Genomic DNA, 67,056 nt, shown 5'->3' on the forward strand with positions numbered 1-67,056 from the left:
GGTAGTTTTTGGGGGCCGCTTGGAGAGCCGAGTCCAGCATCCTGCCATCGAAACGTGGTGCTAACTGTTATGCAAGTATAAGGAAATAAAGTTGTACATTCGCTACTAGCTATAGCTTTTGGCGTAGTAGTAAGCACTTTATCCTGACAATTGATATCAGATTTAGTCACGGCCCACGGGAGCCGAGTCCAGCATTCTGCCATCGAAACGTGGCGCTCAACTACAAACTTTTTTGTTTAGTACCATAATACTTTTTTGTCTGTCTTCGCTATGTCTGTCTAGAAACCGGCAGTTGCAGTTCCACAGAAGAATATTTTCCGAGGCAGATGTCATTGTCACACCAACCACAGGGTATTTTCTTTCATTTCCATTCTAATTTTTCGAAAAGTTTTACGCTTACATCATTACCATATGCATATATCTGTCACTTGTTGCAGTGTAACTGCGTATGAAATAAAGAATGATGCTCTCAAAACCGGGGAGCTAGACTACATAAATGGAGGTAAGAAATCAGATCCAATCCCCAACTCTGATACCAAATTGAAGGATGTGTTATGTCTTAACGAGGCTTACCAATGTGCTGTATTCCAGCTGCACTAGTTCGGTACCAGATTGCGGGGAACTTCTTAGGACTCCCAGCAGTGACTGTCCCCGTAATGCTCTCTCTACCTGTCAATAGTTCATCTCTTCTGTTTAGCTCGTTTCAGGTATATGTTTATGGACTGAGAAATTTTTCGGTATAGGTTGGATATGATCAATCCGGGTTGCCTATAGGCCTTCAGTTCATCGGGAAGCCATGGACCGAGTCCTTGTTAATCCACATTGCGTTTTCAATGCAAGTATGTACTGTCACTGCTCTAAACTCCTTTTCAGAATGAGTTCTACTACATGGACTCCCAAATCTTACTCCCTAAATTTTACTCCCTGATGTGGCGGACACTGATAAGCTGCTTTTTTCATGTGGGCCCCGGATTTCAGGTACTGTGCAGCTCAGAGTACAAGAAGCCAGAGGTTTTCTTTGACATGTTGGCTAAGGATTGAATGTTTTTGTGTTTTTCCAAGTGGAAAAAAAAAGATTATGAAACTGGGATTTGGTGTGTCACAGCAGCTATGGCCTGTCTGCATCACAATTACAAACACAATCTTTCTCTATTTCTCTTTTATAATTCTCTTGATAACAATGTTGTAATGTTTTCTTTCTTTGAAAGCTATGGTTACAGCCTTTGCTTCCAATGGCAATGTTGGCTTAAAAGTCTGCATCCACCTCTCCTTACAGAGAAAATAAGTGTTTCTTTTAGATCATTTAATTCGAGTTTTTAATCTACATCTTTTCTATTATTCTCTGCAAAAGTAAAATTTATTTAAACGTGTTGTACCTTATCTTGTTCGTATTCTTATCATGTCAACTCGTTAACCAACTATTTATACAAACAAGGACGGAGCCAAAAAATTAAGTGAGTGGGGCGAAATTTAAATTACGTTAGAAAGGTTAATGACAAAATATCAAACAGCTATAATAAGGTTAAAATACAAAATACATTAAAAATTACAATAGAATGTTTTTTGATAGATTACATAATAGTTAGGGTCGGAGCCAAAAATATACTAAGTGGGTTAAAATGTAAAAATATTTATGACAAAATATGAAACATAATCAATTAGATAAAATAATTTGAATTTATTCATAAATACTTTTTAATTTTATTTTCTTTTAACTGAAGCATTTAATTTGTAAAATAAATGATTCATAAAAGGTACATTAAAAAAATATTTGATTTATGGTGTAGGAATGAAAGCAATTAAATAAAAATAAGTGTTCCTAATGAGATTTGAACCTATGTCAATAAAAGAGATTAAATAAAAATAAGTGTTGCTAATGAGATTTGAACCTATGACATAGGCTTTCTAAAAACAAATTTTGAGATTAACCAACTATATCACTCAAACTATTAACAATTTGAATATAAATATAAGTTTTATATACACTTTAATGCCTATATATGTGTATATATACATACATATATATAAAGGGGTGGGGTGGGGGGAGTGGGGCAGCTGTCCCTATACGGGCTCCGTCACTGTATACAAATTGTCAGGTCTATTATCTACAAACAACTTGTGATATAATTTTTTTTAAAATACTAATAAAAAAACAGTTCAATCTTATTTAATTAGATTTTTAAGTTCAAGCATTTAAGTAAAATAATAGTTGTTGAGATATATTTTCATATATAACCTAATAGTGACTTTTTCTTTTCTTTTTTTTAAAGGGTCAAATAGATCCTGAAATTTTATTGACTTAACGTATAAAATTTAAGTAAATAAACATGTTATTTTCGAGTATCAAAATTCACAAATCAGAAAGTAACATATAATAACAGGGTCATTATGGTTTTCATGCGACATTTTGGCGAGGTCTACCTTTGAAAGGTGGAAAAGGTGACCAAATATGGTTGCCTTATCTGTATAGCTCACCAACGAGAAACAATAACTTTGTCTCCTGGGGCAAGTTATGGAAGGTGGATGTGGCGGTCAAAATCCGAAATCTGCTATGGAGAAGTGTAAAAGGGATCCAACCAGTTCGCACAACGCTTCACATGAGAAGGATAGACATCGCACCTGAATGCCCAATGTGCAATAATGAGGATGAAACCATGACTAATATCTTTCTGAAATGTCCACCGGTCACGAGTGTTTGGGTAGTGGTTGGCATCGTTGTTGATCGGATGGCTCCTAATTTTTTGAGGTGGCTTGAATCTGTATTGACAGGGGCTTATGCGAATACCCAAAGCAAAATTGTTGTGATCATTTGGTCCATCTGGTGCGCAAGAAACGACTGTCTTGAACAACAAAGCTTTTAACGCAAATGGCGTATTGAGTCATGCTCTTGGCTGGCTGACTGCTTAGAAGGAGTCCCGCAAAAGTAAAGAGAAGGCAAGGGTAAGGGTGAGCAGTTCCCATCCAGGTGCAACCTTGCGCTGCTTTGTTGACGCGGCGCTATTTGAAAACGACGGACTTGCAGGCTTTTGTATAACTGTAAGCTACAGAGATTATCATATTATGGCAGCCCGCTCTGGAACGTATGCCAGCCACCTGGATCCTTACCATGTGGAACTTTGGGCTATCAAAGAAGCCTTGTCTTGGATTAAACAGGAAAATTGGAGTGGGGCGATCATTCTGTTGAATTGCATGAATGCATGTAATGATCTCAATAACCCCTCCGAAGACCGCTCATACGCCGAGATCATCATCAGTAAATGCCACGACATAATGAAAGGTCTGAATCATGTTGTTATAAACCATGTGGCGAGGAGTAGGAATGTTCATGCCTATGAGTTGACCAAATTTACTATTTTGTATAGAAACCCTAAATCTTGGTTCTTTGAGCCCTTGTAAGAACCTTTAAGTTTGCTATTGCGTAATGAAAGAGTTGGTTTGGTTATTTAAAAAAAAAAAAAGAAGAAAAAAAAAGATAACCATTCATCCTTTATTCCTAAAATTAAAACATACTACAAAAATACACTTTCTATTTCCATTAACTTTTCCCTCTTCTACATCCCTCCCTCATTGTCTTGTTCAAACTTCATAGACTATAGCCCAGTCCCCACGCCCTTCCTCTATCTCTCTCCGCCGATCGATCGCCGAAAGGTATTCTGTTTCTCTCTACTACATTTTTTCATTCTCTGAAGCCATATCATATACCTATTATAATCTTATGTCTGTATAGATTTCAGTTCATATTTCAAAAATCTCGTTAAACCCTAGTTGCACTTCGTTCTAAGCTTCCAAAAAAAAAATGGAGTGGAATGCCGAAACTCTACAATTCCTGTCCCAATGCTTCCTCAATACCCTCTCTCCGATGCCCCAGCCTCGCCGTCAAGCCGAGTCGGCGCTGGCTGATGCCTCTGAGAAACCTAATTACGCGCTCGCCGTGCTCCGCCTCGTTGCCGAGCCTTCCGTTGATGAACAGATCCGCCAAGCTGCTTCTGTGAACTTCAAGAACCAGCTCAAGTCGCGGTGGTCGCCGTCTACGCCTTCCGAGCCCAATGTTCCTACCCTAGCTCCGATTCCGGACTTTGAGAAGGAGCAGATTAAGAGTTTGATGGTTTCCTTGATGATCAATTCGTCTCCCAAAATACAATCTCAGCTCAGTGAGGCCTTGACGGTGATTGGGAAGCATGATTTCCCCAAAGCGTGGCCTGCCTTGTTGCCGGAGCTTGTTTCCAGTCTTGATAAGCTGAGCCAAGCCAATGATTATGTGTCTGTAAATGGGTTGTTAACCACCTTGAATTCCTTGTTTAAGAAGTTCCGATACCAGTTTAAGACCAACGAGTTGCTCCTTGATCTGAAATACTGTCTGGATAATTTTGCAAAGCCGTTGTTAGAAGTCTTTAAGCGTACTGCGAGTTTGATTGATCAGGTAGTGGCTTCAGGGTCTGCCTCTGCTTCAACTCTAAAGCCCTATATAGAGTCTCAAAGGCTGTGCTGTAGAATATTCTATTCCTTGAATTTCCAAGAATTACCTGAATTTTTTGAGGACCATATGAATGAGTGGATGATTGAGTTTAAGAAATATCTGACTATGAAGTACCCTGCTCTTGAGGATAGTAGCAAGGAGGGACTTGCCGTTGTTGATGATCTACGATCTGCAGTGTGTGAAAATATTAGCCTTTATATGGAGAAGGAGGAAGAATTGTTTCAAGGGTACTTAAGTGGGTTCGTGGAGGCTGTGTGGAGTCTTCTTGTAGCCTCATCTGCATCTTCTAGTAGGGAGCAGCTGACTGTGACTGCAATCAAGTTCTTAACCATTGTCAGTACAAGTGTACATCATACACTATTTGCAAGAGATGATATTTTAGAACAAATATGTCAGAGCATTGTTATCCCTAATGTGATGCTACGTGATGAAGATGAGGAGTTGTTTGAAATGAACTATGTTGAGTTTATAAGGAGGGATATGGAAGGAAGTGATCTCGACACTAGGAGGAGGATTGCATGTGAACTTCTCAAAGGAATTGCTATGCATTACAAGGATAAGGTGACTGAGAAGGTTTCACTTCAGATTAAGAATTGCTTGGCCATGTTTGCTCAGAATCCTGCAGCAAACTGGAAATTCAAAGATTGTGCCATCTATTTGGTTGTCACCCTTGCCACAAAAAAAGCTGGTGGCACTTCAGTGTCAACTGATCTGGTTGATGTGGAGAGCTTTTTCGGATCTGTTATTGTGCCTGAGCTGCAGAGTCAGGATGTGAATGCTTTTCCAATGCTGAAAGCGGGTGCATTGAAGTTCTTTACCATGTTTAAAAATCAGTTATCAAAACCCATTGCAATAGCACTGCTTCCTGATGTTGTTCGGTTCCTTGGTTCAGACTCTAATGTGGTTCATTCATATGCTGCGAGTTGCATTGAGAAGCTGCTGCTGGTCAAAGATGATGGTGGCAGAGCAAGGTATACAGCTGTAGATATTAGTCCATTTTTGTTAGTGTTGATGACCAACCTTTTTCAAGCCATGGAGAAACCAGAATCTGAGGAGAATCAGTACATAATGAAGTGCATCATGCGAGTGCTTGGAGTTTCTGAAATTTCTCGTGAGGTTGCTTTACCTTGCATAACTGGTCTGGCTAATGTCCTGAACAGAGTCTGCCAAAATCCAAAAAATCCAGTTTTCAACCACTATCTCTTTGAATCAGTGGCTGTTCTTGTCAGGCGTGCTTGTGAAAAGGATCCATCTCTTGTGCCTGGTTTTGAAGGAAGCTTGTTCCCAAGCCTCCAGATGATATTGGAGAGAGATGTGAGTGAATTCTTCCCTTATGCATTCCAGTTATTGGCTCAGCTTGTAGAGCTGAATAGACCGCCACTCCCGCAGCACTATATGCAGATATTTGAGATTCTTCTTTTACCTGATTCATGGAAAAAGTCTGGAAATGTTCCAGCACTTGTCCGGTTGCTCCAGGCGTTTCTTCGTAAAGCACCTCATGAGCTTAATCAACAGGGTAGGTTGTCAAATGTTCTTGGGATATTTAACACACTGGTATCATCTCCAAACACAGATGAACAGGGATTTTATGTGATTAATACAATCATTGAAAATCTTGGGTTTGATGTTATCTCACCCTTTATAGGCCATATTTGGGCTGCCCTTTTTAAACGGCTTCAAGAAAGAAGAACAGTGAAGTTTGTCAAGAATCTTGTGATATTTATGTCTCTTTTCTTGGTCAGGCATGGCTCTCAAAATCTTGTGGCTTCAATAAATGCTGTCCAAGTGAATTTATTTAACACAATCGTAGAACAATTTTGGATACCTAACCTCAAGTTGATCACCGGAACCATTGAGCTCAAGTTAACTGCTGTTGCTTCAACTAAACTTATCTGTGAATCCCCATCGCTATTGGATTCTAAGCTTTGGGGAAAAATGCTGGATAGTATTATCACTCTTCTCTCTAGGCCAGAGGAAGAGAGAGTGGAGGAGGAGCCAGAAGTTCCAGACTTTGGGGAGAGTGTTGGTTATAATGCTGCTTTCGTTCGTCTATACAATGCTGGTAAGAAGGATGATGACCCATTGCAGGACATAAGGGATCCAAAACAGTACGTGGTTGCATCTGTGGCTACTCTTTCTGCCCAGTCCCCTGGCCAATACACTCAGGTTATAAGGGAAAATCTCGAGCCGGGAAATCAGGCAGCATTACTTCAGCTTTGCGGTTCCTATAATGTATCAATAGTTTGAAACCGAATCCATTTAATGGTATGCTTTATCTTCATGATGCATGTTCTTTGAGTGCAATTAGCAAGTTATACTATGTTATTGTGCTTTGTGTATGCATTAAATGGTGATTAGATTTTGGTAACTATTTATTTTTTTGTTGTTGCCGCTTGCTAAATGAATTGTTCCTGAAGAATTTTAATTTTGGTTGCCTAATGTCAGGTGTTATGCAACTTCTTTCTCTTACCATGTTATTTTTGAAACCAAAAATGCAGAACTGACATTTATTTTACTGTAGATTGGTGGATGATGGTCACTTGTTCTCGTTAATAGCAGAACTTCTGCAAAGTAACTTGTAATTTTGATGTCTGCTTATGTCAGACATATAAATGGATTTTTTTTTTTTTGCCTAAAAAAAAGGATTGTGTTTATGGATTTAGGGGTCTTAAACTCTTAGTTGAACTCTGTGCTTCTCTTTGTAAAGTTTGCTTTGTGGTTGTTAGGTAGCACTTGGCTTACGAATGCTTTGGAATTATGATATTCTATCACCTTCCTCATTGTGAAGCTGTCAAGCTGATAATTCTAATTGTTTAGCATGGTATTCAAAATTTGATATACAACCTGCAGGCTACAGCTAAGGCACCCTAGATAAGTAAGGTTTAACTTCAAAATAAGTAAATTTAGATGCGTCTTAGGTAGTTTTCAGTCTCTGGTTGATTGTTCTTCTAATTTGTCTACTAAACTAAAGGATTAATTTCTCGTTGCCCACTTGTAATTAATGTGTAGTTTCATTTCACCAACCCAATGACACGTCCACTTTGACTATTGATCAAACATAGCTGTTTATAGTACTAAACACTAATTATAGGAGGGGAAAATGAAATAATCCTACTATATGTATAATATATAAGAAGAAAGAAAAAAAGAGAGAGAATGAGTCAAGGGATCAAGAATACAAATAAGAACTTGATATAACAAATGTTGACCGTTTTGTTTATGTACCATATTTGATTGTTCATGCCCGTAACTATCCTAACTATCCATCTTTTGATCTTTCAGGGCGTGATGTTGCAATTTTGGACTAGGCTTGATATTCTGTCACAGATGAGATATGGTTCTCTTTTGCATGCATTTGTTGTCGATGGCTCACAATAGATCAGCAAGGTCATTCTTGTAGAGTCTCTTAATGTGCCGGAGTTAGTCTATATGCGTGTTCATGAGGATTCCTGTGCGACTTACCCTCACCCGACTTTTGGATTTTGGATTGGGAACGGTCCCGAGTTTGAATCTCTTGCTTCCCTGATCCAAGTGTTTGTTCTTCAATATGAACCATTGCTTAGGTTTGAGTTTTCTGTGTCTTCTTATAGGATTGTCAGTATGAGTAGAAGCAATAGGGCCATTTTGTGTCCTCAAGTCAATGAAATGGAACAAACCTGCTTTCTGTAAATGACTTTGTTTCCAGTTTTTTTTTTACTGGTTTGTTTCTACTGAACTTATAATTAGATTAATGATACTTTTTCCTTTTTCTTAATTTTTGGGTGCAAACAAGCTCAGCCGAGCTTAGGCAAGTTCGAGCTTGCTCTTTAAATAGTTTTAGTAAGCTCGAGTTTGGTTAGATTGGCTTGAATTGAACTTGAATTCAAATTCTATATATATATATATATATATATATATATATATATATATATATAATGATCAAATCAGTATCTTTCTTCAAAAGTCTGTGTGGACAGATTTGAGCCATTGAATGTTTGAGATCAATGAATTAGGTTTTGTCAATTGTGTAACTATGAACTTCACTTGCATAGTTGCACAGTTGGCGAAATTTAAACTATTGATCTCAAACATTCAATGACCTAGATCAGTCCACTGGAATATATATGTATATAACATGAAAGTTGATGTTTTGTCCCAAAAGAAGTGATTGAGTGAATGGAGCATAATTTTCATATTAAAAGGTCATGAGTTTGATTTTTATAACTCTAAGTTGATCCATCGTACAGGAAGTAAAATTTATATTGTACACACTCTCGAGTAATGGTTTTCTCTAATCACCAAAAAATGTAATACAGGGTTGAACATTTATTACAACACAACACAGTAACACTAGCAAAAATTTACAACAGCTAGCACAAAACAATATTCAAGATTACCACCAGGACATAGGAAGTTTCTGCACAAAATATATATATTTTTCTATAATAATAACAAAAATGTAAAGCCTGTTAAAAGTGCCATAATCCCTGGCAATAACCTGGGAGACAAAGCCACTATCTGAATGGTGAAGTTGCAGTTTCCCTGAGATATGTTCTGGTCAGTCACCATTGCCAAACCCTGGAAATTACAGCTCAAGTCATCTTGATTCTGCACCTGAAAATACATATTGAACGCGTACGATGCGTTGCCACTCGTGTCCAAACCATTGCACGAAGAGCCATACCCAAGAGCGGTGCAATCTGAATGCGTGCAAGCGTAGTTGATATTGTCCCCGAGTCTGCTCAAATCCCTCGCTTCTGGCCTCAACATACACCATCTCTTTGGAAGGTATTCCACGCCCTTGGCGCCCACGAGGTACCTGTCTTGTCCCTGGCCCGAGAGGTCCATGGGGAACTTTGGCTGTCCATCGTACCTGAAAATCCCCCAATGGCGCTCAAAGTTACCGGGCGCTATACTCTTGGCATCCTCGTCGAGAAGCCCAAACAGGTACACCTCTATATACCCGGGCCTCAGGGGCGTCCCTCTATTAGCTGCCAGTCTTGGCAAGAGTCCCCGGTAGAACCTATAGGCCAAGTTTACATTAGCGTTTTTGTCTCCCTCGGTTGGCCATCCCACTTCTCCAACCAAAACCGGGGTGTCACCATACCCAGCCGCGGTTAGGGCTGAAACCAGGGTATCAAAGTTGGCATCGAACACGTTCGTGTATGGGATCCCGTGATCAACTACTGAATTGGCTGTACCATCAAAGAAGGCATAGTCGACAGGGAAGTTTTCATTCAAATAGAGACTCAAGAAGGGGTATATGTTTACCGTGAAAGGTGCATTGTTCTGGTGCAGGAACTGCACGATTTGGATCATTTCCTCGCTGATATCTGCCCGAAACCTACCAGCTGAAGGCACCGGGTTGCTCTCAGGCGAGTTGTAGACGTCAGCATTTAGGGGCACAGTCGCCTTTATATTGCTCCCAAGTCCTGCCTCGTTTAGGGCATTTTGGATGTTCTGAAGCGCTGGAAAGGTCGTGTGTATGAAAGAGTTGTTATATGATGCAAGAAATGGCTCGTTACCAACTGCAACATATCTGCATGCCAGATTAAGATGCAAATGCAAGAAAGATTAGAGATTTGCACAGCCATAAGTTCCATTATCTGTACTTCATCAAGAAGGTTTTACATCAAAGAGTATGGGAAATCAGGGGATTGCATCCAACACACAATGAAATAGGAATCACAAATACTGAGAACTAATGAACTATGAGACATTGATTATCCACATTAAGAATTGTTTCGTTTTTAACATTGGTTTTGCACCAAGTGTTCGTTGTAACTTGTAATGGCGCGAAACTGCTATAAAAGCCAAACCCCAATCTAACCTCGGACTTCCTATTGAGAAAAGAGTTACCAACAAGTTGAATTCACTCAAGCAATTATGTTACTACGGAGGCAAACAAAAGTATAAAACTTTGATTCACATGGGAAAGCTTGCAGCCGCTATCTGAGTGAAGTTTGTCTTGTGACCCTAGCCAGTAAGGGACCAAAAGGAGGTAAACTAGCGTAAGACCAAAAGGAGGTAAACTAGCGTAAGTTACTATAGCTGACCAGCTCAAATCAAGAAGGCAAACAAAAGTATAAAACTTGATCATAGATACCATGAAACTCCACAACCATGAATATAGAGGTCCATAAAGCTTCAAACTAAGCAGTGTTTAAAACTCCTAACTATCTGAGACAAATCTTGTCAAAGGATGCAAATAGACTGAACTTGTTTCTTTCTTTGCAATGAACCCAAAAGACTAAATCATCAAAACAACATGATACACTCAAAGATGAAAAACAACTAAACCAACCACAACTTCCTACTCAAATTCAACTCCACATATCCAAACAAGAATGAATAACAATAACATTATAACAAGATAGAGTTTATCCAGTGCACACCATCAAACAGCAGTAACTGCAAGTAACAGTAATGAGAACCAAGAAAAGCAAGCATACTTAATGTTGACACCTCCTCTGAAGTTATAGCGAGTGACATTGCGCTTCACCCAATCCTTAGCTCTGCCATAGTCATTCATAGCAAGAAGCTGATCATTGGGAATGGCCACCATTACTTCAATGCTAGTCCCTGCAAGAGCTCCCATGGTGGACTGATCAGCATCAAACAGCTTCACCTTCTGAATCCCATTGTCCTTCAGCATCTGCACCACAACTTTGGGTGACAGCTGGTGGGTTGCCATGGTCCCCCAGTTCACCCCAAGCCCCCCCACATGCATACTACTAGTACAAAATAATATTGGTATATATACAAAAACCCAGATTTTAAACATCCTTTGCTTGCCCATAAACTCTGAAAAAACAAATCTTGATTGGATGGTTTATATATAAAAAAGATGGAATCTTTTTCACTGGAAGAGGTGAAATTGCTATGAAAGTGGCATCTTTTTTTAGCAAAAATTTGTGGGATTGTTGAATGATTCTTGAGAAAACAAAATGGAATAGAAATATGTAGAAAAGGAAATAGGAAAAGGAAAAACCCAGCAGGGATTTGGATAAGATGAACAAAAAGGGTGAAGAAAGAGAGAATCATTGTTGGAGTGTGGGGATATAAATAAATATATATAGAGAGAGAGAGGGAGAGAGAGATAATAGAATAGAATACGATAGTGAGAGGGACATGGATGTGGAACCACCCACAGCTCTCAAAATTCCACCCAATCAATCAATCTACTTTTCAACACTCGATAGTAACAGCCAAAACGTCATTGTATTGCATGCGTTTACACTACTATTTACATTAACAGAGCTGCAAGAACCTGTGGAAAAAGACAAATAGTAGTCGCTGGAATCTCCATAGCAGTTCACAGATAAACATAATAGCTATTCAGCTAATTGCAAGAATGTGAGACAGGCTAACTTAATTAGTCGGGGGTAAAATTTGTTATAAGAGATCGCATCAAATTTCACTGATAATAAAGTGTGAGAGTAACCTCTCAAAATGTAATTTTGTTTGCACTGAGCAAAAGTCTAATTTTTGTTTGTAAGGTTGAGCAAAGAATGTGAGACAAATTGTTAATCTGATAACTATGTAACTTTATATTTCCCCGATTAACTATAAACAACCTAAAATGATTAATATCATCATTTGTTATGGTCTTTTAACGGTTAATTCACCCATTCACTTTATTTAAAAAAAATAAAAATAAAAACTAGACAACTTACCGAAAGTGGGTTTCAATCTAGGGATGATTAGTGTGTTTCATCACTATAATGGCAACGAATCATAGACCTTATCATAATTTTGTGGCATTCATGCACATGACGGAGATGAGGGCCCCGACCTGGTGACTGGTCGGTTAGCAAGCTGAATTTGTACTCTTTTTTGGCCCAACTTAGACTAAAGGCATTCAATATTGAAGTAAAACTATTAGACTCAGATGCTTGTACCACGATCATTATAATATTATATCATGAATGTAAAATATTATTATCCATGTTTACTTTTTATTACTACGTACTAAATATTTATTTAAATATACTATCTAAAATAAATCTTTAGTACACGAACATTTAATATACTAAAGATTTATTAATGATCCACTCCCTAGTATAATTTGCCCACATTAGATTATTTCGAATCAAATTGAAACTAAAACATGTTAGATTTTTTTTAAAAGGTCAAAATTTTATTTCACCTTTTGCACATCAAATATAGGTTAGGTTAATTTAATATTTATTCTTAGTGTGATAGTAAAATTCTTAATATTTCATTAATTATTATTGATGACTTATATTTATTATTAGCGTGACAGTAAAATACTTTATAACTAAACTTAGTGTTGAAGCTCAAGTTTTACAAAATGTAATTTAATTTAGATTGTTTAGAGAAAATCTGAGAGTACAAATTCAGCAGAACCTAATTAACATTGAGATCATCTTCAAGATAATTGTACTCAAATGTGAAGTCCGTCTTGATCCTCTGGCACCTGTTTTTGGATAAACCGTAAACGAAACAAATCATTTTAGTCATCTCAGATAAGATAAGATAGATGCCATGAATTCATGAACTCAAGTATAGGTAGAAGAATGATTGATCATACCACCCGTGTTGTTCGTCATTGGCTATATGGAAATCAAAATAAACGTATGTCCCTTGTTCGAAATCATCTGTGGCAACTTTGGGCTCCTCGTGCCGCTGAAACCAAGTGTTATACTTTCTGTGGTATCTCCAAGATTGCTTCTTCAGCTCCTTTGCGGCCAGGAATTGTTGGTATGTATTCTGCAAACGGAACATGAGTTTTGATCCCTATTCCTATTCTTAAACATAACGATAATGTAACTGACTGATAAAAATAATGCCAAAGCACCTGTTGGTAGTAAAATGCAAAGAATAAGGTGTCGGTGCCATAGTTATCAGCCCCAAGTCGTTCCCAAAATGCAGGATTATTAACAATAGGGGCCTGTACTTGGGGATAGCTCGGAGGGGTCACAGCAGGATGTCTCTGTCAAAGCCCAATGGAAGTACACCATGAAATGACAAGAATTTTTTTAAGTAATGCCAACAGTAGTTTGGATGATAATGTGCGTAGTTGCCTACCGGTGTATAGCTCTTAGCACGCTCTGAATCTTTTGGCTGAGGAAGTTTGTAAAAAGCAGCCTCGAGCATTTGCAAGTTGTATGTCTGGTCATGCATTCCTCCAGGGTTGGCAGGTGGTGTACTCAAGCCATCACCAATTGCACCAAGATCGGCTACACTTCTTCGACCAATAACTCCAAGGCTTCCTGACGGTTGATTTGATTGTAATGGTTGGCCTGGAGATAGATCAGTATCCCGTGGAAGTTGGGATTGCTCTGCAAGAGTGCTGCCAACTCCGCCCTGCAACAGAAAAGTGCACCAATAAATGCATACTTCTAAAACAAATGAGTGAACTTGTAAAAGAAACTTATATGCATCAGCAATTTTGGCTATTGACATACTGAGGAATAAGAAAAAAATTCTAAACATCTGCATTTTATTTTGTCAAGTTGAATCTTGAACTGTTTTACATCTGACAAATCACAAATGTGCTATCTGTTGCAATCCATCCTAAGGTTGCTTCTTTATTAAGTTCGCAATCATCCAATAGTGAAAATAGGTTCCATTTAGAAAATATTTGTGATGAAATGCGAGTACATAACTTCCTTATCTAATAACACAACCAAACACATGAAATCTAAAGATTTAGTAAAGTAGTAGTTTGTGTGTACTCTGAACCAAAATTATGTTAGTTCAAGATCGTTATAAATATAATATTTTATCGTCTACTAAATTCTTCTCAAGGCATAAATTCTCCAAATAAATAGAACCATAAAAAGTGTCTTGTTCTCACAATAATAGATTCAGGAGAAAAGGGACTATATATCACCACATCATCCATTAGAAACTTTTCAAAAAGTAGATCGAATTAATCAGAGCTCTAGCAGTTTCTTTGTTAATTATGGATATAATATAAAATATTACACTTACAGGTGCATCTAATGCATAAGCCTTCATATCATCCTCATTCATAAGGTTTTTCGCAAGGCTGGGGGCTGGAGCAGAATCTGCAGAAACATCTTCAGATAAGACCTGTTGTTGCTGCAACTCTTCAACCTTTGAGTGGCCCATGTCTGCAACACCATATAAAAATATTAGTTGAATTATGAGTAGGCTTTCTATATATCATATGATTCAATGTGCCACAGAATAGATTACTGCCATATTTTTTTGTGCAACATTTTAAAATAACTTATTCTGCTGATTTTGCAAGGGTAAATTAATCACATGGAGAAAAAAATATTACAAAACATGATTAGGATCTCTAGATCCTGTTGATATCAATGTTTCCCGATTAGATGGTTGGTAGGTCACACCTGGCTGTTGTTGCAACAATGCAGATGAAGAAACACTATTAAGGGCAGCAGCTTGGACTCCAACTCCCAATCCAAGTTGAGGTGTCACAGAGGAGCCTTGAGAATTGAACTGAAACAAAATGCAAAGAAAGTGTACATTACCATTCAGGAAAAAATCATTGTATAAGACCCAGAAAAGCATTATTTCAAACATCTGAGAAAATCATGAAAAATATGAAGATGTGGTATGCGTTGACTAAAACTATTAAAACATAGAATTACTTTCAGCTTTCACTTTCTTGTTTCTTTTATATTCACATCTCATTGACAATAGACGAGATTTGCAGTAGTACCAAAATATTTTATGGATGCAAAATTTCAATCATAAATATGAAAATATGCGCAGAAACAGTGATAACAATTAATCAATAGCCCAAATGAGTCACAATGAGCTATATTATAAGGCCAGTAGATCATATGGGATTCTCATTTAGTGGCTTGCCCATTTCCATGGTGTATCTGTCCTACAAATATAAGCTCACAATGACTTTCTTTTAATTTCAACTTGCACTTCATAAAAGGAAATCCAATGAGTAAAAAGAGAATGTCAAACATCGATTTTAAAGTTAGAGGAAAAATATATATCAACAAATCTAAAAACAATACCTGCGGCAATAGTGGATTCTGATGCTGTGCAGAAAACTGTTTGCTGTTTTGTTGTACTTGCTGAAATCGTTGTAAATATTTCTCCCTCTGGTCAGGAACAATTTCAGTTCTTCCACGGAACTGCCCCTGAGAAGGTAGAAACAAAAATTATGCTACACTATAATTCTACCCATATATTAACAAGGTAAGATGAATACCTAAAACTACAGACTAGTACAATTTAAACAAGCCTAGGCAGAGAGTTTCTTACACAACTCATAACAAAGAACAGGGCATATCTAGAACCTCCAGTGGCCATATTGGCTATGGAAAGAGAAGAAATAACATACTTCAAGAGCAAAAATTGGTCATTTCAAAATGTTCACTTTGCAGTCATTAGTACCATATCTCTAAAGTGTAAAGTTGACAATCAAAAAAGTTCAGTTAATGTGACTCAAAATGAAATTAAAGCCACGCACCACTTCATTCTGATTCTGAAAGGAACTTCCAGGCCTCCACTGCATACCAGGCACAACGGAAGGAGAGAAAACCCTACCAACCATAACATTCGACTCACCAACATTACCACTATCATTAGTGCCAATTCCATCACTAGACTTAGCAGTTTGTGACATGATAGTTCTGTTAGCCAGAGGGGAAACCAGTGGCTGTCCCATACCAGTACTCCCAAGTCTTTCATCATATCCTAAAACATTTCTCTTTGTCACTTCTGGAACTGATGAAGGAATAGCACCCAGAGCTCCATTGTTAGAAAGTGAACTAATAGAACCAAGTGAAATACTAGCTGCAGGTTGGCTAGAGAGGCCATGTCTATCGATACCCCTTAATCCAGCTTCAGTAAGTGTCGGGGGTGCTTTTTGGCCTGGGAAGCCTGCAATCTCCTCATCTTTTACAGCATTCAGCGCATTCATAGAAGATGAAGTAACTGCAGCAACTGCAGGTTCCAACAGATCACAACACGAATCAAGAAATGGAAAGAGAGTCCAAAGCAATTGATGTTATGAAGTTTTGAGAAGACCAGTACCAGGGCTTGCATGGCTGCCAACAGGTGTTGTTGGAGCAGAAGAAGCAACTGCGCCACTTTTAGGAGGCGGGGTCCTCGGAACTGCATCAGAGGCACTCTCTTGGGAACCGACTTCATCTGCTTGCTCTTGGGACGAACCAGTTTGTTGTACAGGAGATGTTACCGTTACCTGGAGAGAGTAATCAATCAAGTATAAACAAACAACCAATAATTGAAAGAGAGAGAGGTCTTGAATCAAGTAAACCATATGAATGAAAATTTTCTTTCTAGAATTGGAAAAGTTTGTATCACGCTATTAGCAATAAGTTACACCAAGGTTAGCAATGCTGACTGCATCACAAACAATAGCACATCAAGTGGGAATAGACTTTTGATTCAAGTATCAAATAAAGATCTGACAACGTGAAAGAGCAGCCCAGACCAGCTTAGCAACCCCCACCCCCAAGAAAAAGAAAAATAAGCTAGATGGAAATGCATTTGTATACACCATTCAATGATCATTCCAGTGATGCGGAAAGCTAAAACATACTGATACCTGAGCAGGTGTCATGGCAATAGAACTTTTTGTGCTTACTACGCCACTAACACCCTGCAAAACAAAAGAGAAAACAATTGAAGCTAAAGATATTTTACTGTGTGCATGTGCACATTAGATATTCTTGATATGTTTGCAATCAAATATCTAGGACAAGGAACAGGATAATGTACATGAAACACCAGTGAAGACACTAAAACATAACACACTTGCATACAAGCCTTTTACGGGTGCATTAAGGCAAAAAGAAAAGCAGCATTCTCCCTGACAACTCAGCTTATTATAGTCCTTTCTAGGTAAGGCCTCATTCCAAAAGATCAAGAAGTTGAAACCATATAGCATAGAAAAAAAGAGTATTGCAAAATTTACAGGTCCATGATGCATGGGTACAATTGTACAAAACCATCAGAGGAAATATAAGTACAGCCTTGTGAGGCAGTGATCAGAAATTTAATAGGTTGAGGGTGATAGGTGTTAGAGGGTAGCATGAGAGTGGTAAATGTATGTGATTCACAGAGGCAGTGGTTGAATATATTGAGAAATAGCTATGGAGAGAAGAGCACATGATGGTCCTTGAAATATCTTGAAAAATAAATATAGTCTTTTATTTGGACAGCAACCCAAGAGGTAGCACTTCATTGACGCATTTGTTTCATATTTCCAATGATTTGAATTTTGTCAAGAAACTAGCAAGAACATGGGATAGAACCTAATATGTATTGTATAAGGGATGAAAAATAGCAGGAGAGAGAACTGGGAGATACATTTTCTTATGAAGCATAAGAATAGCTAATCAGGCAAAGAAGTTAGCAAAACACAGATTGACAATAAGAGGAATACATTACCTTCGCAAGAACAGGGGCACCAATAGTGACTAGATCTTCCAGAGCCTCCACCTTATCTAATGGTAGAGAGCTATAAAGCTCGTCAACATCACTAAACTCTTCAAAGTCCTCCTAAAATTAGGAAAAAAAAAAAAGAAAAGAAACTAAATAAATTTCATAATGCATATTATCCCATTCTCTTCATCACTTTTTGCCTAATGGGAGCTAAAGAATACTGACTTGGACTAATTTTGAGATTTTGATTACAAAGCTAAGTAGTACTTTAATGTAGTTTCTTAATACATCATTCTTACTTTGACAATTGGAGTGGTCAGTGTCATACGTTGAACTTTGGTCAAATTCAAAATATAGCAGAAGTGAAGTAAATGGCCTGGAGGGTATAATAGGAATTAAATTTCTGAACTATGTTTTCTTGTTAAATCCTCATCAGAGCTTTTATATTGATTTTTTCAGTTATATGTCAAGTGCACTGTATTAATTAAACAGACCATATAACAGCTGATTCAAATTATTAGCTTTATTCGTTGAATAATGTGTGACTATAAGCAAAAAAGGAAAACTATTTTAAACACAATAATCTAGATTGGCAAAGCCAACCTGATTGCGTTCCACATAATCATCCAGGAAATCTTTAACATCGTTGACTTGCTCCGGACTCAATTCATCATTATCCAGTAACCTTAAAATCAACTCTAACTTCATTATATGCGCTTTATGCCGAGTAATTGATGCCTCCAGATGTGTCTGTAAAAGAGATCTTTTATCAATTATGAGAATGTATATAGCACATCATCTCCTCAATGTTAAGATGTTTCTCTTTACCAATCTCGGGGGCTTTGATTTCCCTTTCTTAACAGTAAGTCCCTCCAGTTCAGCCTCAAAGTTATCAATTTGGTTTTCAAGCTCACTAACCTATGCAGGAGAAAGCATCTTAAATCAGTTACTCAATAAAATCAACTTCAAAAATCTTGGGTGACAACAACCAGAAGACAAATATCACAAAAGAATACTTACTAAGAAACAAAATATGTAAATATGTTCAATCAAAGATAGGTATATAATGCACATGGAATCAGAGTATATTTATAAGCCCAAACTAGACAATGAAGAAATAAAAAAATCACTATAAATAGCATGAGGCAGATAATCAGCTCCATACCACATTGTTCAACCAATCCCTAGTCTCCGATTTAGCCTTTTCCCTTGGGTCCTGACAAAGTAGAAAAATCACAATAACATTAACTTAAATTTCTGAAAAACATAGTCTAAAAGAAAATTCAGATTTCCAAAATCAATTACTAGGACTTTCAGAATCCAAAGTGCTTAGCACTAATTCAAATGAGATTTCCAAAACCCAACTCCCAAAGGTAAGAATGCAAAACTTAGATTTCAACAGCCCAACTGAAAATTATCTAGTTCAAAATTCCAGGTCATTCCCAAATCCCAAGAATTAAACCATAACCAACCAACACAAAAGGATAAAATTGATGCTGTACAAAATTACATTATATAGATCATTAGATCCTTAAGGTTAATATTTAAAATTGAGATGTCTATCCAAATCAGAAATTAAACCCATGGCTTTCATCATTTTTGTCAAGGCAGACTTTTTGCGCGAGATGTCACCGATCGCCTAGTCAACTAGGCGATGAGTGTGTGTGTGTGTGTGTGTGTGTGTGTGTGTGTGTGTGTGTATATATAATCCGGTACATATGAGAACCACTCCCAAGGTGGGAACCCGTGGACAAATACAAACCATCAATCTGCAAGATATGATGGATAGGAAATCAAGTAAAAATGATGCAGGGTCATTTTCATAAATATTACAAACTTTTGAAATTTGTAATATTTATGAAAACAACCACATCTTCTTTTTTTCAACTGTTAGATCTACTAGATCAATGGTTTGAATTTGTCCACAGGTTCTCATGGGAGTCGAACCCTATTTACTATTTATTTATTTATATAGAAAATATCTTGTCTTGGGCAGCCCTATTTACTCTAAGTTGCCTTGAGAAGAGGAGTAGTTTTTCCTAGAGTAGTGAGCAGTCTAGTATTTATTGTGCATCTTTCCAATGTCTTCTTTAGCCCTATATATAATATATATGGTGTATAATCTGGAGTATTCTAAGTAATGAATAAGATAAACACTCTTTTGTACTTCGAAATAAAGAAGAGTGAAATCAGAAAGAAAAAGAAAAAAGAAAGGCCAGTTGGCCAAGAAGAAGGAAGAAAGAAGGCGCAGTCAGCTGCGATGGCGGTGGAAGGGCAAGGCTGGGTCAGCTGCAAGTCTGTGACAGTGATTCGGCAGTGGAAGGGTGAGGCATGATGGCCCAAGCTCGTTGAGCGAGTCGACCATAGGTGTCCGGTCTCCACTGACCGAACGCCTTGACAACCCTGCTTTCCATATTTATGATGGAAAAAAGGGAGACTAAAAGATGTTCAAAAAGACATATATGCCTTCATTTTCCCTTCATTCCCTACCAAACACTTGCAAGAAACCCAAATTTCAAACAAAAAGAGTAAAACTAGAACAAACTTTAAATACAAATATTCTCAAAGCACATATATGCAGATATTAATTAAATCAATTTTAATTAATTCAAATTACAAAACTTCTTTACAATCATGACATCATGTATGCCAAGCTTGCCAATGCATACCGTCTTTGGTTGTTGACCCAAGCCTTCTTTGGAAAATGCTTTAGTCTTTGTTTCTTTCTCACATATTTTAAATCTTTCCATTTCACGCTCAATAAGCTTACGAGCATCCATCAGTGCCTGCTCATAAGAAGCACTAACCTATGTCAACAAATATCAAAGAAAATTCACATCAGCACTTGGGTTATACATTTTAAAGAGATAGCAGAAACATGTTGAAGAAAGTATCTAATGATAAAAAGAAGCAATAGAAACAGAAAGGTGTATGCAGGTCAAGCTAGATCACAGATGATAGCATATAGACAATATCAAAGGGTCACAATATACAAAATGCAGTGGGTGATCACTCTAGAATTGCATCTTCAATTATCTATCAATTCACAACCAGCAAAGGAGTGCACTTGAGCTAGAAGGCCAATCCATAACTTAAAATTCGGAACATTCAGCCACATTCAAATGCACCCTTCAGAAATCAGAACATTAAGAATAATCTTTAATTGCGCACTAGGCTGCTTAGATCATTTAGATAATTGTTAATGTAAAGCATAAACAACTTACATGACTTTCAAACTTTATAATTAGCTTATAAGTTACTATGTATTTACTAACCCATGAGTTGGGGCACTTTACAATATCTTACAATTTGTGAGCTTATTTAAGTTGTAAGTTACTTCTAACACATTTTTTTAACAAAACAGTGGTCCGTATTTGTGTTTGGATTGTTTCCCATGATCCCATCTCATTATTGAAAAAATGCAATAATGCTTACTACAATAATTTATGGACATTTTGTTGGAATCAATCTAGTGAGCTCTTTTAAATGCCTTTACATTTAGACTGAAATCATTGTCCTTCTGGTTGATAGCCGAGGGAGGGCAGCAAAGCAAACAAAATAGAAGCAGCCTTTGATAGGCCTATAACTTTCAATACCAAACCAAAAAGGGAAAATAAAAAATAAAAATTGATAGTACAACATTCCAATGGATTTCTTAGTTACTGCTCAAATATAATCTCCCTGCTTTGAATCTCAGACAGAATCATCATGGAAGGTGTGAAGAATGCAGAAGGCTATCTATGCTTTAATGAGATCTTCTCAAGCAATAGCAGAGCAAAGAACCTAATGTAGTCAGGAATGAGAACCTATCCCGAATTGGAACCAAAGCCCTGTCTTCAACATGAACAAGATGGTGTCCTACCCACCAGACAAAGGGACCAAAATGCATTCTTCTTATACCTCAGCTTCAATAATATAAATAGTCTGCTTTGTTTCTATACACAATTCTAGATTTCATTTCTATTCATGTTGGTAAGTTGGTCTTCACTTTTTATGGGTTCTCCAACCATATAGCATAAATTGATAAGTAATTTTATTTTAATAATCCTCAAATGTGCACCACATCTCAGGCATGCATCAAACATTTGACAAAATGAATAACCACTAAACAAATACAAAAGGACATGACTGTAAAATGTAAAGGCAAATTGGCAGCAGAAAGGGACCTTCTTATCCTTGATTTCGCTGGACTGAATCCATGTCTTAATCTGGTCTCTGTACCTCTGAAGCTTCTTAATCTCCTTTTTCAAATCCGCCTCAAACTTCTCCTTCTGATTGGCATTATCAGTGTCGTAAACCTAAAGAATAAAATTCAGAAAAGAGAATAGAAGAGAAAATTCAATCAATCCTCATTACTCTTTGATACAAAAAGGAAAACGAACAAATCAGGCTTAGAAAGGAATTGATAGAAATAGAAAAGTATTATTGAAGAACAACTCTAAACAAATCAAACAAGGATGACCTTGTTCCAAATGCTGTCGAATACATCGACGCCCTCTTGAACCTTCTTCAACACTCGATCAATTTCGCCCTGAAGCTTTCGACTGGCTCCCATTGCAAAGAAGACACAATGAACGACCTATACAAATTATTGTGGACTTCTGATACGAATGGCGATTTTGTTTTCCCGATTATTCGCTAACAATTTTGCAGAAATTGCAGGCTCAATACGTATATAGATGGATAGCAATCCACCCTGGGAAAGTGGGAAGACACTTACTGTTTTTAAACGACATCGTATAGCAGCCCCTTGTTCTCTCATGAAACGACGTCGTGGCCCCTTATTATGAACCACCAACATGCCTGGACCCAAACGGGATCTCTTCTCCCGGAAAAGCGTCTCTCCTCCGTTCCCGGTTGTTTCCGGCGAAACCATATCGGCCTGAGCGATGCCATGGATGCCGGAATTTAGATTGATTACTCAATCACCGCCGCTAGGAGCCGTATTTTCCGACACTGCAGTCGGTTTCGGGTTCATCCTTCATCCCGGACCCTGCCTGAAAGTTCGAAACGCGGAGGTCTGAGACGGCGGCGCCATGAATGTGAGCTTTGGTGGGGAAAGGAGGAGCAGGAAACAGATTACTTACAACAACACATAGGACAATTACGCATTATCAGTCCATAATTCTTGTTATATTTAGCAATTACATATATGTTCATAAAGGATTTCAAGTTTTTCAACTTGAAGTTTACAGCAAGGCATCTAAGCACCAATTGTCAATTGCTATACAGGCAAACAAACTTTTACATATAATTACATTAGACTCTGACTAATCGTCGAAAAATCATAGAGAAATTTTGAAGTTTCTTGATTGCTCTGATTAATTGTCAAAATGTTTGAAATTCTCTAAGAAACTTGGTCTATTGCATACGGATAATACCTTAAGAACCTTCAGTAGCTTCATATCAGCACAATCAATAACCTATTAGAATGGCATTGTTTCTGAAGAGCTGAAACTGGGTAGTGTGGATGTTAATTGGGGATGAAGGAACAACAGAGAATCGGCCATTAGAAGCAAGACTATGTAGAAATTGCTGTTCAATTTTTATTATTTATGTTGGATCAGTTGAGTACTTGCTTCTTCATACAAAACAATGCATTTGGTAGTTAGTCTTCTCAACCATCATATACTCCTCATTTGTTTATCCATCATATACTCATTTGTTTATCCATATGCATTCACTTATAGAGTTTAAAATGTAATCTCATGGTTAAGTTATATTACTTCCAACAGTTCCGAGTAATATATTCACTCAAAATGGGAACTTTAATTCTAATTTCTTCCAAGAATAGAGAATCAAACGATTAAAAATTTTGTATTTTGCACAAGCTCATACTTTCTTTACAATGATCCAAAAGCATGATAAGGTCAACCTCATTAATGGGTTCTTTCATATTTTGTAAGAAAAGAAGGGTGATGTGGAAGAGAGAGAATGGAGAGAGAGAAAATAGGAGGGCCTTGCAGGAGAATGAGATTTTGGTTGGGTAATGTGGGCCCACGCGGAAAACGAGCAGCTCGCACCACTGCTCGCACGCGCCCCTAGGCACGTTAATAGAGCATTTATATATTATTTTTCCTTTCTGCTTTTCTGACTTTTCGTGTTTCCCTTTTTTATTTTCCTTTTTTGCTTTTCGTAAAAAACAAAACAATTGAGGAGGGCCTAAATGTTGTATTTTAGAACATATAAGATATCAGGTTGATTGTGAGGAATATTTAGTAACTAAACTTGATGGTGAAGTTGATCATAGCAGGCAAAAGAAGGTAAATCAGTTCAGTGTAAATTGTCCATAATTAACTGACTTAAATCAATAAGCTGAACCCCCACAAGAGTATAATGCAAACTGTCTTATCAACTTAGCTAGAAATTGCCCCAACTACATTCAATCTTTATTTGGTTGTGTTGTTGATTGTGCATTTGTGCACAAAGCTTTGTATTATAGCATGTATTGTAATTATCTACAGTTAAATGACTCAAATGGGGATGGTGGGAGTATATTGAGATGCCAAAGGTGTAACAATAAAACACAACGCAATACTGACTACTGAGCATTACAGAAAAGAGAGAAGTCTGTCATATTATTAGAAACCAAAAATTTTGGACTGCATTAGCCAGGCATGCAGAATCGTCATACAAAGGGCGAACCAATGGCAAAGCATGCCAGTTAGCCATCATAATACATTCCTAACAGTAAAGGCTCGAGGATGGGGGGATTTGGGGGGGGCTACAATCCAACACTCAAGGCTAAAGATGCTAAAACTAAGGAGACAAAGGGCAATATAAACAAATTATGAGATTATTTGAAGGTGCCAAAGGACAAGCAGAGCTGCACATGACGCGCTATCAGATATTCACATTTTGCCGTGCCAGTAGAGGAAGCAACTCCATTTCAACTTTATACCGCGATGAAGGTTCCAATAGAAGATCTGTGTAGGAAAACGAAATAAATTATGGACAGGTATACAGGGAGGGAGATTGAAGCTATCAAACAAAATGCACATACCACTGCTGGTTCTTCCTGAACTCTGTAAGGACAGGGTAAATATTCTCGAAAGCAGTGTATGTCTCATCGCGCACCTGAAAAGGGAGTAGAGTGAGCATTTTAGGAAGAAACGCCATAAACTTCGTCTAAAGGAAATGAATATTTCACCTTTGCTCCTGTGAGGACTATCTTTCCAGACACAAAGATAAGAAGCACAATCTTTGGCTGCTTCATACGATATATTAATCCTGGAAATAGTTCTGGTTCATACTGCATCAATAGAAAACAAGTGAGGTCATAACAGTAATCGACTACTATTTGATACAATATAGCATGTAATAGTTGAATTACAAAAACCTTAGAGATATATACTTACACTTGAAAATGCACCATGAGAATAAGCCAAACCCTCAAGTCTGATGGGAAATTTCACATCACAGGAGCCGACTATATTCTGAATCTTAAAATCCTGCAGTCAAATTTAACACAAATTAAGCTATGCATGCATGTGCAGTGAACCATTTGAGACGGCAGTTGACTACATAATGTTGAGCATAAGTGAGATGTACCCTAAATTTGGCAGGGAAACCAAGCTTCTGGATGATTCGGGCATACTGTAAGACAATAGGCAATGTCAATCACAAAGGTCTGTAACAGACTAAAAACTTGGATAACATTGGTTAAAAAAAGATAAAGAATTTCATGGGTAGACAACATCTATGATATTCCACACTCAGGCCAAACAATATGGTAAGGAGAAACAGATTTTCATATTCATAGTAAAGAGCCATCATAAGTGAGGAAGATAAAGTAAGAGCTGAGAAAATCACTACTGTTCACACTAAGCTTAAGCAAATGAGAGATCAAGGCTATATTAGAACTTGACTTTCACTGACAGAAAGGCGAATACTAATGCACAGCAGGCAAGGGTCAACTTGGCAACCATTTGTTTAATAGAACAAATATTCCATACATTGAGCTACTGGCACTTGTAAAGCAAGCACCTATTTAGGATCTGAATAATCTGATGTTAAGTATTAAGTGACCATATTACAATAGTGACAAGATTTTCAATCTCACTTCTATATATTCACAAAACAATACAAACAAGGTATTTGTAGAAAACAATCCCACTTTAGTTTTGGCCTCATCCTGTCATAACAATGATATGATGGAGATACAAAATGTGAAGTATGGGTTTGGTAGATATCACTAGGGTACAGGCATGCTGAGCTGAAAAACTAGGCTACAAGCAGCTCACTTGCCTCCTGTGTCCTTCCCCACCCCCTAACTACCAATAGCATCCCAGCTCCTAACGAAAGTAGGAAACACATCTGACATTGGATGCTTCTAGAGTACCTTCTTTTTGGTTTAGATAGGGTTTAGACTTTAGATAGGGCCTTTGTAAAGGAGTCCTTGACTTGAGCTTCCATAGATGGGAAGATGTACAAGAGAGGAGTACTCCCTATTATTGCTTTCCTTGTACTTTGCAATGGGTGGGCTATTCACCCAACCTAGGGAGGAAAATTTTACCAGTTTATGCCCCCGATTTTTTGTATTTTCTTTTTTTAGTATTATTAATTAATAAAATAAAAAGGGGAGTCAATGCCCCTCACTAACCACTATAGTGGTTTAAAAAATATAGAATTAAAAAGTTGTAGGATTCTTTTGAAACTATCCTTTATATCTACTAAATTATATAAAAAGTTTTACGATTCCTTTAATTTATTATTATTCTTAAATTGACTTATTACAAAATATTTTCTAACCTTTTAATAACAATAATAATAATAATGGGCATTTGTTTTTGTATTATTATTATTATAACAATTTAATAAGATCACACAACAAACTCATGCCATTTTTTTAATTCTTTTTGCAACTCCTTTGTGGTGAGAATTAAAATATGATAATATTTAATTTAATTTGATTTTTTTCTTTCAACCATTCTTTTTGTTTAAATCAAACCATATTTGTTATAACAAAGATTTTAATTTTTAAGAAGAAGAAGAAGATAAATGGTCATCAAAATCGTATTAAAAAGACTTAAATTTATTTTAATATAAAAATTGTTAGCACATGATTTTTATTTTCGATCATAACTATGTACAACAATACTCATCTTTACGAAAACTTTTATTACAAGTTGAAAATACTCATTTTGATTGTATTGAATAGGATCAATTTTATTTTATATTAATTTACTTTCGTATTTAAAAATAACATGAATTATTTACTTATTTTAATTTTCATATTGGGCATTAGTTTGATCATATTATAACTAGTTAAACCTATAACATTACACCATCATTCACAAACCTTCCTTGCTGCAAGCCTAGATTGTTCTTCGCTCTTTGCTCCGGTGCAAACCTGATTCCAAAACATATAGTCAGCAAAAAAGAATAGGAAATGTGAAATTTAATACTCGAGTTTGAAGTATGAAACAACTATACAGCTATTCGTAGACAAACTAGTGTGTAGGTATTTTTACCATTTTCCCAGATGCAAAAATCAAAGCTGTAGTTTTTGGCTCCCTTATCCTCATAATAACAGCGGCAAAACGCTAAATTGATCACATAATTAAAAAGAATATCACCATAAGTCCATAACTCAGTAAAGATAGAATACACAACTTCTGTATAATCCAGGCATCCAGCTGACAAACCACCCACACACAAGATCCGAAGTGTACACTTTACAGTATAATATTGAAACAATAAAAGTAGCACATATCCATAAATACCTTAGGATTGTATTCAGCATTACGAGCTTGCAATGCAATAGATTTAAGATCCAATTTGCAGTCCAAATTGACAGTTGAGACAATGTTCCTGGAACAGGAAGCAGCACACAGTTAGCATCAAATGCAAATAATACTTATTTCCAGCTCAGTTATCACCTCATGTAACATTCTTACAACAAAAAATTAACTAACTAATTAATTAACCCTTAAGCAATTGAGTTCCCAAAATATTTCCAAGTCATATAAATCCAAACAAACACTAGTAGTAAATATGTAGGCTTTTAAATCTAAGAGCATCAGATGCTAAGACATGACAAAAATTCTTTGCCAAATAACATAGTGGAATTTTAAGCCACTAGAAGATGTCTTTAATGAGGGGACAGCCAACATCTTTATTTCCATTTATAATAAATCCTTCATTTACAATTTGTGTGGTTCTGGTTCACGCATCAGTAAAGATTGTTCATTCTTCAGCAGTAAAATCTTCACAAAGCTCCCAAACAATGCAGTCAACGCTCCTCAATAAACCCGTTGATGACAAGGGAGAAGAGACTTACTGGAGGGTGGGCACAATTCCAGACGGGTGTTTGGAAAGATCCACCGGCTGGCTCCCCTCCATTCCTGGCTGCTGATCTGCCATTCTTCCCTCCCTTATGTATACTCCAAATCACCCAATTCTTAACAAATCAATTCAATTATTTCCCAAACCTATGTTCCAAAACCTTAACCGACTTGATCAATTTCTGTTCCGACTGAATTAGGGTTTCGGGTCAAACCACCAAAATAAAAACTCAAGACACAGACGCACCAAGTTCCGACGATTTTGAGAATGTAAGATGTGGATGATCAGATATTCTAGAGCAACCTCGAGTTCTTTTACAGAAAACAAAACATCACAATCGGAATTTTCAGCTTATTTATACGATTCAATGGAAGAAATAAACAGGAAAATTCAATTCTTGAGCGCCAAAGATTTGAAAAGACAAGGCTTTTATATATAAATACAAATATATGGGTATATATAACGATTATGATAGAGAGAGAGAGGATTTATGGAGAGAAGGATCGGAACAGAGATTTGAGGGCAGACAGAGGGGTGAGATGAAGAGATAGCGAAGGCGGTGGCTGGAGCTTTTCTACCCCAAGCTTGCTATTTATAGTCGATTACCGGTTAGGGTATGTCGTAGCCGGTCATACGCGCCTTCTAACCGGCTATTGGCAGTTTCAACGTGGACTGGGCTGCCGTGTTCTTCCGAACATGGGCTGACCCGATTGGTTGATACAATATTTTGGGCTGCATTCCTCTTTGTTCTAAAAGTGTCATATAAGGTCCGACAATCGGGTTAATAGTATAATTGCAATTGTTATATCATATATCATGGTTCATTTTGCATTGTAGATTCTGATACAAAAATTATGTACTCCTTCTGTCATATTTTACTTGTCTTATTTACTATTTATTGGTAAAATTAACTCTTTTTTCATTGCTTATTTTCTTTAGTAATTTTTTATTATTTTAAAATTTAATTTTATGTGTTTAATATTATTTTTAATGTAATTTCTAAATATATAAATTTTATATATTAATGTTGTTAAACGAATCAGACAATCAAAATGGGACGCAGGTAGTACCTTTTTAGTACATTCTATACATAGAGTTAATGGTTTTTGTACATGTAAACAAATTACTTGATAATTGTTTTTGAATACTACCTTGTTTTTGAATACTACCTTTTTAGTACATTCTATACATAGAGTTAATGGTTTTTGTACATGTAAACAAATTACTTGATAATTGTTTTTGAATACTACCTTTTTAGTACATTCTATACATATAGTTAATGGTTTTTGTACATGTAAACAAATAAGTTGATAATTGTTTGAGTTAGTATTGCCTCCACTGAGGCTCGAACCCACTACCTCCCGTATAAAAAGAAGGGTTTGATGCCACTAGACTACAAGGTCCTTGGCAATAACTTGATAATTGTTAACACATAATATGATAGCTACAAGTATAGAAACTGTCAATTGCAGATACAAAATGTATCATCTACAAATATAGAATGAAAGTTATTTTGAGAATATGTAATTCTCAAACCAAACTCTAGAAAAAAAATTGCAAAATCATCTCTAACAAAACGCCCATCACTCCCTAATGTAGCAAGAAAATATCAATATCACAATTTTGAATGAGAAAATAAAAATATAAAATAAAGCTTGTGAGCGCAAGTAGTACTTTTCAAAAAATAAAAATAAAATATTACTCCGTATAATTGATTTTGTTTTTTAGTATTACGGACCCTATTACAATGTATTATTTGTTCATAACTACTTTATCAACTTACTAAAGTACAAAAAGTCTAACTGGCTTCACCTAGGTTCGAATCCATAACTTTTTATATAGGATAACAACTATAGATTATTGACATCGTATAATTGGATTACTTATCTTGAAAAACAATAAAGTAATTCTATACTATAATTTATACTCCGTATATAATGGTGGGAAGACTATAGTTGAAATCTCAAAACGAAGGAGGCGGGAAGAGACAACGGCGGAGTTTTCAGATAAAGATTTGAATTTGAACGTCTCCCCCTTCCGCTCCCTCATTCTTTATTTTTTGAAAAAGGTAAGCCAATCCAATCAGACACACCACACACAAATCGCGGAAACCCTCTTTCCATACTCAGCTCACTCTACCTACTGCAGTACTGCTACGTCTACCCCATAACCCTACAAATTTTTTCCCTATACGTATACCATTACAGTCATATACCCAAATCGTTCATCTTCCCCAGATTCAAGAATCCGGGTCTAAAAGAAGAAATAAGTTTTTCTTCTTTTTTGGTTTTGGGGCAATTCTTGAGTTTTTTTTTTCTGTTATGTGTCAAGGATTTCAACGGTCGGTGTAGCAGGAGGGGAGGGCGGGTTCAAAGAATAGAGCACAGGGAAGGCCAGAGGTTCATTTTGTCTGCAAAGGTATTAGCTTTTTTGAGGTTCTCTGAATGTTTTTTGGCCAAATCTTGAATGCCCGTTGCGTATCCTTAGTTCTAGATTACAGATTTAAGTTTTTTTTTTCTTGAATGCATAACCAAGAGATGAATCTAACGTTTCTGGATGTCTTGTCTCTGGTTTTAAGGTGGGGCTTGCATTTTTCTTGTGAACTCTGTGTGCTAATCTTGATTTTATCCTCAAGTCTTTGTGAATTAAAGTGAGTTTGATTGCCTAGATGAAATTGAAAAACTCAGTTATCAAATATTGACATTTGAATCTGTATGTATTTGTTGTGAAAATCATATGGCATTTAGGGTTTGAAAGAATGTTGTCATTGAAAAACATTATTCTTGGCTGACTTTTTTTGAGTGATGATGGAAATTGCATTCACTACTCGAGTGTATGCACTATGTAAATCTTGTCTTGTTATCCTAGCCATCAAAGTACCACAAGTAGTTCAATCAACTTAAGTTGCTCATATTTGACCTAACTCAAACCAAAAAGATCAATAACTTGGCTCGGGATTAACTTGAATGGCAATGAAAAATGTGGGGTGGGGGGTGGGGGAATTAAGTGATGTTTGGATTCTGTGATATACATTAGCTTTAACCTTTTTTTTTTTTTCAGGTGAGCAATGGGAAGGAGTCTTAGTCCAATACTTAGGAGGGAGCTGGAGAATCTGGATAAGGATGCTGATAGTAGGAAATCAGCCATGAAAGCATTGAAATCATATGTAAAAGAGTTGGATTCTAAGGCAATTCCTCTATTTCTTGCTCAGGTTTCTGAGACCAAGGAGGCTGGTGTATCATCTGGTGAATATACTATATCACTCTACGAGGTTCTTGCTCGGGTCCATGGACCGAAAATCGTACCTCAGATACATAACATCATGTGCACCATCATCAAGACCTTGACATCTAGTGCGGGCTCATTTCCTCTTCACCAAGCTTGCTCAAAAGTTGTTCCAGCTATTGCGAGGTACGGGATGGATCCTACAACGCCAGAGGAGAAGAAGAGGTTCATCATTCACTCCCTCGCTAAGCCACTTTTAGATTGCCTTTTGGGTAGTCAGGAGAGCCTATCTTCTGGGGCTGCCCTATGCCTGAAGGCTCTTGTAGACTCTGATAATTGGCGGTTTGCTTCAAATGAGATGGTGAATGAGGTGTGTCAGTGTGTTACTGGGGCCTTGGAGAAGCATGGACAGACTAATAACCACATGGCATTGGTCACGTCCTTGGCTAAACATAATAGCTTGATTGTTGAAGCTTATGCAAGATTGTTGATACAAACTGGATTGAGCATTTTGGGATGTGTAAACGGAGAAGGAAATTCTCAAAAACGTTTGTCTGCTGTTCATATGGTTAACTCTCTGATGAGGTATCTGGATCCCAGAAGCATATTGTCCGAGATGAAAATGGTGATCGAGGAGATGGAAATATGCCAGTCTGACAAGATGCCTTATGTTAGAGGGGCTGCATTCGAGGCACTGCAAATGGCTAAAAGAATTTGCTCCGAGAAAGGCTCAAAACTCGAGAATGATGTGGATTCAGTCACTGGCTCCAATTTCGACAGTAGAGGGTATACCAGGAGAAATATGTTTGGATCTGGTGACCATTCACCTTTAACTGCATCACCCGAATCTCAAACCCTTGATTCATTTCAAGGGTTTAATTCCTTCACTGACTCCCCACTTTCAACCAATCAAACCTCTCGGTATCTGAGTGATGGTCGAAGGAGTGTGAACAGGAAACTTTGGAAAAGGCATGAAAATGGTTTAGATGTGTCTCTTAAAGACGGGATCTTTTCTGAAGTTACAAGTAGAAATGGCAACCAGAACTCTGTGCATGATGAGTTTACTAATAATGGTGAAGATTATAGAGACAGATTTGCAGGGTTTTTCCCAGGAAGCGGGCGTAATGGGTTTGTAAGGAGTGCAACTCCAAGTCCTCAGGTACCCTTCTAACATTCTAAGTTTTTGACAAAACTTATAGGCAAAGTACAGTCTTTATATGAACATGATTTCTATTTTGATGTTTTTGGTAATGACATTCAATATCTGCTTCTCTTTTTTAAATGTTTCAGAGGTCACGCTCTCACGTAACCCCTGAAAATGTAGCCATCTTCACAACTCCAAGAAAACTCATCCATTCACTTCAGGATGTGCACAACAGCCCAGATTTCTCCGAAAAGAAAACCAGAAGATACAGGAGCCTTTCTGCATGTGAATTCGAGTGGAGCCCAGCGAGTTACAGAGACGGCAGCCTCCTCAATGGCAAGACCATGAAGAACAGGGACGAGAAGTTTTCTGATGAAAGCGAGCAAAATCATCATCAAACCTCAGAGTCGGTATCTTCTGCAGAAGGCGCATCTGCTGATACTGAACTTGAAGGCATCAGAAACAACACCTGGGAGACAGTAAAGTCCAGAGGTTTCCGTCTTAAACTCCCCCAGAAATTTATGTGCGGAACGATTTGCTGTCTCTTAATTGTTGTGCTGGCGATTTTCGTGTTCTTGTGGAATGACAGTCAAGGCCAAGGATACAACCTTGTTCCTACCTAAGTATGTTGTGGTATCTGCAAGGCTTAGAATTTAACTACTAATAGGCAGTAGTGTACTGTAGTAGTAGTTAAATGAAGTATGTATCTTTCTGTTTCAAGATTTCTACATAATTAGAGGTAGAATCGGATGTATACTTGGTTAGAACCTTGCAATTGTTATTTGTTATGTTCACTGAGAAATGTATGATTATCTTGTTTCTTCATATTTCTATCTTTTCTGTCAGATCTGGAAGGTTTAAGATGCCAAATTGCTGGTATGCTCTTCAATTAGGTACCAACTTCCATGAAAGAATGAAAAGGAATAAAGTGAATTATATGAATCTTAGCCAAACCAAACCATTCCTATAGTATTTTGACCGAAGTGGTCAAATCTGCAAATAACAAAACACAAGACCAAATATTTGCTTGTCTCAATTGCTATTCTCCATCTTTAGCCTTCTTTCCAGTCTTGTTCTACATCAATTTGGTATAATGTTGGGATCCATTGTTGTACATTAGTATAGAATTTGAAGTACATTGACGCTAAGAACTGAAGGGAAGTATTGGTCATACCATACAAACAGCTAAACTAACTAAGAATCCCAGCAAAGCACCAGCGATGACTTGGATCTCTGTGTGGCCTATAGATTCTTTCAGCTGAGTATACCTTAACGGTTTTGATCTGTCTTCTGCATCAGAGGCCATGTTCTGCGAGATTGACATCGGGGTTTTCTGGTTATCGGGTTTAAGAAACAGAGCTGCATTCTTCTTCAATTCTGGTTCGAAAGAATTCAATTCTTCGGACATGGAGGGTTCAAGAATCTGTACATTTGAAGGTGATTTTTCTTGTGAATTGTCAGTCGAAACAGCAGCACCATTGTGTGAGGAACTTGTATTTAAACACGTCTCAGATAAAAGCTGATTTAACACTTTTGCATGGATGCCAACTTCCCTCCGAACACCCTTCAAAAGCAAAATGTTCAATGTCAGACAGAATCGATCATTTGCATTACCCTTCCTCCCGCCACTTTCTCGTGGCAAGATTTTACTTTGAAAGGCTGAACTATATTTATGAATAAGGAAACCCTCTTTTCAATGTCTAAAATCTACTAAGTGATGTGATTGAATTGAATAAACACTTCCACTGACATTACTACCCAGCAAAGAAAAGCTAAACTAAGGGTTAACACAATCTAAAAATGACTTTTTTAAAGACTAATATTAATTTTAAGATAACATGCAGTAATTATTTTGACTATCTTTAACTTGAACATAAAAGACTAAAGAAAGAAAAAACTTGTCATTACAAACCTGCGCATCATACATGACAAGGCCAGCATAAACAACTGCTAACCCGAATACTGCGTCAGAGAAACCTCTGCATTCACATCATGCTCCAATCACCAAATAGATGTATGCAATTAGGCAAGAAGAATGACCAAAAGCAATGCAAACATGTCTTCCTAATCATATCCCTCTTCCAAAGAAATGTTCATTAACAATGTACCTTTCAAGGCCAATGGAGGTGGCTGTGGCAACAACGGTCTATCCTTTGCAAATAGCTCAAACTTAGTAGGGTAAAACTATAAAAGAATGTTTCAGCATACTTTGGGAAGTAGGGAAGAGGAGCTAGGTCACCCGAAGGGTGCCTAAGGGAGGAAGGGAAGAAAAGCAAAGATATCTTACAGAAGAGTGTGTGGAAGGGAATCCTCCAGCCTGAAAGGCTGTCCTAATATCAAAATCATTGCCATAAAATATAGCTGATGTAAAAGGTTTGGAAAGTTGTCCAATTGCCGCAGAAAGAGCAGCAGCTATCAAAACCTGAATAGTGCTCATAACAAGTTAAATGAAATATGTACAGAAAACAAGAGAAATAACATTAAAAAATCTGTACAGGTAGCCTTTGGAGATTGGCAGGTATAATGTCCAATCAATCCCAAAAGATTAATCTTTTTCTCAATTACAGTTCCGTTTACATGCTTCCTTTTCTCTGTCTCTTTTATTTATTTGATCCATGGAGAACTGCATTCATGTTTGATGAAATTTTTTAGGTGTTTCACTTGAATATTAGCGTATGCTAGATTGTGTTGATTAAGAATTCATCAACTACCTAACCATAGAAATTAGGAAAATTACCCTTTTTTTCCCAGCATGTTGAAAACAATTTGAATTGCTAATTTACTACATAAATAAACAGGCAAGAATACCAGGGAAAATAGTCTCTACTTATCAAATGGTGGTAAAAAACACTGAGAATATTAACCACACATGTTAATTCAGAAAAGAGTTTAGATACCAAAGGACAAAAGTCCACCTTGATTACCCTATCCCAAAACTTTCAAGAATGAATTTTGAAAGGAAAAAAGCTAATGAAGCACAAGATGATGGAAAAGCAAATTATTGGCTAGAGAAATTTTTAAAAAATAAAAACAAAACCAATAACAAAAACAACTTACCTTGTTGTGGATAATATCTGTGATTCCATCAACTCCATTGCCAAGGGATGCCAATTTGAAGGAATGCGAAGTGGAACAGCCTCCACTACCTTGTCTAGTAAAAGGATATGCTACCTTAAAGGCAATATTGTTAGGGCCCCTCGATTCTGTGTGAAATGAACTCGTATGATTACGGGATGGTAAAGCACCGAGAAAGCCCAAACTCCGACTCAACAAGGCCATAGCTGGCTTCACCTATCTGCCTCTCCTCCACATACACACATCAAACTCCTTAGAGGATCTACAAAATTATCTGATGAACCCTCAACTCATGAGATCTCAGAATGAGTTATACATTTAAGCAGAATTTTGGTCTATCCAACAAATACAACCCTATACCGGTCCCTGGAACCTGGATTTCCTACTCGTCCTCATCCTATACTCTATAGTAGGGCGGGAATGGAGTTCAATCCCCATTTCCGTACCCATCCAGTGTACCAGCTATTAGTTCATTCCTTTATTGATTTACAACAAACACTTTTCACAGTCAGTGACTCCAAATTAGCGTATTGCAATAAATTTCTCCTCCCGCGTAAACATTCAAGACCGAAATCAAATTAAAAGGATTCCTATTTCAAAAACGAACACTTAAAATAGTAATTGAGCGCAATGCAATCCAATTTGAAGCAGACAGAGAAGTTGCTCATCTCCAATTATTTTCAGCATCACGAGTTAGAAGCAGAGAGCTAGAAAGTCAAGTAATTGAATTCCCTCATACAAGCTAACAAGCCTGGATAATTCAGTAGCGAATATGAAGAAGAACAAGAGCAAAGATGAGTTGCGCTCACCGGTATACTGATGGCCTGCGGTTGCGACTCCGCCGTTCAAGCCACGGCCGGCAGGATTTGGTCTGTGTCCGGTGTCCCTGCCTCTGCTCACTACGAATTGGATAGCTTATACGGAATATGGATATGAGTAATGCTAAACCCACAAATAAAATTTTACAAATATAGCGCTATTTGATTAAATAATCTTTTACTAATAAAACACTATATAATACCAAAGCATTATATGCTCAGTTGACCATTTTGTGACTTTCTTTGAAGAAAAGTCATAAGATCATACCGTACTCAGCTAAACGATTATATATACCTATACAGAGAATTGAATGACAAATGTTCATGAGTTGAACTTTGGATTCTAGAGTCCACTTTTTGAAAGAGTAAAAATCACTTATTTTGCTGATTTTGTTAGTTTTTTCAACATAGGTTAAAGTTGTTTGTTCTCATTTTTCTTTTTATTTATTTTTATAAAAACTTATGGTCCAAAATAAATTTGTATACAAAACTTAGATAATATATTACTAATCTTATTAAAAGATAAGTAAAGAAATTTTTTTTATCAACCTTGAATTCATCTTTTAATAAGATAACACATAATACTACACTCAATATTAGTGTGAAATATAGATATTTGGAGTAAGTTTTGGTTGGCTGTGCTTGTAACTGTGGAGTGTATTTGGATTATATGCAATGCCACTTCTTTCTCTCCTCTTTTGGACTTTGGGCAAAATATTAGTGCTCTATCACTCTATGTCTTTAGCTTGTGGTCCAATAAGATATATAATTATAAAAACGATTTATATTATATAAAATAACTTAAGTTTAATTTTATAGTTCACCGCTATCTTTAACAAATTCATCCAAAGTTGGTGTTATGTTTTTAACTTTTAGAATTGAGTAGCGGTGTATTGAAAGGACAAAAGGGTGTGGGGCAAGCTGAGGGCTAATCTTAGAGTCGGCATAATTAGGGTTAGGATCTGCACAACACAAGCTCGAGGCAGACCCAAAGAGTACGAGGTCAAACATGGTCATTGGGAGCACCTGATTCGCATAAGGTGGTAAGGAGCAATCAATAGGCACAATTTGTTACAAACACTTAAATTATTTTACCTTTTTCAATATAGATTTTCTTCATTGTGTTGAAGTGGTGGAAAAACAAGCTAGCTAGCTGCAGATGATGAACATATATAACAAGCTATACATACAATGTAGATACATATATGTGGCACTATTTTGACACTTGCTAACTCATAATTCTTCTGATAAAACCAAAGAAATCAGAAAATTGAAGAGTATATGATCATAGATTATCATGCTCAATAATCTGTGCTCCTCTCCACTCTTCACCAGGCTTCACAACCACAGGAATCAGCACTGAAGCAGGGCCTGTGCAAATGAAGTAATCACTCCCATGTTTCTGGGAAATCGACCCTGGACTTGATACATATACATCATCAAACCCCATCCTTATCACCCTGAAGAACAGCTCACGACCCTGTAAATCAATACCACATTACATTTAATCATCATATCCACTTTGCTAGCTTAGCTCAGTGTCACGCGGACGGTTTTCTGTGACCGTATTAGACTCAATGAATGAATAGATCAACTAGTTAGCTTGCTTTACGAATAAAGGGGCGACAATAGTAATATGGGAGTTCTGCATTAGAGGCTAGGTGTTGCAAAATTGGCACGCCCATCCGATTAAATTTAGGCTGACTATAAAGAAGACTGATGCTATTCGAAAGGCACAACTGGTCAGGAGCTATTGCAGCTTCCCTGATGAGCCTATGGCAAGGCGAAACCAGATTAGCACGTATGAGGGTAGGTTGGTCAAGGTGGTATGAGGGGCCCTGCGACGCACAAGCGTTGCGTGTTACGCATGGCCGTGACATTAGCTTAGCTTAGCTTAGTTTTTTTCTCCAACATACTTCTCTGTAAACAATTCTACAGAATTCAGTAAATTGATAATCAGATTGAATGTGAATGTGAATGTGGTACCTGATCAAGGGTTTCGTATTTGGAAGGAAGAGTGTTGTAGAATCCCTTTGATCTTTCAGCGGGAGGGACGGCGTAGACTCTGCTCATCTTGTGGCGCAGCACGGTGATGGGAACATCCTGAACCGCCCAAACGCCGGTTTTCTTTTCCGGCTCCCATCCAAAGGAGAAGAAACCAGGATCCTCAGCTTTCATGGCTTCCGAAGGGGAAAGGATTTCGAAGGGGGAAGAGAGAGGAGGGTGTGAGCAGTAAGAGGCGCCTATTAGCCCTTGGATTCCAGTTCCGGCTCTGCTCTTGAACCTGAAATGGCTGAGTATTGCCGTCTTTAAGGTAACCGGTTTTTGGCCGGTGTTCTTCACTATCACGGCGGTCGCCATGGAGACCGGATACAGGGAGACTACATAGGTTAGGTCAAGAGCTCCCCTAGTGCAGCTCAATTCAACCTGCAAATAGTTAAGGCGGTTGAGATTAACAGAGCATAAATTAATAACAATAACGATGAGAAGATTTACGTATTTCAAAATTATTCTCCAGTACATATGAGAGATACACAACAACTTCAATACATTCAATACATAATCCAGTACATACACAACAACTTCAATACATAGTCCAATACATATAAGATATACACAACAAAGTTATGCAGTACCTGAACGGCATCAATGGAGTCTGAATCGGCATCGGTGACAGTCCACGGAGTACTCTTGGGCGCAGGTGGGGCCAGGGATGATGCCGCCATTGATAGAGACCTTACCTTGGGGGCGGGACTAGGTTCCGGAACCTCCTCCATGATCAAACCAATGCCGCCTTTGGAGGAAGACGACGGTCCGGCGGGAGGCAGCGTGTAGACAATTTCCTCGAAACCGTCGTCTTTCCAGTAGACTTTTGGCCGGTAAGAGGTGACGTGTGCAGTCGGAATCTGCAGCTTGAGTGAGCTTCCATTTCTGACTGTCAGCTCAACAATGTCGCCGGCGTCGGAGAATTTGATGCCTTTCCGGCCGAATTTTTCTTGGAGAGTTTCAGGAACTGACGGCGTTGTTATGGTTGAGGTGGGAGAAGAAGAAGAAGAAGAAACAGAGGCCTTAGTAATGGTTGGTTTGAGAACAGAGAAGGATAGAATAGAAGCCATCTTCAACCAAGAGAAGAGATGCTCTCATCTCTCAAACCACCTCTTGGCTTACTTACTATAATACCTTAGCCTTAGCCTCACGTGCACAGCCACGTGACTACTTTCACTATAACTAATTCTCTAATTATACACACCATTTTTTTTCTCATTGGATTTTTTTTTTTTGAAAATTTTCTCATTGGATTTTAGCCTTTTAGGTGCTTCTTTTTTGGTTATTTGGATATGTAACTTATTTTTCCCTGCATCCACTTTTTCTATCTAAAAGTTGAAAGAATTTTTAGAAATATTAATTAAATCTTTTAATATCATTATTCATTTAATTTAAACAGAAGATAATTCCTTCCAATTATCATTTCTAAATCCTGAAACCTAAATATGTCCAAAAACAAAAGTTGAGTTTACTTATCTTGACAATTTTATATACAAAACAATGACATTGAGAGATTTAACTGATATTTTTTTAATCTTATTTTTAAAAATTTTGTATGTCTCCAATATATTGAGGGGAAATAAGCTATCTCCATAGCTTGGGGGGGGAAAATCTCTTTTGCTGTCGAAAATAATTTTTGAAGAGAATAAAAAACCATTTCAGGTTGCATTCAATAAGTTCACGATTCAACATCACAAAGCAAGGTGACAAAACTTAGATCATCAACAGCAACCCAATAATTGATGTTCAAAATTTTCTAAAGCCAATACTTGGCGACAATGTAAGAAGAAAAGACAGACAGGCTAAAGTAGGTTAAAGGCCAAAAAAAAAAAAAAGACACCCTAGATAGCAGCGAAGAGGAGGCACAACCAAGATACAAAATAATAAATAGACTAGCAAAACTCAATCCTCGTCCATTGCTCCTGCTGCAGATGGATCTCTCCTTGGACCACCAGCTGGTTTTGCCATTATAATCTGCACCACAATCAAAATCACAAACTTGCTAAGATGATTATGCATACTACTACTTGGTAAAGCTAAAGTGCACACAGGCTTTTTTGGTCAGATGGTTAAGATCGAGCCCTGAGACAGTTAAAAGGTCTCGTGCCTTGAGAAGTATACAGTTATACACACTGTACCATAAGGCAGCATTGTTACCCTAGTATAATGTTCTTTCATTTCGGAAGTATATTATTCTACTTTATTCTTTGGGGAAGTTTAGAAAGGAGAACGGCAAAGCAGCAGTTTAGCAATAGATGTATATTCAAAAGAGTTCTGCTTTTCTCGGTGAAATCCAATAATGTTGTCCAGACTTCTTAGTAGAGGTACTTGTATTTAAGAGAAATGAGATTAATAAGCAGGCTGGTTACCTGATCCACTCTTAGCACGGTGCAGGCAGCATCGGCAGCATATTTGAGAGCAAAGAGCCTATAGAAGTAAAGCAAAAGTCAAGCGCAAGAAGCGGTCAGCCCAACTTATTGATGATACAAACATGACAGAGGAAAAGTCGTACTTAACCACCAATAACAAGCTTAAATATAGTATTACCACCTTAACCACCACTAACAGGTTTATATATAGTATTACCACCACACTACAATTGACAATCGCCAATGTTAACAGGTTAACTGTACTACTAGTAGAATTGACATCACAGAATATGTTTAACCATCAGTGTTCTTATGGAAATGTATGACGTTCAATTGTTTCTTCCTGTTGCACCTAATTCTTTGAGAAGAAGCTTACTTGGTGATGTAGAGGTCCCATATATCCATGGTCGAAACATCCTTGCATGCTCCTTCCTCCAAGTTGATGCCTACTTTGGTGTTTCCAGATGCATGCTCGGCATATAAAGAAGATATTATTTCCATAGCATTAAGGCCAGCATTCTCAGCAAGAATTTTAGGAACCATTTCAAAACTTTCGGCAAACTTAGCAATTGCATACTGGTCCAGACTACATAGAAACAAATAAACTTATAATTGACCAGAACCCTAAGGTTTAGTATTTGAAAGGTTCACAAAAGCAAACAATTGTCAAACACTCCATAGTATCTGTCACCGATGGCATTAGCATGAACCACACTAAATCAATGAAGGAGTATTCATATATGCATCAATGCAACAGAAATTATTACCCAGTCTCTTTGAGAGAAAAGTCCTTCAGTCTCCTGGCCAACTCAATTTCAGTAGCTGCAGCTCCAGGTACTCTCCTGCTGTCCCTACACATTGCCTGGTAGAATGAAGACCCACTAAAGTTAGATTCTAACATGAAGCTAAGCTAAGCATCATCAGTTGAAAGATCTTATAAACAGAGGATTCAAGAACACTAGTCTATATGCATGCAACAGATACCTTATAGGTATTTACACCATCGTCAACTGCTCTTTCAAGGTCATCCAATATACTATCAGTGCTGCCTCGTAGAACGACAGTGGACACAGAATTTCCACCTTCCTCATTTCTTACAATTGTAACCTAGAAGGTAAAACATAATTTATTAATAGCTTGAACTACTTACATGGAACAAAATGTAAAGAATAAATTCAAGCATGTACCCTAATGCCACCAATTTCTTCAACTGAGATGGAATCAACATATCCAAGGTCATCTGGATTTGGTTGGCTGAGCTTCAACTGGTCTCACAATTAAAGAAGACAATTAGAAGCAATGCAAATTATGCAAGTGTGTGTGAGACAATTAAATCAAGCTGAAATGACATGCTTACAATAGCAACAGCACCAGTGGTTCTGCAAAAACGTCGCAGTTCAAATTTGGAGCTTATTTTTAACACCATGAGCCTGCAACAAAATTAATAACATTATAAATTAGAAGGCCAAGGACCACTAACAAGAGTTATAAAGGGGACAGGTAGCATTCTCATAAACATTTACTGTGGGATTGACTTTGGATTTCTGGTTGCTCTTTTATCAAAACCCCAAAGGATCTACACCTCGTACAAATACTCAAGGAGAATATTTGAAGCCCAGGGAAAATGCATACAGAATTGGAACATAAGACAATACAATAGCATCCAGCTTTTGAATGCATACAGTAAAAATAAAGAGAACATCACCACATAAATATGCCAATGAGTCCAAAGTTCAATCCCAATCCACCAGATGTATAGACACACAAAATCAACACGTAAATATTAAACATAAACGGTGGAGATTGTACTTGTAACGTTCACAGAAATGCAGTGCCATCTCTCCAACCGCACCTCCACTAACAATGACCTTAGCACCTGAATCTGCCACTGCTTTAATGAGTTCCTCAACCTTAGCTTCCTCAGTTTTTGCATAATTTTCAAGCTGTGGATGCAGAATATTAGAGAACCTAGTGCACAACAGATTATACCAGATAATGAAATGTAAATCTATAGGCTATGGAGATCATCCATTCAACCCTTGTACCTCACCCTTAATATTTTTAGAAATCCTACTTCTAAGTTCGTACCACTTCAAGATGCATCACTTAACATGGAATGGCTTTGTCTGCCATATAAGTTCAAACAATTTAATTGAAAGGCTCTACCAGTACGTATATATAAAACATTCTGATATGATCAAAAACTCAAAAAGATTATAGGGAAATTAAATAGAAAAAGTATTGTATCTTGTTCCAAACATACAAAAGCCTCTCAGCAAATTCAAGTGGCTAGACAAGCAAAAAGTTAGTGTGATGCAAGGAAATGATGTATAGCATACCTACTACTCTTATTAAAAACTAAGAAAAGAATGAAAAGTAAAAAAAAAAATACATTTAAAAACATGAAGTTCTACATAAACAAAAACTATAAAAAAAAATAAATAAATAAAATTTTAAAAAAAAAATCAAAGTAACATGGGTCAATGAAATACCTGGTCAGCACTATGAATAAGAACTGTGCCTTTTGTGTCAGTCGCAGATGTATCAACTCCCCCGGCAAATACGGCAACCTACAAAAGTATATAATCAACTCTCGAACATGGATCAAAATCAAGCCACAACACTTAAAGGAACATGCAGAGTTTTTTAACAGTTTCATCATGACAATTTTTTACCAAGTACAAGGAAAAAGTATGAATATTTCCTTTCATTATGCATGGATCCTATCACCAAATGTCCTTCAGGTAAAGGAAAGCCTTTAAAGAGACAGCAAAACACACACACACACACACACACAAAACCCCTCATTTTCCACTGATTATTAGTTATTACCAAAAGGGCATAAAGTAAAATGTGAGCTTGTAAGATGCATTGCTTTTACATAATGTATAATATTAACCAAACAAGAGAAATATCCAAAATATAACTTATGGTTGAAGACTTGAAGCCCTAGAAAGCATCAGCAATGGCAACTTATATGCACAGAGAGGACTAACACTAAAGTAATACCAAATGTTTCCAGTTTATAAAAAGTCTTTTTCCTAGAACTGGACAGAGTTTGCAACTGACAATTCCTCTATCTACTAAATGAAACAAAAGAATTACGAAAAATTATAAAAAGTAGGAACTTAGGAAAACCCTTTTTAAGAATAAATAGCAATATTATCAGTAGTGGTAAATGGTAATACTAATACTAATATGGAATAATAATTTTCCTTGAGAAATCATGATAAACAAATTAAAAGAAACTAAGAAATAAATAAAACTACTCACCTTTGCCTTTTCCATCCTCTTTATGCTGCCAATAGCATCATTTTTCAATACCATGCCTCTAACTATGGTTGAATTGTGTAGACCTCCACCCAAGAGCTTGGCAACTCGAACGTTATCCACATTGAAATTAGCTGGGTTCTTAGGACACACTTGTATACATGCCTACAGAAAAATTCATCAAAACAAAAATTATATTAAAAAAAACATGTTGAACTAGAGAAAACAAGCACTCCATGATATTTACCTCAGCAATAAGAGGACACAAGATATTCTCTAGTCCAAACTGTTTGCTAGCAACTGCAGCTTTCATTCTGGAAACAACTTCTTCCTTGTTTCTCACATCCATATTTTCTGAACCTCCTTCGACTAATTCATCTAATATTCTAACTGTCTGTAACAATAAATTTAGTAAAAATATTAATTCAAATAGAACGAGTAGTACATAAAAAGCTTATTATAGGCCTTATATTGTAGACTACACAAACCTCATTAATTGCCTTATTGTATCCAATAATGATCTCACTAGGGTGTAAACCCATCCTAATGAGTTCCTCAGCATTCTGAAGCACCTCTCCAGCAAAAGAAACAGTCAGATTGGCCCCATCTCCAATCTCTTCTTGTTGCGCCTTTCCTGCCAATACCAAAAGTTTGGCAGCAGGATGCTGGATCTCAAGCTCATTCACAATTGTGGCAGCGTCATTGGTGACAAAAAGCTTGTCAAGATGATTGATAACCATCTTATTCATACCTGAATAAAAGTAAAGCCAACTGGGTAAAGAACATATAGTCTGTTATTCCTACACGCATGACTGTTCAATAGCAAATTCAACCCCTATTTGAAAGGAGAAAATAATAATTTCTTTCAAGGACACTTGCTCAACTACGCGAATAAAATAGATTAGACAGGAAGAAGTATGAGATCTAACACCGAGCTCCTCCCCCCTTCCGGCCGCAGCCCTCTCACTCTCTCACTCTCGAGCTCTAAGTTTCTGCACACCACGTGTTTGAAAGTGTGACACTGTACTTCCTGTACTCATTTCTCTATTTGTGTCACCCTAACATGCACATTTATGAAAATAGGCTCGTCTGTTGCAGCTTGGAAACACTAAACTACTCCATATCACTTTGAAACGAAACACTATAAAAAAGCAAGCAGTTTCCGAGGAGAAACTAGGTCGGAAAACGAGAAGTAAACGAAGTTTGGAGAAAGAAGGTACCGTTGGGGCCGAGAGAAGTTCGAGTGATAGCAGAGAGCTGTTTGCAGGCGTCAATGTTCTTGAGCACCGCCTCGTCCAGTCCCGACAGATGCTTGTGCCCTTCTTTCAGCATCGACTGTATCCCGTACGGCTGCATTTGGAATCCCACCATTTTCGTGCTCGGAAGCTTAGCTGTGTGCTCAGATTTGCACTCTGATCTCTAGTGGCTGTGGATGTAGAGCGATCTTGTTTGAACAAGCGAGAGTGTGAAGGCCACAGTAAAGTGGAAGAAAATATGCCCTAGAGCGTCTCTAGTATCTTCCACATTTCTACGTTCCTGCCCCGCGGAGCTTTTAAACTGTACCCGCCCACCGCCCGGGCTTGAGATTTGGCCCGGTTACCCGTATTCCCTATTTTCTCATTTTCTCTGGCATTTCTTTCTTTTTTTCTTTTTTACTCATGCTCTTATATTCCTGACATTCTTTTTATATGATAAAAACTTGTCGAATTATCCAGTTAAATTGATCAGATAATTAATTGACTATTAAATTTCTCAATTTGAGCTAATTAATTAATGTACCTTATTTGGTCCTCAATTGATTAGGTAAGGTCATAAGGCGGAGTTATATAATTACAACATTTCTCGTAACTCAAAGAATTAAAACTTATTAAAATGTATTACATTTATAAATATATAAATGTCCATTTAAATGTGTTTATTCTCACTTAAAATACAACGCAAAACATATGGAAAACACAAATACTTTTACACTTTTTAAATCAAAATTTTGTTTAGAATTTGAATAAATAAATCTCTCTCAATTATTGTCATATACTAATATTTTGATATAATTTGAATGAATTATTAGTTGGATTGATCAAAAGTGATAAAAATAAAACCGACATAAAAAATGTTATTAATATAATAGATGTATGATTAAAAATATTTTTAGCTAAAATTAAATTATATAATCAATCAATGTCACTCGATTACTCGTGTAAACGAATTAGAATAACATCATTATGTGAGAGTACCTTGTTTGTTAGTAAAACATCTAAAAGTCCAAAAGCAGAGGGCTGACAAAATAATTCCCAAGTAAACAATGCAAAACAAGAAGCTAAAAACTTCAAAATTCTTAGCAGTCCAATATCCTGCTGCCTATTTTGAGAACAGTGCATTCTATTCTATTTATATTATTGTTCTTGGGGAGAAAAAGAGAAAAAAGAAAGCCACATCAACCATGTCATCTAACAAATCAAACTTTATTGTGTATTTTGAACACACTAGACCAACTCTGCAACTCCCATAAATTGCCCCACTTGTTGCAAAAGAAGGAAAGATCTGCGGCAAAAGAACTTAACAAGCATTTCCAACCCCACCGGAGAGCACCGCTGCAAATGTCACTTTTTCGCCATGAGGAATCACTCCTCCATCAGCCTTGGCGGTCTCAGGTGCGGCTGAACCATCAGAATCTGCTGGTTTAGCGGGGACGTTTTTATCTGTCGCCTCAGTTTTGTCTGTTTCCTGTGAAGATAAAACGATAAATGGTTTTGCGTTTCCGGCCTGCAGGAATTAGAGGATTGTGATAAGCATCAGCTACAACAGAACCATTTGCAGCACATTACATCACATAAAAAAGAGAGATGTGGAAACCACACTATGCCATTCTAATTATTGCATACATCTGAAATGATAATAACTGAGTAATAACTCTCACCTGTTTTTCCAATAAGCGCTGCTTAGCCTTTTTCTCTTGCATTATCTTCTGGCGTCCTTCATAAAACTCAAAATCATCTAAAATGCTCGTCTTACTGGAATGTCCTTTCAGTATTTTCAATACATCAATACCATGCTCAAAGCTGACCTGCAATACCAGAATACCAACACTACCATTTAGCCATAAATTCATAGCTAAAAAGTATTTAAATTAAGTGCTACATAAGTGACAAACCTCCTGAGTATCTCTGCTATTGGTTACGGGCTTATTCTCATTATTCTCTAGAGTGATGTGCCTCAGCATGCTATTAGGTACATCTTTTATAATATGCCACTTGGTAGGGAAGCACCCATTCCACTTGTCTTGTTGCCAATATTCAACAGTTTTGTCATAATCCACACGACCAACCATCTCGGCAAGGCCAACAAACTGTCCACTTGCATTAACCTGGAAACCAGGGAAAAAAGCACGTTACAACTAAGACATTCACACTGAACCAAAAACCATTTCCAATATTAGAATAACATGACAAGTTCTTAGCTTACAGAGAAAAGCAAAAAGACAGGACATCCCCCAGACTTATCCTGGGCTTCTTTATATGCTTCATCTAGTTTCTTGTTACCATTGGGGGTGCTGGACCACACACCATATTTTATGCTTTTATGGACATCATCCTCATTGTAAGATTTAATGACAAAGAATTTAGCATCTGTGTAAGTCTCAGGAAAATCATCTTTGTTGTACTGTTCCCTATCCGGGAAAAGTGGTAAATTATCCTCATTGCTATTAACCCTCAGAGGAAGACTCTGCCCCTTAACTGCTAATGTGATAGATTCAGAATCCTTCAGGTCCTTAAAGCCTTTCAATCGAGGTCCTCTGTTTAATTCATTTAAGCCATACACACTTTCGTTGCAATTGCTAAATAAACCATTCCCACGACCCCAGGATCTAGACTTGTTATCAACAGACAGCCAATCATGTGAACCTGCACTCAAATAACTATTCGGTCCCAAACCTAATCCACTTCTAAATGTGTTCCCATAATGGCCATACATCCTGTTACTTGGATACATCTGATTCACGTATCCACCAAGTCCAGATGATGCCCTCGGATGTTGCAAGCCCTGTAAATTGACAAACAAAACCACTTTTTAAAATGCTTCCAAGTAATTGATCCACAATAACATACGAGTGATAAGATGATATGATCTCTGATTCTAAAAGATAAACTAAAATTAATTATCCACCTCCTAAAAAGAACACAAAGAAAAATGAAATGTGAGCACACTGTTTGACAGTAAATGGTAAACCATAATCCAGCCTAAGAATATTAAAAAGAACAGTACAATGAAAATTCAAAGGATAGGACTTTGCGAGAATATAGAGTTTCTGTTAAACAGATGAGATGCAATCAAGTGAAAATGACCAGAATAATGATTATAATTGGCAATTGACTTTTTTATTTTTATTTTTATTTCTCCCAAGTAAAGAGAGATTTATCAAGTCACCAAGCAAATCAAGTGAAAATGACCTAAGAAACCAACCAAAGTAAATAGCTATAAGGTGAATTTCCATTAACCCAAATCAAATGGGTGTAAACAAAAAGGTAGTAATGAATTAATGTTGATCAACTTGTCAAGAGCCTAACAAAATTTTAACAATTTCTTTCATTTCAGATCAACAAAGTTAACATAATGGAATCAAATGCCATTTGCAATCACGTTTTATTTCTTTTGAAATTCCAGCTTTCCAAATCCTCTCTAACTCAACCAAGCAATACCTACTAAATAACACCCCAAAGCAAGAACAATATTGCAGCAATTCCAAGCCCAACCACACTATTGTAACACCTAGCACAACGGTTAATAGAAATAGCAAGAGACAGACTTAGCATTATTCAGTTATACATCATAATGTAAAGGTTAATGAAAAGATATAATTGCTACTCATTGATTACAACACAGATGAAACAATTAGAGAATATTGGAATTGCATGATGAATAACTAAACAGAGGAAATAGCAAGATACAAGAATATTTTCTTCTGTTTCAGAACATCCAATACCCATTGTCCTGATCCTATCAACTACAATTAGCTGGTCTGAAGTGAACTGCCTATCCACAAATTTGATGATGCATACCATGAGATGTGGAAGAGGCTGCAAACTTTGATTTGTTCCAGAAGGGAAGTTGCTATTATGTGAAACTGGTGAAGAGATCCATTGATTTGCTGCAAAAACATTCATTCGGAAATCAAATCTAGTAATATAAGCACTAACTAACTCTTGGTCCTTACAACCAAAAGCAAAGAGATACCTGATGGGATGCTTCCCCATCCATAGGAGTCAAGGGATTTCAGAGATGAGTCCTCATAAATTGGTCTTACAGGCTTTGAAATGGTGGTTCGATCAGGCGTCCCAGCACCAACATGACTTTGATTTACTTTGGTGGTGTCCCCAATCAATTGCACTTTGTCAGGTGCAATTGAAGTTGGGACTTCAGACTGGGGAGCATAAGGCTTGTTCGATGAGAAAGTTCCATTAGTAGTAGACGATTGAAAATAAGTAGTTGGATATTGGTATTGCTGAGCGCCATACATCTGGTTATCATGCTCAATGTGTGAGCCTAATGGAGAATATGTTCCATATGGAGCATAACCATACCCATGATGATAGTCACCATACATGCTCTGCAAGTAACTAGTAGCATATCAGAAGCAGTCTTCATTAAACAACAAATTTCAAGCATGCCTTTTAGGTTAAAGACAAATTAGGCAGCCTCAAGCAGATTGGAGCCTCTTAGTTAATCTCATTTAATCATACTCCCTATCCAGCTTTGCACGGTTTTCTTGAATCAACCATGAAGTAGAAATCCAGAAAACAGCATAAAAAGAAAATTTTAATAGCGAGCAAGGAAATAATAACAGGAAATCAGTAACAAAAACCTTACTGGAGGCAGTTCAACTCTGTCAGGATTTAAAAATCTATCCCATTCATTGGTTGAGGAACCATCATAACCTGCAAGTAAACCAAAGAAGAAAAAGAGAATCTAATTAAAGATAATCTCTCCTTATTTATCAGATATTGCATAATTTCTTGCAAATGATGAAGGATCAAACTTCCAACCTTCATGCCTCAAATCACTGAGTAGATTTAATGCCCCTGGCCTATCCTTTTTATATAAGATGTTCAGAAATGGAGGAAATGCAATACTTCACATCTTCTTAACTTCTTTCAGTGAAATAATCATCAAACTAAAAATTTTACTACTTAATTTAACAATATTTAATATGGCATTAAAGAACAAAAACTATAATTACCTCTGTAGTAATATGTTGAGGATGGATATCCATTAGGGTTATAGAACATGCTAGGGCCCATGAAATCCTGTTGGGAATGTGTTGTAGATCCCTCAAAGGGCTTGTTAATACCATTTGCTAAAGCACCAGATTCAGCAGGTGCAAACCGGGCAGCTGAAGGCTTTTTTTAATGAGGGGGAGCATAATACATAAGTCTAAATTCAAAAATTTTAAATACAAGGGAAAACCATAACAGTAATTTTTGTATAGCATTAAGAACTTGGGAATATGAACATATCATCTAGCGGCCAATGCAAAATAGAACGCATTTGATTTCTTTGCATTCAATAATTGGATCATTGGAGCCTTGAAGGTATCCGGTGACAGTTCTCTATAAGTTTACATATAGATACACATATATATGGAGTGTAATAGTGTAATACTCCACATCAGAATTTCCAAACTGAGCAGCAAAAGGTATATGAAAAACAAAGGCAGAAATGTTACCTTCATTGTGGTCTCCGTAGCTTGGAGGGGCTTCTCATTATCAGAATCCAATGTCAAATTCTGCAGCAACTCCTCTGCAGCTTCTGAAACAGTTCCACCGTTTAAATGAAACATGAAGAAATATGAAAATCTACAATCAAACTCACTTCTCGGGCACATATTAACCCTTAAATTCAAGCACATCAATTCAATTTCAATATAAAACTCACAGTTCTATCGTCAAAATCCACCCAAACGAAACCGGTGCACATGCAATATTTATAAGCGCGCACACACACACACGCATAAACCCTAGCAAAACCCATATCGTTACAGAATACCAGCAAATAACATTAAAATTAAATCACATAATTCGCGGAACGACGCAGAATGAAAACAAGGAAGAAAAGTAGACGAAATTCAGAGTGAGACGACGAGAGGATACCATCCGACGGTGGGACAACGGCCGCCATGACGATCGCCGGCGTAAAATCAGGCGCTACGTCGTTGGAGCTCGGGTATTGGCGTGCGAGTATAGAGATGAGAGTAGAAATGGAGGTGTGAAGGGTACGGAGCGTAGGACTTGGGAAGGTATAGTTGCAAGCTGCAGGGGAAGTGCAAGCGGGCGTTTGAGCTTTCTGGCTTGAAGAAGGTTATTATGTACTTATGTAGTTATGTATGTATTTTTTAGTCTATAGTCTAAATAAATTTCAAATAAGTTTTACTAATTCATGTTATCTATATGACTATATCTATATTTATCTAATACAGGCTAATAAGTGTGAATGAAGACTATACTTTTCATTTATATTCATTTTTTGTTACATATTTTTATATATTATACTATAAGAATTACACTATATATTATTTTAGACAAACATACATCTATTGTTATAACTTTTGTTATATTTCCACTATTATTAACATGCACATACATTCACCATATATGATATATTTTCTTATATTATTATTCAATAATAATAATATATACACATTATATATTGGAGTTATATGTTAGTTATTTCATAAAATATAAATGTCAAATTTATAAAGCTGTTTTACATTATTATTATTATTAGTATTATTTACAATAATATAAATATCTAAAATATAAATAAATCTACGATTTTAATATAAAGTACTAATATTGACACTTATTTTTGCACATAGCGCATAGAAAATACTACTAGTATTTATATAAATATAAACGAAAATGAATGAAATGAGTTACTCAAACTTAGGTTTTAGTTATTGAAAATTTTGAATGTGCGTTGTGAATGAAACATGTATCGTGATAACAATTTAAGTTGTCAATAGTTTATCGACCTAAATTATAAAGTCAATATCTAAGTTACTTGAACTCAAATTTATAAATATTTGAATTTGATATAATTATTGATTAATTAATTCAAGTAGTTCGCAAATTTAATTTTTCTTTTGTTTAATTTGATGTGTGTGGTTCAGATTACAATATTTGACTTAAATTATTTATCATTTTTTAATATTTAATTATAAAAATTACATTTGTTAGCTACCTACTATAAATTTAATCATTCAATTATTAACAAATGTCATGCAATATTGTGTTTGATGACGGTGTAATCTTTCCCTGTTTATCAAAACACATGATAGATACAAACAGGACACCACTAACTGTAGTGACTCTAACTATACGAGAGATCATGAGATCGAATCTCAGTGAAAGCAGTATTAACTATTTGTGCTTTAACAGATTGAGAAAGTATAGACGATTAGATACTATAATGTAATAAAGTCAGTAGTATAAAAAAGAAAAAAAAAAAGTGCAAAGCTGTAGAAATTCCATAATTATTAATATCAGATCTAATTTGAAGATCAAACATAAAAGTAATTTATATATATGCATACGAGGAAGCATATTCAGTACTAACACACTTCCATGCCTGATCTGCTGGCTTTCCTTTCACGAATATAGTTAGTGCTCTCTTCCATGAGTGTTATACAACAACAATGGTGCGTGCCAACGATTCATTTCTGGTCTGGCACTTTAACTTCCCGCAAAATTTTGGCTGCATCTTCCGGGAAAACGGGATTTATATAACATCCTGTTCCTAACTCGAAACCTCCCACCCCGGATAGCTGGGGTACGATTTGGAGAAACCAGTGGCAGCAAGGTAGGTATGAAGGATCAACCTGGAATGGAGAGGTGTGAATCATGAAGTTGAATGGTGGATTGTTGAGCTGTGAGGACATCTTCAAGAGCATAAATTTCAATAGCCCTCCAAGATCAACTGCCTGCACGGTTAAAAAAAGTTTAAACATTATTTTTGTGGTACATAAAATGTCAAACATTATTAAACCATTCAAAAGAGATATAGTGGGAAAAGTGTAATGGTTAAAAAAAATACGGAGTTGGTTAATGTCAATGTTAAAAGGGAAACAAACAATTCAAGCAGACAGCAAATAGTTGCATTTTACCCACCCAACTAAAAGTTCAGTGACATGAAATCATCAATTACCTTCTCGCTATCTAGGTCGTGAAAATAAGTTGAGTGATCCCGAGGGATTATCCATATTTCAAAGGGGAAAGTAGCAGCAAATGGAACCACCGATTTGAAATGAGTCGATTCATTAATTATAAGGTCATCCACGCGAGTATCACAGAGGGAACAGTTCCCTGTCTGCTCATAATATTCCTTCATACTGTTGAGACGAGCAGAAACTGTAGGAGGAACGATAGGAAGAGCAATCATCTGGCTGTGAGAATGACTCATGGATGCTCCGGCTGAGGCTCCATGATTTTTAAATACCTACTAAGCCAACACGAATAAACCCAATGTTAAAGACTAAAATTCGTGATTGAGACACAAACAGAAAAGTGAGAACACATATGTATCATTTATGTATATGTATGTGTCTGGGGAAGGGTCACCATAGCAGGGAATGGTCTGGGAACAAACCGAACAATTATTAGCTATAATACATTAGAAAATGCCAACAATCATTACCATATATAAAATATAAATAACATTAGAAACAATAAACAGAAACTTTATGCAGTGTACGTCACAGGTTTATGTATAGTTAAGCTGCTCCCCATGCCTGAAATATACTGAATAAAACTAACTAACTAGGCTGCCAAAAACCAGTTGTTGCTTCTAGTTAGACCTCAGAGTGAAAGTTATGCTCCACTAGATTGTTTGAAGTTTTAACAAAGCAAAAAACCAGGAAAATCGAAAATCTACCCCCCAAAAAAAAAAACAAGAAAGAAAAGAAAGGAGAAATGGAATATGAAATTCATCATATTCCAAATCAATGGCTAAATGGTTCAAATAAAGTGTTGATGACATGTATGCATACTATGTCCAAGTATTCTCGACATGTATCAAGGTTTGTGTGTGTGCATTGCACTGTACAAATATGGATTAGAGAATAATATTTTACACATGGAACATGGATACGTAAACTATTGGTATTGGTGGGCAAGTTTTCGTATTTATCAAAATACAAAATTTAATTTTGGAAGGTCAGGATTAAGTAAAAAAAAAAAAGGATTACCTAACCAAATAATTTAGCAGAGGAAAAATGCCAAAATTAAGATCCAAGAGCAGTTCCAGCTATATGCCTCAATCATGTTATTCATATGTTTGGCAGACGAGAGAAGAACAGTAGGCCAAGTTTAAAGAAGAGAGCAAAGGCCATTTATCTCGTCGGTTTGGATACAAAATCAGTAAAGGATGAAGATATGGAGGGGGATGCAGCTCAACATTTTCAATCGTTTGAAGCTGGAAGAAGTATCACTTCCTCTATTCCCTTTCCAATCAAGGTGAGGAAACATAATTTGCTTAGTCTAACTGTGGAACCACCTAGCATGGAAGTACGAAAGTTTTCTTCTCCGTTCTCTTCAATGAGCCAAAACATAGTCTCACAGTGGAACCATCTATACCCCTAAAAAACTGAGCTTACATTCAACTGAGAAATGCTCTTCCAGGCATTAGTCCTTTTAAATTTTATATGCACTCCAGCAATTAGCTCTCAATGTCCTCAACTCCTCATAAGTTTTCATATTACTATTTCAACATACATTTTCAGACATTAGGCCAAGAAAAAAAAATGAAAAAATCATTGCAAAGAAACAACTGATCTTAAATCAATTTCTTTTGAGCTTCCATTCGAAGAATGGTGACCAATAATTCCAGTCCCCAAATAACTTATAGGTACTCCGTAGTTCAGGAATGATATAGACATATAGTGAGAATTTATAAATAGTTGTAGAATTCTCATATTATTTTTAAAGGAAAAATAAAATAAACCTGAACATATTTGATGGAATCATTCATGCGAAGTTGATCGATCCTAGCCTTGAAAGCCAGTAAAACATCCCCGACCTCCGCCGGCGAAAGATCGATGAGATGAACCGAGTGAACCGGAGATTCGATCACCACATCATGGAACCCGAACCCACTGACTGACACGTCGCCATGCGATGAGGAATCTTCATGATTCCGGAAATGCAGGTCTCTGTTGAGAGCCGGGTAGAGGTTCTGGATGACTCTGATTCTCCAATCTGAGGTAGAATCAGCTGGGATGCGGAATATCTCGGGCGCGCACTCGTGCTCGTGGCCCTTGCAGAACGGGCACTCCGATTGGTTATTAGGATTAGGGTTCGATTTGGACTTGAAGTCCGACGGACGTCGAGACCTCGCCGGCGAGAATATCACCCACCGGTTGTTGATTCCGTCCTTTCGGATTTCAGGGCTCCGGTTAGGAGATTCTGCTCCCGCCATTGTTGTGCTATACTACTGCTAACGCAGTTTTTGAAGAGAAAATCCAGAGTCGCAATATGTCAGTATTTCTCCTCCACGTGGATTAGACATGGCATCCATGGACCATGGTCTGCTCAGCCCAACCTCTCTACAGTAATTGGGCCGGCCCACAAATAAGTAAATAACTCGGTTGTTATGTCATAGACCCGTGTCCATATTCAAAAATTGTGAATATTAAGTAATGTAATTTTGTATACGAAAAAGGGTCAAATAAGTTCTCAAACTTTACCCAAAAGTGCAATTAAATCCTTAAATATTAAAAAGGTTCAATTGAACACTCAAACTTGTCATTTTGATACATTTAAACCCAAATGATCAGTTGTTTACCTGAAACAACCGATTATTAGTTTTCTTACCAACATTTCAGCGGCTATCAACTAGAATTATTTTTTCCGACGAACAAACGATGACGAATAGAGAAGACGAACATGTCTTCTCCATGGGAGAAGACCACGATCGTCTTCTTCACTAGAGAAGCCATGTTCCAGTTCGTCTTCTCCAGTGGAGAAGATTGGAGAAGACAACTGTTCGTCGAAAAAAATAATTTCGATCGACAGCTGCAGGATTGTTAGCCGGAAAATTAATGACCGGTTTGTTTGGGTTTAAATGTACCAAAATGACAAGTTTGAGTGTTCAATTGAACATTTTTAATGTTTAAGGGCTTAATTGCACTTTTAAGTAAAGTTTGAGGCCTTATTTGACCCTTTTTTCCCTTTTGTATATTAAGATATAAAATTGTGAACATGAACTTAGGTCCACCTTGCAATGTAGACCCGGATCCTAAGCATAATTTGTCTAAATAACTACTCTTTGTAATATTGGTACCGGCAAGTAGAGATACAATCATTATTTCGTGGACCGTGGTAATGGTCTAAAAATGACGGTAAATTATTATGTGGATCCGAGTCCACCATGCAATGTAGACTCGAGTTCAAAAATACATAATTTATATGGGACATGTTTGGTACATTGTTGTTAGCTGATATCTGTTAGCTGATTGGGTTAGAGAGTATAAATAATTGATAACATTAGCTCATTATATAAAAATGTTTGATAAATTAGCTTAGCTGATAGCTGTTTTATATAATTGCTTTTCTAAAAATTTAATTGAAAAAGTTACTTTGAGCAACTTTTTGAATTTTAGCATTTTAGTTACAAAAAGTTAATTAAGCAAATACTTATATTGATTTTTTTAACAAGTCAAATATCTAATAATGGTCAAATAAGTCAAAATTAACTAATAAACTAACTATTTTACCAAACAAGACTATACTGAATATTTACAATTCACAACTTTTTATTGATTTATTGTTTCGAAATAGGCTACGTAGATGTAGGATAAATTTTTGTTGCTAAATCTTCATGCCCAACAAAATAATTTAACAACTCAACAATAGCATTGAATACACACCCAAAAATTAAAAATTAAAAAATAATAATAATGGCAAGATTCAAAATTAAAACTTTCCGTTTAAACAAAATTGTTAGATATACGTTCATAAATACAACAATGATGATTTCATACTTTATAAGTTATAATTAAATAAATAAATCAATGAATCTCAGATGTTGAATCACAAAGATTTCATTCCAACAAAAAACTCCTTCCCCCAGAAAAAAAAAATGAAGAAGAAGAAAGAAGATTACACCCCTTCACTCGTTTTATATATATATACCAGTAAACCCCTTCACTCGTTTTATATATATATATACCAGTAAACCCTAATGGTGTCTCCTTTTTCTCTCTAAAATCAAACGCCTTTCTCTGCTACTCAACTCTGACTTCCACTGCCGGCCTCTGGCCGGAGCTCTAATGGAGCTTTGAGCCGGCGGTTTTGGTTACCTTTTATGTTTGTTCTCGCTCTTCTTCCGCCTCGACCACCGTCGTAACTCCGTCCGCCTCCGACCACCGCCACAGATCTTCTTCTTCCGTTTTCTTTCCCTTTGAATAAAATAATAGTAGGTAGGTATTGGGGTTTGTGTTGGTAGTTTTGAACTCCCAACCCTACTTTGACTTTACCCACTTTATTTTCTCTATTATTGTGTTTTTCTCTCGTTAGTTTCACGAGCATTTTTACTCTCGTTACTTTCACGAGCTTTTCATTTTCATTAGCATAAATCGTTTAGTTTGGTTTTGACAAGTGTTGATCTTATCCTGGGCGAGCAAAAACGAATGATGACGAAGACCCAGATCTTTGATGAAGCTTTAAGCTCCCTGAAGGAACATAGCTTCATAGTTATGAAACAGTCTGCGATTTAAGTTTTCTATAGCATAGTTAGAAAAGTTGTTTCTATGTCTGACTATAAGGAATGGTTTACCATTTCATTGATCATTGATGTAAACGTTTTATGTTATAATTAATGAAATAGTTATGTTTACCTTCAAAAAAAAAAAAAAAAAAGATTACACCCACCCTTAGAACATGCCTAATAGAGTAATAGAAACCATGCAACTTTCAACTGCAACGATTGAATCTTTTTTTTTTTTTTTTTAGTTGAGCAACCAATAAATAGTTATGATCAAACTATGCGAGTGTAAATCAAACTAAATTCGTGTTATTAGTCATGTAATGGGGTGACAATGTAATATAATTCAAATTTGCGGGCAATGTACACTATATCATACGATTTTAGTGATAAAACTGGGTGAAGTAGTAAAAAATATTCGTTTGTACGTAACAATTGAGTTCAATCGTTCATAATCTATAACAAACAAGCTTATCAGGCTTGGATGTGATCGATTAACATATACAAATAGTGAAATTAAAGTCATTGTCAAGCTAACATAGTCTTCTATTTATATAGCAAGGCACGAGCAACATGCCAAAGATCTGGTGATGAAGTCGACATGGTTAGAGATGTCAATTTAACCTAACCCTAAGGCCCTCCCCATTAGTGGGTTTGGGCACAAATTCTAAGAAATAAAAGCTGATTCATTGTTTTGTTAACTAATGGGATGAAGGAAAATTAGTGATATATTTCTCCTGCTAATATGGGATTTTGTCAGCTCATATGGGATCCACTAAGAAATTAACTCATTTTTTGGTCAGATTTTGTTTTGTAATTTTTTTTTATTTCTTCCACATCATTTTCTCTTTCCTAATCACACTTACAAAATCTCCTCAAAATTTACACCAAAATTCTAACTATTGGAGAAGGCCTAATGGAGAAATTCAATCCCCGCCTCGAACCCCGACCCATAATCCCTAATATATATATATATTATATATTATAATATATTTTATAATTATATGTAATATACTAAATTACTAATGTTTATATGCATTCATATTTAATTTGAAGTTTTGTTTTTTTTTTTTTCTTCTTCAAGTTATTATGTATGCATATTGGGTATTTCGGTTAAGGAATTACGATTTGAACAATTTGATTTTTTTTTTAAGTATTGTGATATTTGGGTAATTGGATGTTAGGTAAATTGGATATTTAAATATATAAACTTATAATCTTTTTTTTTTTAGAATCAAACTTATAATTTTTTAAATATTATTGACTCGGTTACAAATGTAATATTGTCACACATTTATGACTTTCCATTTGGAAGAGCAACATTTATGCCATTTGACTAAAATTTTTTGGCATATAAATTTATAATTTAATTGTATCATTTAAATAAAATATTATTTTATAGTGTACTAAAGATTGCGAAGTGTATAATAAAAAAAATCGAGACAAGAAATCTCTGTCCTTAAAAAATCTTTGTGGGGACGGGGATGGGGTAATTTCCATCCCCGTCAAGGAACGGGACAGGGTCAAGGAGCAGGGGTGAATTATGGGGCAATGATGGGGACCCCATTCCCTACCCTTTCCTCGTTGTCATCCCTATACATGATGCCTTTTAGTGTGGCACTTAGACAAATCATAACATCTGAGAGTTACTGATGTGAATCATGTGATGACTAGTGAATTAGTAACATGCGTGACATCTTTTACTAACGAAACTCAATCACATTATACATCAACTTGACATTCAAGAACGAAAAATGGGAGCAAACCAATGATACCTAGATTATCATCATATCAATGTACTTTCCCTTCGCCCTATAATTCCATCAACCAAAAAATCAAAAATTAGATATAAGTTAATCTACCGGTTGAGACATATCTCATGCCAAACTCACACCATGTGTAGAAAATATAATATATAGTCTTTGTTGTTAGACCACAAAATGTCATGAATAGACCATAACTATATGAGTCATCTCACGTACTGTACTCATACTAAATCACGTTTATACCAGACATTACTGTTTTAATTTTCGTGTCAATGTGTTATTTGTAGTCCAGCTAATAAACTACTTTAAATATGACATACTGAACCAATAAGTTAAACGCGGACAACTAACCTCCCATATACAAAGTGCAATTGTGAGTGACTAAGTGGTGATGGTAGAGCTGTAAATGAAAGAAAACAATAGTATTAAAAAAAAAAAGAGGAAAAAATGCGTGAACATATAAATAGAGGAGAGAAACTGACGCATAAGCTATGGAATCAACACACCCAAAGGGCCGCCAGCACACCTCATCACCCCACCGATACACATTGTCAGATTACAGCAATCCTTCTTCAAAGATTTCGTAAACTCTTTTATCGTTCCTATATATACACACGCAAAATCATCCATATGGATTGCATACGTATGCAGAAGAGAAGACGAACAAGAGTTTCTCTTCACCGATTCTCAATTCGTACACAACGTAACGTTTCTAAGCCCATCCATTCCGGACTTTACCCCATCGCCGAACAGAAAGCCTCCGGAATTCGTCGTTTCTGAGGTTGCTGCATTTCAATTTTGATGCTTTTTCTTTTTTCCTTTTTGTTTGTTTTTTTTCCTCTGATTTTGTTTCCTTTTTTTCTTTTTGGCGGGGTGTACGGAAAGTGTTATGACGTTGCCGTTTTTGGTCGATTTGGTTCTGATTACCTTGGATTCTTAATCTGATCGAATTTATGTATCTGAATTTCTTGAATTCTTTTTTTATCAGTGTTTCGGTTTGGGAAAAGATCTCAAGTGTTTTGATTTTTGTTTTGTTGGCTTGGTGAGCACTTCTGATCGAATTGAATGCAGTTACCTGCTATTTATGAAAGGAGATTCTATTTTTTTTCCCTGAGTTTGAAAAGTAAACGATGAATTTGTTCTTCTTTTGTGGGTTTGGTCAATTTGCTTCCTGTGTCACTTCATTTGTGGGAAAATCAAGCGTTGAAGCATAAATTTGCACATACATTTTCTTCTTCTCTGGTATACAAAGTGTTAGGAAAATCTATCGGCTAACTCTGCCTTTCTATATATGAAAGTTTTGATCTTTATAGTCATTCCCATCATTGAATTTCAATTCTAGAGTATGCCATTCTTTTGACATTTACTTGTATGCTGCTTGAAGTTGTATAGTTGCTTTTGTGATTTGTGGCCATAACATCTTTTTTCATTTTGGGTTATTATCTGTGTGTTTATGCAGAGACTGGCAGCTTAGTTTGTGATTGGACTCGAATGTGATTTGCCTGCCTAAGGGTCACGATGCCAGAATTGCGTAGTGGGTTACGGAGATCAAAGCGGCTTGGTGATATCCAGCCTGCACAGCAAACTGCTGTCCAAGAAGAGAATTTGGCATTGCCTGCTCAGAATGCAACCAGAAGGAGAGGTGGAGGTGGAAGAGGAAGGGGACGAGGTAGAAGTAATGCAGCAGCTGCACCGAAAGGGCCTTCAGCAGGAGGTCGTGGGAGACCAGTAGCTGCTGGTAGGGGTGATGCAGTTAGATCAATAGACTTTGGTCGCGCACCACAGTGCAAGATTCTTCCTCAAGCTGTTGCCATTGGTATAGCAGAACCAGCTTTTAATAGAATTGAAGGTGCTGCAGACAAAGATATAGCAAACGAGGGTGGTAGTGCAGATAAAATAATTGGAGTTGAAGAAGAGGCAAATACAACTCCTGTGCCTGAGAGGGTATCTTCTTGTTTGTTTTTTGCTCTTTGTTCCTTATTTCTATTGAAACACAAATGTAAATTGAATTTTAATTGGGACGTCTGCCCAGCAGTATCATGGTGTGATATCGCACCTTTATTTTATTATAATTTTATGTTTAGGGCCTTGCAATTTTCTTTCCTCTCATGATGTTAAGTCTTATATGATTGAATGTTAGGTGCAAGTGGGAAATTCTCCTGTGTATATAACTGAAAGGAAGTTAGGCAAAGGTGGTTTTGGCCAAGTCTATGTTGGCAGAAGGGTAACTGGTGGTATGGGCAGAACGGGACCAGATGCTGTTCAGGTTCTTTTTCTCACTTCTTTAAGGCTTGTGAGGCCCTATTTAATGTAATGCATAGAATATAAATCAATGATGTTTTTTGCAGGTTGCAATAAAATTTGAACACCAAAATAGTAAGGGTTGCAACTACAACCCTCCCAATGAGTGGCAAGTGTACAAGTAAGTATTGAATCTTAATTTCAAGATCTGAAGTTCAGTTTATTATCTTTTATAATCTTCAGATGTCTAATTTACGGTCTAATGCCTGAATTTTCATTGAAAAGCTCTGTGAATGGGTGCTATGGAATTCCATGGGTTCATTACAAGGGTCGTCAGGGAGATTTTTACATTATGGTAAGTGTTAGTATTTGCTTTTTGTATTCAAATTCTTACTTTTCTTGTATTGAGGTTTGCTAAATATTGCATTTCAGGTTATGGATATGCTCGGACCAAGTCTTTGGGATGTCTGGAACAATCTAGGCCAAACGTAATATAGTTCTTTCTCTCTTTTTGTGTCTTTCCTATTCATGCTGACTTATATAGACATGCATAATCCTTGACCTGATACAAACACTACATATTGGTTTCTAGCACTAGCTGCATATTTATCATTTTTAATTATCACTGCATACCACAGAATGCCACCAGGTATGGTTGCCTGTATTGCAATGGAGGCAATTTCAATTCTTGAAAAGCTTCATGCGAAGGGGTAAGTTCTCTACTTCTCTTGCAATGGTTACGTACTTTGTTACTGTCTTTTTTTGCTTTATTTTCTTCCCACTTCAAAGTAGTTATTATTATTATTATTTTTCTGAGTTTTGCTATACTTACTTTAATTTTATCTTATCTTTCTTATTCCTATAATCCTACATCAAGCTTTGTGCATGGTGATGTCAAGCCCGAGAATTTTTTGCTTGGTCAGCCTGGAACTGCTGATGAAAAGAAGCTATATCTTATTGATCTTGGTTTGGGTAGGATGCATCTAATATTCTCTCATTGTGTGTTAGCATTGTTTATTTTGCACTGCTCTAGTTGACACAGGATTATGATATTTTGGTTTATCCTCATTGTTCAAGCATATCTTTTGCAGTTCTACTTCCTTTGATTAATTGAAACAAATGGTACTCATTTCTAAAACATTGTTTATTCAGCATCTCGATGGAAAGACTTGGGATCTGGTCGGCATGTTCAATATGACCAGCGACCTGATATTTTCAGGTTTGTAAAATTTTGCATGGTGATATTTTAACCCGTAGTGAATATGCATTAACCTGTTTCTGTTGGCAGGGGCACACTTAGATATGCAAGTGTACATGCACACCTAGGCCGGACTGGAAGTCGAAGAGATGACCTGGAATCTCTAGCATACACGCTGATATTCCTCATTAAGGGAAGGTTACCATGGCAGGGCTGTCAGGTTTGTTTATAACTGCTGAATGAACTGTAGTTCCAGTGATTGTCTTGGCTGATAAAGATTAATTATTATCTTGGGTTCTCTCTCTCTCTCTGTATGTCTTATTTATTTATTTTCTTGACTTTGTTTTGATGTAACAGGGTGATAACAAGAATTTTCTTGTTTGTAAAAAGAAGATGGCCATTTCTCCTGAGTTGATGCAATGCTTTTGTCCTACTCCATTCCAACAGTTTCTTGAGACTGTAATAAATATGAAGTTTGATGAGGAGCCAAACTATGCAAAACTTATATCTTTCTTTGATACCATTATTGAGCCATGCACTTCACTCAGGCCAATAAGGATTGATGGTGCTCTTAAGGTTCACCTGTCTACTTATATCTGATCATGTGCACTGATGGTGGTTTTTATTTTTTATTTTTTATTTTAAAAGTTACTGGTGTTCTATAGTGTGCTTCTCATTTCTGTGGCCAGGTTTGGCAGAAGCGGGTAAGGTTGACAATGAACTTGGATGAAGATGAGCAACCAAGGAAGAAAATACGACTGGGTAATCCTGCTACCCAGTGGATTTCAGTTTACAATGCACGGCACCCCATGAAGCAGAGGTAAATTCCAAGATGTAAAACTGTAAAAGTATGCCAATCTTCTTTTGCATATGACAAATGATGCATGCCATTGTAAGTGCTAAGAAGCATGCTTCAAATGCTTTAGGTTTTTAGAAATCTGCTTGGATCTTTTGCCCCAATACAAAGACCAGAGCTCGTAAAACTTTTTAAATAAAATTATTAACTTTTATGATGAAACAATTATTTGTTAGATATACCTGGTACTCTTGAGCCATAGAACCCACATTTCGATTTGTTTTCAATTCAACATTCAGTTGTTAAATATTTTGTGCATCCTTCAAAAGTCGGGGCTTAGTTTATACTAAGGTTTTTGAACTACCTCATGCAATGAAAGTTACTCCGTAATATAGTTTTCTTTGTTCATAGTGTCACTCATTCTTGTGTTATTTTCGGTGCGGCTATTGCTGACCCGGAGATACTATAGATATTTTCTTGAATCTTTTGTCAAATAAAACAACATATTTACTATATGAAGATGCTTCATATCACATCTGAATTTGGTTGTACATGCATCCATCATCCATGTCCTATTTTCTTATCCGATTCTTCTGGACTTGGACACATTGCAGGGTGGCACTAAATCATAACTTTAGAACTTATAAGTTAATGAACCTACGGTCTAGCGTGTCAAGTTGTTGCCGCCACAAGGACTTTGACTTTTCCTCTCCATTTATGATACTCTTGTATATGTTCCATGCATGTATCCATGCTGTAGGCAGAAGGTTCTCGTATTTATGGATTTCCGTTATTTGATTTGTCAAGGTCTGAGTTAGCTCTGTGTGTAGATAAAATTCCAATCATGCATTCATAAAAAATTTCCACTATATGGTTTTCCAGGTTAGAGCAAGGGGCCGAGGCACACAAGTGCTCAGGGCCACGACGCTTAGGTGCTTTCTTTGGCGGTGCATGCATGCATTTGTGCATGTCACTAGACAAAGTTAAGCACCCAAGGAATAATCTTTTAATGGTTTATCATCATTAGTTTTCCGAAAAAGCTTCCTTGACTAGTCACATACTGTGTACGCATTGTTGGAAACTTGGCTGGAAACATTGATGATTAATTTCAACATTGACTGAACTTTAAATGCCAAAAAAATATTTTACTCTTTCCATAAGCAACTACTGCATAAAAAAATACTGTGATTTCACACATCTTTTTCATGTGGTTGAATGAGGGCACAAATTTTTCCCTGTCCCAACATCTGCAGAAAGAAAGGAAAGCAATTTATGAATGCAGCACGAGCTTTTGTGAATGGCTGTGCAGTATGGTTTTGGCTATTTGTTTCTTTTTTTAGATTAAAACATCTTTGCTTGCATATATATTATATATAACATGTATGAGAAGATTGAACATGAGGATACATCTTTTTTATTCAAACTTTCAAAGTTATCCCCATAAGACAATGTTCATTTTATTACTTTATTATAAGTATGAATAGTCGAGGTATCATTATTACATCATAAGAACTACTTCTTTGGATTCTAGGTATCACTACAATGTTGCAGACTCGAGGATCCGGCAACATGTAGAAAAGGGTAATGAAGATGGCTTATATATTAGCTGTGTGGCTTCTGCAGCAAACCTTTGGGCCATAGTCATGGATGGAGGGACAGGGTTCTCTTCACAATTTTTTGAGCTATCAGATCTCTTCCTTCATAAGGTCAGTTCCTAAATTACGTAGTACCTCAATTTGCTCACATTGTTGGCTGTCATATTTTCAAGACCACTGATAGCCTTCGGGTTTCTTTTCAGGATTGGATAATGGAGCAGTGGGAAAAGAACTACTACATTAGCTCCTTAGCGGGTGCGGATAATGGTAGTTCATTGGTCGTTATGTCTAAAGGTTGGATATTTGCTTTTTCCTCTTTATTTGCACACTATTTGCACATGCATGTTGCTTCACTTTTTATGAAAAAGGGAAAATTTTGCTTGGTTCCTGTTTATTTGCACACTGGTTGCACACTAACCGCACACTAGTTGCACATGCGTGCTGCTTCACTTTTTATTAAGGGTGTGTTTGGAAACCCGGAAAATGATTTTCGTGTTTGGCTACAGCTGGAAAACCCAGTCAATGGAAATCAATTTCCGCCATTTGAGGCTTATTTTTCCGTTGACTAGGTTTTCCAGCTGTGGGCGGAAGTCATTTTCTGCCTCCACCGCCCAAAGCTTTCCGGCGGAAACCATACCATGGTTTCCACCGGAAACCACAATGCTCTGGTTTCTTGCCGGAAACCCGCTGGAAACTAGAGCTTCCGCATGGTTTCCGCCGGAAACGGGGGGCGTTTTTTTTTTTTTTTTTTTTTTTTAGTTCGTTGGTCGTTATGTCTAAAGGTTGGATATTTGCTTGGATATCAACTTCGTCAACCAGTCTTTAATCTTATCTAATCTAAATGGGAATGTTTTCCACTCTTGCAAGGAATAAATGTTTTGACTTTCAAATGTATGACATATTAATTACTTGTATTTGTCCAATACATACTTAGAAAAATGTTGGGGGTGTATTTTATAAGTGCCCGACACATTTATGAGCCTTCCAGTTTTATTTATTCTTTCTCTATTTGGTGAAAGGGTGTGTTGGGTGTTGAGAACAGTTAATTAAAAACATTCTACTTGGAAGATATTCTGCATGGATATGCTGCCTTCTTGAAAGCAATAGTGCTAGTTTCTTGGGAGGTGTAGATGTTGGTAATAAATACATATACGCATCTATGTATGTATTTATGTATATATGTAAGATTCGTTTTGGATACTGAAATAGTAATGATGACGGTGAATTTATTACTGACATGCACTATCTATGCACAATTTTAGTCCTCTCGTTATTCTGAGTTGTATGCCATGCATTCATTACAATAATTTGGTGCTAGTTGGTTTGTTTGTTAAAATTTGTACTTGTCATCTAGCGTTTGTGCAGTGTCTTAATTCCTTTTTTTTTTTTTTTTTTTGCATTCTTGAATTGTTCAGGAACTCCCTATACTCAACAGTCCTACAAAGTCGGTGATTCTTTTCCCTTCAAATGGATAAACAAAAAGTGGAAAGAAGGTTTCCATGTCACATCCATGGCTACTGCTGGCAGTCGTTGGTGCGTGGTGATGTCCAGGAATGCTGGATTTTCTGAACAGGTAAGAAAGTGTTTTGTATTTATATTCTTACCATTTTTGTTATTTCTCTAGACAGC

The 67,056-nt window shown here is 36.7% G+C and overlaps 12 protein-coding genes across 19 annotated transcripts in view; 4 read left to right on the plus strand and 8 right to left on the minus strand.

Moving 5' to 3' along the window:
• Positions 1–1,307, plus strand: part of LOC116006250 (fatty acid amide hydrolase-like) — a 5,187-nt gene extending 3,880 nt beyond the window's left edge. For both annotated transcript variants that reach the window (XM_031246551.1, XM_031246552.1), the window contains 5 exons: positions 283–351; positions 438–502; positions 592–653; positions 744–839; positions 979–1,307. In XM_031246551.1, the coding sequence (XP_031102411.1) occupies positions 283–351; positions 438–502; positions 592–653; positions 744–839; positions 979–1,041 (355 nt within the window). In that variant the 3' untranslated portion in view covers positions 1,042–1,307. The remainder of the gene's footprint in view (positions 1–282; positions 352–437; positions 503–591; positions 654–743; positions 840–978) is intronic.
• Positions 1,308–3,526: 2,219 nt separating this feature from the next.
• LOC116006537 (exportin-2-like) lies at positions 3,527–8,231 on the plus strand. The gene is made up of 3 exons (XM_031246958.1): positions 3,527–3,648; positions 3,728–6,742; positions 7,760–8,231. The coding sequence occupies exon 2, from the start codon at positions 3,797–3,799 to the stop codon at positions 6,722–6,724; it is 2,928 nt and encodes a 975-aa protein (XP_031102818.1). The 5' UTR covers positions 3,527–3,648; positions 3,728–3,796; the 3' UTR covers positions 6,725–6,742; positions 7,760–8,231.
• A 440-nt stretch (positions 8,232–8,671) lies between these two features.
• LOC116006979 (glucan endo-1,3-beta-glucosidase 8-like) lies at positions 8,672–11,506 on the minus strand. Its single transcript, XM_031247533.1, has 2 exons — positions 10,909–11,506; positions 8,672–9,995 (listed from the first exon to the last, which is right to left on the minus strand). Exons 1-2 carry the CDS (start codon positions 11,253–11,255, stop codon positions 8,897–8,899), a joined length of 1,446 nt encoding a protein of 481 aa, XP_031103393.1. The 5' UTR covers positions 11,256–11,506; the 3' UTR covers positions 8,672–8,896.
• Positions 11,507–12,707: 1,201 nt separating this feature from the next.
• Positions 12,708–22,538, minus strand: LOC116006887 (general negative regulator of transcription subunit 3). 2 transcript variants are annotated; one of them, XM_031247392.1, is made up of 17 exons: positions 22,308–22,538; positions 22,012–22,143; positions 20,515–20,631; positions 19,011–19,061; positions 18,674–18,763; positions 18,449–18,595; positions 17,852–17,962; positions 17,007–17,060; positions 16,472–16,640; positions 15,906–16,381; positions 15,448–15,573; positions 14,803–14,911; positions 14,417–14,559; positions 13,508–13,786; positions 13,278–13,412; positions 13,011–13,189; positions 12,708–12,896 (listed from the first exon to the last, which is right to left on the minus strand). In XM_031247392.1, the coding sequence occupies exons 1-17, from the start codon at positions 22,398–22,400 to the stop codon at positions 12,827–12,829; spliced, it is 2,481 nt and encodes an 826-aa protein (XP_031103252.1). In that variant the 5' UTR covers positions 22,401–22,538; the 3' UTR covers positions 12,708–12,826. The 2 variants fall into 2 exon arrangements, with proteins under 2 accessions (XP_031103252.1, XP_031103251.1); XM_031247391.1 differs by having other exon boundaries at positions 20,515–20,652; positions 22,308–22,536.
• A 1,858-nt stretch (positions 22,539–24,396) lies between these two features.
• Positions 24,397–28,691, minus strand: LOC116007177 (TATA-box-binding protein-like). Its single transcript, XM_031247784.1, has 9 exons — positions 28,128–28,691; positions 27,571–27,658; positions 27,319–27,390; positions 27,147–27,197; positions 25,397–25,441; positions 25,204–25,296; positions 24,996–25,097; positions 24,849–24,922; positions 24,397–24,771 (listed from the first exon to the last, which is right to left on the minus strand). Coding segments are annotated over exons 1-9 (609 nt in total). The 5' UTR covers positions 28,211–28,691; the 3' UTR covers positions 24,397–24,770.
• A 1,319-nt stretch (positions 28,692–30,010) lies between these two features.
• Positions 30,011–33,326, plus strand: LOC116006296 (protein SINE1-like). Of its 2 annotated transcripts, XM_031246613.1 has the most exons (4): positions 30,011–30,200; positions 30,464–30,550; positions 31,193–32,516; positions 32,648–33,326. In XM_031246613.1, exons 3-4 carry the CDS (start codon positions 31,200–31,202, stop codon positions 33,122–33,124), a joined length of 1,794 nt encoding a protein of 597 aa, XP_031102473.1. In that variant the 5' UTR covers positions 30,011–30,200; positions 30,464–30,550; positions 31,193–31,199; the 3' UTR covers positions 33,125–33,326. The 2 variants fall into 2 exon arrangements, with proteins under 2 accessions (XP_031102473.1, XP_031102472.1); XM_031246612.1 differs by having other exon boundaries at positions 30,011–30,550.
• Positions 33,327–33,445: 119 nt separating this feature from the next.
• On the minus strand, positions 33,446–36,537 carry LOC116006955. Of its 4 annotated transcripts, none has more exons than XM_031247490.1 (6): positions 36,386–36,537; positions 35,559–35,850; positions 34,789–34,923; positions 34,610–34,647; positions 34,414–34,480; positions 33,446–34,065 (listed from the first exon to the last, which is right to left on the minus strand). In XM_031247490.1, the coding sequence occupies exons 2-6, from the start codon at positions 35,778–35,780 to the stop codon at positions 33,670–33,672; spliced, it is 858 nt and encodes a 285-aa protein (XP_031103350.1). In that variant the 5' UTR covers positions 35,781–35,850; positions 36,386–36,537; the 3' UTR covers positions 33,446–33,669. The 4 variants fall into 4 exon arrangements, with proteins under 4 accessions (XP_031103350.1, XP_031103353.1, XP_031103352.1 ...); XM_031247493.1 differs by having other exon boundaries at positions 35,559–35,796; positions 36,386–36,528; XM_031247492.1 differs by having other exon boundaries at positions 35,559–35,838; positions 36,386–36,527.
• A 924-nt stretch (positions 36,538–37,461) lies between these two features.
• On the minus strand, positions 37,462–39,547 carry LOC116006229 (photosynthetic NDH subunit of subcomplex B 2, chloroplastic). The gene is made up of 3 exons (XM_031246526.1): positions 39,031–39,547; positions 38,381–38,821; positions 37,462–37,874 (listed from the first exon to the last, which is right to left on the minus strand). Exons 1-3 carry the CDS (start codon positions 39,508–39,510, stop codon positions 37,680–37,682), a joined length of 1,116 nt encoding a protein of 371 aa, XP_031102386.1. The 5' UTR covers positions 39,511–39,547; the 3' UTR covers positions 37,462–37,679.
• A 526-nt stretch (positions 39,548–40,073) lies between these two features.
• On the minus strand, positions 40,074–45,595 carry LOC116007328 (T-complex protein 1 subunit theta). Its single transcript, XM_031247985.1, has 13 exons — positions 45,300–45,595; positions 44,568–44,830; positions 44,327–44,473; positions 44,083–44,244; positions 43,302–43,379; positions 42,619–42,752; positions 42,167–42,239; positions 41,997–42,074; positions 41,794–41,916; positions 41,577–41,671; positions 41,186–41,395; positions 40,810–40,867; positions 40,074–40,414 (listed from the first exon to the last, which is right to left on the minus strand). Exons 1-13 carry the CDS (start codon positions 45,448–45,450, stop codon positions 40,343–40,345), a joined length of 1,644 nt encoding a protein of 547 aa, XP_031103845.1. The 5' UTR covers positions 45,451–45,595; the 3' UTR covers positions 40,074–40,342.
• A 673-nt stretch (positions 45,596–46,268) lies between these two features.
• LOC116007060 (YTH domain-containing protein ECT2-like) lies at positions 46,269–51,413 on the minus strand. Of its 2 annotated transcripts, XM_031247639.1 has the most exons (10): positions 51,225–51,413; positions 50,801–50,883; positions 50,315–50,474; positions 49,945–50,012; positions 49,312–49,684; positions 49,137–49,225; positions 47,542–48,120; positions 47,231–47,443; positions 46,997–47,143; positions 46,269–46,842 (listed from the first exon to the last, which is right to left on the minus strand). In XM_031247639.1, the coding sequence occupies exons 1-10, from the start codon at positions 51,250–51,252 to the stop codon at positions 46,636–46,638; spliced, it is 1,947 nt and encodes a 648-aa protein (XP_031103499.1). In that variant the 5' UTR covers positions 51,253–51,413; the 3' UTR covers positions 46,269–46,635. The 2 variants fall into 2 exon arrangements, with proteins under 2 accessions (XP_031103499.1, XP_031103500.1); XM_031247640.1 differs by lacking the exons at positions 50,315–50,474; positions 50,801–50,883; positions 51,225–51,413 and having other exon boundaries at positions 49,940–50,012.
• A 1,149-nt stretch (positions 51,414–52,562) lies between these two features.
• Positions 52,563–55,565, minus strand: LOC116006197 (ADP-glucose phosphorylase). The gene is made up of 3 exons (XM_031246496.1): positions 55,072–55,565; positions 53,278–53,568; positions 52,563–53,053 (listed from the first exon to the last, which is right to left on the minus strand). Exons 1-3 carry the CDS (start codon positions 55,543–55,545, stop codon positions 52,787–52,789), a joined length of 1,032 nt encoding a protein of 343 aa, XP_031102356.1. The 5' UTR covers positions 55,546–55,565; the 3' UTR covers positions 52,563–52,786.
• Positions 55,566–60,082: 4,517 nt separating this feature from the next.
• LOC116006828 (casein kinase 1-like protein HD16) overlaps positions 60,083–67,056 on the plus strand; it is a 7,769-nt gene continuing 795 nt past the window's right edge. Inside the window, exons 1-15 of the mRNA XM_031247326.1 lie at positions 60,083–60,378; positions 61,057–61,541; positions 61,738–61,863; positions 61,946–62,019; positions 62,124–62,193; positions 62,271–62,326; positions 62,477–62,548; positions 62,716–62,810; positions 62,991–63,057; positions 63,127–63,256; positions 63,394–63,612; positions 63,726–63,856; positions 65,364–65,538; positions 65,631–65,721; positions 66,843–67,000. Of these exons, the coding sequence (XP_031103186.1) occupies positions 61,116–61,541; positions 61,738–61,863; positions 61,946–62,019; positions 62,124–62,193; positions 62,271–62,326; positions 62,477–62,548; positions 62,716–62,810; positions 62,991–63,057; positions 63,127–63,256; positions 63,394–63,612; positions 63,726–63,856; positions 65,364–65,538; positions 65,631–65,721; positions 66,843–67,000 (1,890 nt within the window). The 5' untranslated portion in view covers positions 60,083–60,378; positions 61,057–61,115. The remainder of the gene's footprint in view (positions 60,379–61,056; positions 61,542–61,737; positions 61,864–61,945; positions 62,020–62,123; positions 62,194–62,270; positions 62,327–62,476; positions 62,549–62,715; positions 62,811–62,990; positions 63,058–63,126; positions 63,257–63,393; positions 63,613–63,725; positions 63,857–65,363; positions 65,539–65,630; positions 65,722–66,842; positions 67,001–67,056) is intronic.

Source organism: Ipomoea triloba, chromosome 15 (genome assembly GCF_003576645.1).
Source record: "Ipomoea triloba cultivar NCNSP0323 chromosome 15, ASM357664v1".
NCBI lineage: Eukaryota > Viridiplantae > Streptophyta > Magnoliopsida > Solanales > Convolvulaceae > Ipomoea > Ipomoea triloba.

Excerpts from the sequence above, each read along its gene's own strand:
- LOC116006296 (XM_031246612.1), top strand. The coding sequence starts at position 31,200 with ATGGGAAGGAGTCTTAGTCCAATACTTAGGAGGGAGCTGGAGAATCTG. Across the intron at positions 32,517-32,647 it reads GTGCAACTCCAAGTCCTCAG|AGGTCACGCTCTCACGTAAC; the intron begins GTACCCTTCTAA and ends TAAATGTTTCAG.
- LOC116006955 (XM_031247490.1), bottom strand. The coding sequence starts at position 35,780 with ATGGCCTTGTTGAGTCGGAGTTTGGGCTTTCTCGGTGCTTTACCATCC. Across the intron at positions 34,648-34,788 it reads TCCCTTCCACACACTCTTCT|ACCGTTGTTGCCACAGCCAC; the intron begins GTAAGATATCTT and ends TGCAAAGGATAG. Across the intron at positions 34,066-34,413 it reads TTGTCATGTATGATGCGCAG|GGTGTTCGGAGGGAAGTTGG; the intron begins GTTTGTAATGAC and ends TTGCTTTTGAAG.
- LOC116006979 (XM_031247533.1), bottom strand. The coding sequence starts at position 11,255 with ATGGGCAAGCAAAGGATGTTTAAAATCTGGGTTTTTGTATATATACCA. Across the intron at positions 9,996-10,908 it reads AGAGGAGGTGTCAACATTAA|ATATGTTGCAGTTGGTAACG; the intron begins GTATGCTTGCTT and ends TCTGGCATGCAG.
- LOC116006887 (XM_031247391.1), bottom strand. The coding sequence starts at position 22,400 with ATGGGAGCCAGTCGAAAGCTTCAGGGCGAAATTGATCGAGTGTTGAAG. Across the intron at positions 18,764-19,010 it reads GGGATTGGTTGAACAATGTG|GTTAGTGAGCTTGAAAACCA; the intron begins GTATGGAGCTGA and ends TCTCCTGCATAG. Across the intron at positions 14,912-15,447 it reads AGAATCCACTATTGCCGCAG|TTCAATTCTCAAGGCTCCTC; the intron begins GTATTGTTTTTA and ends ATTTTGTTTCAG.
- LOC116007177 (XM_031247784.1), bottom strand. The coding sequence starts at position 28,210 with ATGGCAGATCAGCAGCCAGGAATGGAGGGGAGCCAGCCGGTGGATCTT. Across the intron at positions 25,442-27,146 it reads CTAGGCTTGCAGCAAGGAAG|TATGCCCGAATCATCCAGAA; the intron begins GTTTGTGAATGA and ends ATTGTCTTACAG. Across the intron at positions 25,098-25,203 it reads CTCATGGTGCATTTTCAAGT|TATGAACCAGAACTATTTCC; the intron begins GTAAGTATATAT and ends CTATTGATGCAG.
- LOC116006537 (XM_031246958.1), top strand. The coding sequence starts at position 3,797 with ATGGAGTGGAATGCCGAAACTCTACAATTCCTGTCCCAATGCTTCCTC.
- LOC116006197 (XM_031246496.1), bottom strand. The coding sequence starts at position 55,545 with ATGGCGGGAGCAGAATCTCCTAACCGGAGCCCTGAAATCCGAAAGGAC. Across the intron at positions 53,569-55,071 it reads ATTCCATCAAATATGTTCAG|GTATTTAAAAATCATGGAGC; the intron begins GTTTATTTTATT and ends TTGGCTTAGTAG. Across the intron at positions 53,054-53,277 it reads ACGACCTAGATAGCGAGAAG|GCAGTTGATCTTGGAGGGCT; the intron begins GTAATTGATGAT and ends TTAACCGTGCAG.
- LOC116007328 (XM_031247985.1), bottom strand. The coding sequence starts at position 45,450 with ATGGTGGGATTCCAAATGCAGCCGTACGGGATACAGTCGATGCTGAAA. Across the intron at positions 44,245-44,326 it reads TGTGTCCTCTTATTGCTGAG|GCATGTATACAAGTGTGTCC; the intron begins GTAAATATCATG and ends ATTTTTCTGTAG. Across the intron at positions 42,075-42,166 it reads CCACTGGTGCTGTTGCTATT|TTGAAGCTCAGCCAACCAAA; the intron begins GTAAGCATGTCA and ends TTGTGAGACCAG.
- LOC116007060 (XM_031247639.1), bottom strand. The coding sequence starts at position 51,252 with ATGGCGGCCGTTGTCCCACCGTCGGATG. Across the intron at positions 50,475-50,800 it reads CTACGGAGACCACAATGAAG|CCTTCAGCTGCCCGGTTTGC; the intron begins GTAACATTTCTG and ends CATTAAAAAAAG. Across the intron at positions 48,121-49,136 it reads AGCCTCTTCCACATCTCATG|GGCTTGCAACATCCGAGGGC; the intron begins GTATGCATCATC and ends GTCAATTTACAG.
- LOC116006229 (XM_031246526.1), bottom strand. The coding sequence starts at position 39,510 with ATGGCTTCTATTCTATCCTTCTCTGTTCTCAAACCAACCATTACTAAG. Across the intron at positions 38,822-39,030 it reads ACTCCATTGATGCCGTTCAG|GTTGAATTGAGCTGCACTAG; the intron begins GTACTGCATAAC and ends AACTATTTGCAG. Across the intron at positions 37,875-38,380 it reads AATACGAAACCCTTGATCAG|GGTCGTGAGCTGTTCTTCAG; the intron begins GTACCACATTCA and ends ATTGATTTACAG.